This window comes from Triturus cristatus, chromosome 1_2 (assembly GCF_964204655.1).
Source record: "Triturus cristatus chromosome 1_2, aTriCri1.1, whole genome shotgun sequence".
Classification (NCBI taxonomy): domain Eukaryota; kingdom Metazoa; phylum Chordata; class Amphibia; order Caudata; family Salamandridae; genus Triturus; species Triturus cristatus.
In genome coordinates this window covers 323,647,687-323,719,775 of record NC_140580.1, presented here as the reverse complement: position 1 = coordinate 323,719,775, position 72,089 = coordinate 323,647,687, and positions in this window count along the sequence as shown.

Sequence of the window (72,089 nt, the reverse complement as noted above, 5' to 3'; positions counted from 1 at the left end):
CTTCATAGAGGCACACAATTTCCAGACGTAGACTCCTTCTTTGATAGTATGTATCCAACATATTTGTTTTGACAATATCAGTTTTTTCTGGCTCAGACTCTATTAAGTATTGGATATCTGGGAAAGACTTCAACACTCCATGTGCAGGCTAGGCCCCGGCTTACCCAAATGATTCCTCTTGACTTTGAGAACACACTGGCTGAGCTCAACCAATCCAAGCACTCATAGGGTTCTATTTCTCCATGGGAAAGCATCTTCAAGCTGTGTTAGATTCCCGAGTTGGGCCCATGTAGCAAAGCAGCTTATTTCTTGCATTGTCCTCACAATAACATTTCAGCCATAAACTTTTTCACATATTTGCGTGCACGACAATCTTGGATTAGTTTCCCTGAAACGAAATTTGTTTACACATCTAGCTTCGCACAACATTATCATAATGCCCTGAACATCATGTACAAGGTCTCTTTTCGCACTATGTACAAATGTCATCTCTATATTCATCCAAGGGGTGACAGGGCTATCTACATATCCATAACATCACTAATCTATACGCACATCGCAAGGCTGCTTTCTATTATAAAAGATTAGCATCCCAATAGAGTGGTAGAGGTCGCACTTCAGCTGACATCAAGGGTCCCTGCATGCTGAGACTTCACTACGCAGAGCTCTGACATATTGTGTGGGGTGTCGAGTTTGTGACCAAGACGGGAACCTTCATTCTCTCCCATCAGGTAATGGGGTTGAATTGTCCTTTGGGGGGATTCTTGGCTCTGCACCTACACCGACTCTAGGTACATTTAGAGTAAAGTTTGCATAGTAGGAGTACGCTTGATTACTGCCTTGTTTTATATGCTTGCATAAATACATTGTTTTAGCACCATGGTAAAACTATATCTACTATTCACGCTTTTGGTGCTTGTAATCACTTTTATTTGTTTCTGTCTATTAACCATTGCAGCACATGTACAAGAAAAATGCTAGTTCAATAAACTTATTGAAAACATCTCACTGTGTGTTCTCTGTATACTTCTCTGAGAATAAGTAAGCATAAGTGACTGAGCAAAAGACTCTGTACTGTTTCCACAATCCCTGAGGGGTCAGGGTTGTCATGTTCAGTGGTTGGCAGAAACCATTTGCTCCCTGATAAGGCTAGGAGGGGGCTTACAGTGGTACTGTGAGCAGCTAGGCTACAGGCCGACATATCCTGCGGTGGTGTCTGGAATCAGTCTGGATGCCAAGCCCCTAGTTTATGTTGTCCAACAAATGCCAAGTCCTATGGATTAGTAGGAACTACATGGTGCTGCCAACGTTGGTTGGGTTCTTATTTAACGGTCAAACTGAATAGTTTGGTCGTGCTTTCTCAGAGACCCCACATTTAAACCGGAGACATCTTTAGTGGGAAGGGAAATAAATCTGCCTCTACTGAGTAGGTATACCCTATGTATCGGCTGTAGGTTATTCAATCTTGGAGGATTAAGAGATTCCCGCATTTTGCTACCATATCTCAATAAATTTATTTAAAAACAAACACATTTTCTTTAACACTGACCGAACACGGTGAGGACATTGAAGAGTAGGTAGTATCTCTAAATATTACAGAAAAGTGCAGAGAGGCAGTTACTATGAAATGATTGCAACATGGTCTCCCGGGATCGGATGGAGACATTACCATTGTGTTTGAGGCACACGAAGCATACAAAATAGAGGTATTCTTCTCTTGGGTTAAATTCCCGCCTGCAGATAAATGCATATGGTTGTTTCACACTTACGTTGAAGATTAACAACCTGAAGAATATTTTCCATACGTGGACATAGAAGTCCTATTAATTTACCAAAAGCATTTTAATTTGTTAAATGGTACCCTACCCCATACCACAGAAAAGGTGAGACTCAGTCCGCTCAGTAAAGAAGGAGCGACCTGCCAGTCTTAGTTTCTCATACACCACATCCAGACATTGCTACTTTACTAGCCGCAGGAATGCGTACACTTTAACCCCTTCCATGCTCATGACGGAACGGTTCCGTCATGAGCCACGGTTGAGCTGTGCTCATGACGGAACCGTTCCGTCATGGCCCCGCCCGCGCTCGAACCCTTCAGCACCGCGGCGGAATTCGCCCAGCGCTGAAGGGGTTAAAGAGATTTAGTAAATATTTACAGAAACCTTGCACAATACATAATGAGAACATTGACAGTCCAACCTACTAGGACTGCCCAGGCTGCAAAATCTCATTTGGCTACTACAGGTATTAGCCTCCAAATGCAGAACGCCGTTATGGTGTGGAAATATGGATTTTTCTGATCAGTTATGTCCCCTATCTTGGACCCCAACGGTTTCATGTATGAATCACAAGTACATGTATGCTCCCTCCAGTTCCAGTTATGAAGACGCAAACCCATGTGCGTCCACCGTCAACATGTCCTCTTTCAGATCCGCCATGAATAGGCCGGATATTCCATTCCTAAGTATGAAAGGCCACCGGCTTTATATGGTTCACTTATGCCATTTTTCAGTCCAGGCAAGTAGGCCCGGATTCTGTCATCAAGCTTTTCTTGCTTTCTGCCTCTGAAGCTCCAGTCTGAGCCTGCATCTGTGACCATGAACTTTGTCTCATTCCCTGCGCGGCTCACGAAGCCTGACATCAGCCTGTTGCCTGCCAAGAAACTGTATTTTACCTTCGAAATTATCTGCTCCGTTCCCTGCCCGATGCATTCCTGTCTAGTAGTTTAAGTAAACATTCTTCCAGCTACCGAGCAAAGGCCCGGTTTCTCTGTCTTCATGCAAGTAATTCATAGCCCTGTTACTATGGAAGATTCCTGCCCTCGCATCTAGTGTAGACACTTAGACGCTTGTACACGCACTAACAGTCAGTATAGTCAGTATAGAATAAGATTCTACTCTAAGAGACCTCTCTTTTGGATAACATGGTTCTTTAAACATAGGATGTTAGATATGATTTGTGGATTAGGTTGACTTGACCCTCCAGACTTCTGTCGCCACATGTAGAGCTAAATGTCAAGTCCCCTTCACCCCCTAGTCGCACGTCAATCACACGTCATACTGCTGCGCGCGCATCTCTGCCAAGTATTTCTGCTGACATTGCGAAATTATTTCATAGGTCCACCCATATGTGACATCATAACCAATGACGTTTTCCTTGTTACACCCAATTACGCCTCCTTCAGCTACGCATGTGAAATGTTATCTTTGCTATCAATTGTTACGCCTCTTGCATTGGCCTCACTGTAATGCCTATTGTATAAAAGTGAATAATTATCAATAATGTATGTACTTCACTTCCTGAACCTTCGTGGTGATGGAACCTGGAGCAACCGATTATAATCGACCATTGGAATAAAGCCCATTCCGAACCTCTAATACCACGGATTCTGCCTCTTATTTACTGAGCTATTTTATTATGTTTCTGTATCAAATTAAGTCCCGGTAATTAAATTATTTACCACATGAATGGCGCCCGAATAGGGACTCTTTCTCATCTCACGCGCCGGTGGTGCGTTGCAGGCCCGGTCTCCTGCCACAGCTGGACGGACAACAACGCGTACCAGCAGGATTTCCTGTATCTCCCTCCGGTCAAGCGGGGGCGACTGAGGCTGCGATCAACACCCAGACGAGGCGGTGAGCAGTGCGAAGTATCCCGACCAGAGCCTAGCTGAGAGAGCAAGATCCGAGGTATACAGAGGCCCACCAGTTTCCGAAGTCCCGAGTCGAGTCCAGTTTCCGAAGTGTTCGAGTCCAGTCCAGTCCGGTTCAAGTTCAGTTCAGTTTCCGAGGCCTTCCGTTCCGAGCTACCCGGTGAGTACCATTACTGGGGAGGCGTTCTGGCGTGCACATAAGTTGTGCCGGTCCAGACGGGTTTGGGTACACAAATCCGGTCTGCACTGTTTCAGCAGTGTATCTGTACTGTTTAGCAGTATATCTAGTATATCAAGTATATAAATTCAGAATAATTCAGTTCAAGTCGAGTATTATGTTTAGTGATTAAGTTTTCCTTAGATCGTCATCATCATTGTTGCTCAGTTAAATGTTAAATGTTAAATGTTTTTAGTACGTTCTGCATATTGTGGTATGAATGACTGTTCATTATTGTGATTACTGTATTAAGTTTGTTCAAGATCAAGTATCAGATCAGTTCTCAATATGCCGCTCTTTTCGAAATTAAGACAGATCACAACTAGAAAAGGGGTACTCGAAGAAGCTGTTCCTATTCCTCCTAGGGACACTCCAGGGTACTTCATGTATCATAAACACGGCTTAGACGCTATATTATTTCTTGATTTATGAGTAGACTACACTAAGGAATTACCAGAAAGTCAGAGGTGGCCCGCGGCTGGGACCTGGGATGCAGAGTGCATCGTGAAAGTAGAGGAAGAATTATGGAAAAAGAAAGCTAGACAATCACAGAAAGACGCCATTGAATTATGGCGTAAAGAATCGTATAGACGTACAGAAAAAGCACGTAGACAGGAAGAGAAGAGTAAAGAGAATTCAAATGAAGTCCGAGAAAATCTATTAATTGAAGAAGGTGCACGAGTGAAATCAGAACAAGTAGACAGACAAAGACATGCCCTTATGAAGGGTATGTATCCCCTTCTGGCCGAAGGATTACCTAAGGCTACTCCGGGGATACCAAAAGACTTGCCACCCCCATTATTTCCAATAAAGATACATCCCAAGGGGCATCCTAGAACCGCAGAAGATGTTTTTCTTTCCTCATATTTAGATGACGCAGCTCCCGAGTATGCTAACCCCGCCCCACATAGACCGTTGGCCGGGGAGGTTCAACGCCAAGATCCTGTATCTGTATCTCTACAGCACCAAATCCTGACACAAGTTCCGGCAAGCACATCTGTTTCCACATCTGTTCCTACAGCTACTTCCATCGCTGTGTCCACACCTATAGTTGCTGTATCGCGTTCAACGAATCCTTTCACGCCCGATACCCCAGATGGGGCTACGGGAGGTGCTACCAACATTTTTTCTACGCCACCCAGAATAAATAAACTTACTTTTCAAGAATCTGCACATTCACGTACCCCCAAACTCATAAATGCCCGTACGCTTAAGGAACTTCTTATAGATTGTAGATATGACCCTGTGCCCGGAAAAGAGGACGAAATGACCCTGGCATCATTACGTATCAGACGAGCCGCGGTGTATTTAGGGAAGTTACCAGGAATGACTATGCATCTAGATAATATATACCATTTTGTCCAAACAGGGCGAGATTCTGAATGTATTAACAGAGCTATGGAATACCAGAAAGTGGAAATACAGGGGGAACTGTTACGTTTCCTCATAAATTGTGTGATCAGAAATCAAGACCGACCGGGGGTAGACCCGGAAGCAATGCAAATTCTTACCAGATGGAGCCAGAATATATCAGAAGGGAGACATGATAAGCAAAACTGTATAATAGCCATGTGCCGAAAGATCCGTAAAGAAATAGAACGCCTACACGAAGAAAGATTAGCGGTAGACCAGTTTGAACAAAATGAGGAGGAGGAAGGATCAGGACTGCCCACAGGACAGTCAGAAACTATAGCCTATGTAGGTAGAGGAAGATCTTGTAATAGTACTAGATGTCTTACTGACCCGATACGTCCGATATGTCTAGAAAATAACAGGAATTTTCAAACACCTATAATAAATATAAGGTCCCCCGAGCATTCGTTCCAAGCCGCTGACAAATTACTGCGAGAACGAAGGGGTTATCATTTTCTCGATTCTATGGATGAACAAGAATTAGCCAGGTCAGCCGTTCGTTGGGTTGACAGTCCCGGAAAGTATGATGATGATACAGTAGCACACACATTTTTGAATCTCACCCCAGATGAACAGCGTTTAGCTGGGATTTATATGATTCAACAACTTCTTATACTATATAAAAGCCAACATTCAGATCCTGGTCCCTTACCTGATATATTGACTGAATTACTCACGAATAGATGGAGAGGTTCAGGTACTAAGCTAATTAAAGAAATACTAGAATCAAGAAAGCAGTACATTCTTTTTATATGCCCAGAACATGTCTCACTGCCCATTAAGGAAAGAACCACGTATTACATGGACAGACAGAATCCCTTACGAGAAGTACACCCAATAAAAGGCGAGGACAATGAGTTTAAACGTGTATTTGTATATACGCCCATATCGAAAATAGAATTGTTAGAAATGAAGAAAGTGGTACCCAGTCATGACAAAGACCCAGCGGGTTTCCACCGAGAAATTAAAGACATGTTACTCATGGGAGAGTATACCTATCCCGACATTATGACCATATTAAAGGTATTGATGCCTGCTGGCATTTATGAAAAACTCAAGGAAAAAGAGTGGGAGGTGGGAGACCAAAAGATAGACTGGACAGCATTAGAAAATGAAGAAAAGGCCCGAGGTCCAGGTTCGGGGCTTGGGGACAAAACTAAAGCACTACCAGGTTTACTAGTACAGGTACTGCCACGTTTATTAACCACGAAAAAGGAAGACTGGGGTGCAATTTCAGCCTGTAAACAAAAGCAAGATGAAGACACTAGTGATTTCTATGCACGATTTGAAAAATGTTTTGGTATAAATAGTGGCATAAAAGCAAGTAGCGAATCATACCCACATCTGTTTGTGACAAAATTAGTTGAAAATTCCTTGCCCCAAGTGAAGAATAGAGTATTAAAATTCGAGAGTACCTGGCAAGGTAACACCCCATCACAAATGTTACAAATGTTACAGTATCATCACAATAGAATTAGAGAGGAACAAGATCATGAACAAAGACGCATGAAAGACACGAAAATGAAAATGCTAGTCTCCCAGACAGTTCCAGCTGAAGGACATAAAAAGGGTACGACACATTCCGGTGATTCAGCAGGACCTGTAAAAGGGACATGCAACTATTGTAAACAACCAGGTCATTATGTACACGATTGTCCAGTCCTGAAGCGTAATATCGCCACAGGTATTACAAAAGAAAGACCACGGCCACTTAGACAGGATCAGAATGAACAAGGAGCCTTGCAGCATGCACAGTCCATGCCAGCTCCACAACAGTCTATACAGTTTGTGCCAGCTGCACCTGCGCTGCCTGTTGCTGCCACGCAAACCACGACACGACAGCTGTACCAGACCGCACAGTATGACTATCCTGATTACCAACGATATGCATGAAACAGCCTAGAGAAGGAAGTTGACTTACCCCTTATCGAGGTCCCTGTAGACCAAGAAGGACCTTATGTACATAGTGAATTATTAGGTCAAGATAGAAAATTTTTACTTGATACAGGGGCAAGTCGAACAACCATAAAACGTAGTGAAGTTCCAGGGGCACCCCTCTCAGGCTCACAGAATATTTCCCTTGGTTTTTCAGGAAAACCTATTGTTAATGAAGTATCACAGCCTCTTCCACTTACGATAGGACCTTTGACCCGAACTACAGATTTATTGCTCACTAAATCCTGTCCAGAAAACTTGTTAGGTATAAAAACACTGAAAGCTCTAGGAGCTATAATATGTTGTTCTCCGGAAGGAGTAAGATTGTTTTTACGTGATTTCAAAGGTCACTATGTGTCTAGAGACATGGATCCCCGACTGCAGATTTTACCTACACATCTATGGGCACAAGGCCCTACTGATGTTGGTTGCATGAATATTACACCATATCGAGTTACACTAAAGGCAGGAGTGGTACTACCACGAATGCGACAATACAAGTTACCACCAGATGCTGTAGTGGCTTTACTACAAATCATTGACGAGCTCATTGCCCAAGGAGTGGTTGTAGAAACAGACTCCAATGTATGTAATTCACCGATAATTCCGATTCTTAAACGAACAGATCCGAAGGCCTCGCCAGTATATCGATTGGTTATTGATTTGCACGAATTGAACAAATGCATTGTGCCACAATTCCCTGTGGTCCCAGATATCCCGTCATTACTGACAGCTATTGATTCCGAAGCAACATTCTTTACTGTAATTGATCTCAAAAATGCCTTTTTCAGCGTCCCAATAGATCCGGAAAGCCAATATTTGTTCGGATTTAGTTTAAATGGACGTAGCTTCAAATTCTCACGCGCACCTCAAGGATTTACAGAAAGCCCCAGCATCTATAGCCAAGCACTGAAACGAGAACTCGACAGTATCCACATGCCAGTTAACACTGCCTTGCTTCAATATGTCGATGATCTGCTGATCACCGCTAGAAGCGAACCCGAATGTGAGAAAGCATCACTGACAGTTTTACGATTTCTAGCCGAAAAGGGGCACAAGGTGTCCCCTTCTAAGCTGCAATTCTGTGTCCAGCGAGTTGTTTATCTTGGACACTCGCTGTCCAAGGAGGGAAGGCAGCTTACACCCGACCGCATTCAGTTAATAGCTAACATGCCAATACCCAAGACACAAAAGGAGGTGCGGGCTTTTATAGGCCTCACTTCATATTGTAGGCAGTGGATCCCTCAGTATGCATTTCTAGCAAAACCACTCATTCAGTTGACAACACAGGAGGCAGCCACATCGACTGTTCTCCCTTGGACTCAGGAACATACACAAGCTTTTGAAAGCTTAAAGAAAGCTCTATGCCAAGCACCTGTTTTAGCAACACCATGTTACAGAAAACATTTTACACTCTTTGTTACAGAACGAGAAGGTACTGCTTTGTCAGTACTCACACAGGAACAAGCAGGATCACACAAACCGTGTGCTTATTTTTCTAGTACATTAGATCCCGTAGCTCAGGCTCTGCCTGCGTGCCTGAAATCAGTGGCAGCGACAGCTTTAGCAATCAGACAAAGCGATGCCATAGTGTTAGGACATCCATTGACAGTACAAGTACCACATGCAGTGGAGGTTCTTGTGAATCGAACGCAAACACAACATTTGACTATAGCAAGACTTACAGGGTACGAACTAACACTGTTTCAGCCACATATAGAAATCAGACGTTGTAACACATTGAATCCTGCCACACTTTTACCTGTAAATGGAACAGACCCACTAGCTCATGACTGTATTGATGTTATTACAATCACGACGAAACCCAGACAAGACTTGACAGATGTCCCATTGTCAGACCCAGACCTGACGTTGTATGTAGATGGTTCATGTATGAGAAAAGGTACAGGAGAACTAGTGGCCGCTTACGCAGTCACAACAGACACTGAAATCATTGAAACAAATTGCATAAATACCTTGTCCGCTCAAGCAGCAGAGCTCGTCGCTCTGACACAAGCCTGTATTCAAGCCACAAATAAAAAAGTCAACATATACACTGATTCACGTTATGCATTCGGAGTTGTACATGACTTCGGCGTGCTGTGGCGAGAGAGAGGTTATTTAACTTCTCACGGTGCCCACATTCAGCACGGACCCCTCATTCATGCTTTATTAGATGCAATACATCTACCCACTGCAATATCAATTATAAAATGTAAAGCTCATACGAAAGTTACTGATATCATTTCTCAAGGCAATGATTTAGCTGACAGAACAGCTAAACAGACTGCTCAAACTCAAACATCCGACATGACAAAGACAATAGTCCCGACGCCAACACATTGTATGACGGTTAAAGATCCTACTCTTGACGTAATTGATATACAGACACATGCTACACCAGAAGAAATAAAGAAATGGACTGAATTAGGAGGGATCCAAACGGATCAAGGATGGTTGATGAAGGAAAAGTCTGTGTGGTTCCTTCCTGATTCAATGGTCCAGGTTATAATTAACACTGTACATAGTCCAGCACATCTAGGAGAAAAAGCTATGCTAGACAGCATTCAACACATTTGGTTTAATAAACATTTACGAGCTGCAGCCAAACAAAAAGTTCGTACCTGTATGATCTGTTGTCAGTTCAACCCAGGAAAAAGCGTTCCCGTAGAACAGGGTGGATTTCAGCCTCCTGATCACCCTTTTGAAGTCCTCCAGATGGATTATATCCAGATGGAACGATGTCGAGGATTCAAATATGTTCTCGTAGTTGTTTGTGCTCTTTCCCGTTGGACGGAGGCATACCCGGTTTCAGATTACACGGCCCCGACTACTGCCAAACAGTTAGTTCGAGAATTCTTCCCACGATACGGTTTACCACGTGTTGTTCACTCAGATAACGGCCAGCCGTTCTCATCCGAATTAATGAAACACGTTTCACTTTTGTTAGGCTATCAGTGGAAATTCCACTGTGTCCGACACCCCGAAGCAGCAGGTCTCGTAGAAAGACATAATCAGACCCTGAAAATTAGATTGTCCAAAATATGCAGACAGAAAGGTGTCGACTGGGTAGTAGCGTTACCAGTTGCACTCTTTTACACAAGAATGGTAGCACACTCTCGAACAGGGCTATCCCCGTATGAAGTGATCTTCGGCAGACCACCAAATATGTGGGGGACACCTATACCACGCAAAATAACTGATATTGACTGTAATATGCTGACAGATTATTTGGCTTCCTTGATGTCTGCACTACAATCTTGTCGTTCACAGGTAGCTGCAGCTTTTCCTGACAACACTGAGGTGAAACCCCATGACGTAATTCCGGGGGATCTCGTTTTAGTGAGGAACTTTGATCGAAAGACTCAGCTGGATCCTAGGTGGAAGTCACCGAAATTGGTCTTGCTCACCACAAGGACAGCCGTGAAGATCGAGGGCAGAAAAGGCTGGATACATTCAAGTCATATCAAGAAATTTCATGGACTACCATCGGACGTAAACACCACACCTTGTGTGTCTTCACCCATTGACTCAAAACTTCCTTTTGTTGAAAAGAGAAATTCCGAACTTTATAAACTAAAACTCAGGTCCAATCAGTCAAGCAATTTGATTGTTTAAGTCCTCTCCGAGGTGAAGCGGTTGAATTGTCTCTGACATGTATCCCTTGGACCTGAATAGAGAATGCACCCGAAAAATGTTGAAACGACAGGCGTACTGTAAATCACTGCGTAGTCATTGTACAGTGACGTTATTAATTTTGTTTTCCTTAAGTCTTTTAATAATTACTGCAAGTATATTGTTGCATATATATTATCCTATTTTTAGACACGTTTATAATGTTACTGCTGAACATTCTTTTAGTGAATTACCTCCGCTTGAGTTGTCTTATAGATTTGCGCTGCGCAATAACACGTTTATTAATATGTTACATCATTCCCATCAGGTTAGCAATGCTACAAATTGTTGGATATGTGGCCGACTCCCTCCCTATCAGAATTATAAAGGAATTCTACCTCTCTTTCCATACCCGTTCACACACAACGGCTCCTGTGGAGCATGGTTTAGCTTAATCAATTCCCTAGATTCGAATTCTGCAGTTTATCAAGATAACTGGGTATGGGGAAATTTGAATTTAGTTTTACTTAAGGTCTGCTATCCTAACAAGGAGGGATTTCCCCAGAGAACAGGAACTGATCTCGAAAATGAAGTGTATGGATTAGGTAATTTTACGCTTAATCTTATGATCCTAAATGTCGAATCCGAAGCTACTCCAATTTTGCCCGCTATGTCAATATTTCCAGTAAAAGGTGAATTATGTGTAAGAAAGAATGGTTCCATACATATGGGCCATAGTAGATGCACCACTGTAGTAGAATTTAGTGATCAAGGCAAGTCTACATTTAGAGCTTCCCGCCATTCCTATTTCATATGTGGTCAGACGGCATATGTACGTTTGCCTCTAGATTGGGATGGTACCTGCTACATTGGATTTCTTTTGCCGCCTGTTTTTCTAGCTCCTCCTGATTATCACAGAAATACTCATTTAGTATATACTAGAGTAAGGAGAGATCTCCCGATAGTCGATTACACTGAAACAGCATGGGAAAAATACACAGATTTCAATAAAGGTCTCTTTCCCTATATAGGTACAGTTACTAATAGTAAGCTGATACGTAGATTAACCAGAACCCTTGAAGCAGTAGTGAACGAAACTATTTCCGCCTTAGGCAATTTAACAGAAGAGCAGTCTGCTATGCGGATTGTTGTGCTTCAAAATCGTCTTGTCCTTGACGTCATCCTGGCCGATAGGGGCGGAGCTTGTAGGGTCATCGGATCAAGTTGTTGCATTTTCATACCAGAAAATTCGCCATCTGTATATAAAGCCATAACTCGCCTTCATAAGATTGTAAGCCAGATACACCAGAATCCAGGCACCTGGACTTGGTCCGGTTGGTTTTGGAATGTATTATCTACCTTTGGATGGAAGGTCCTATCCTTCCTAGGTATTGGCTTTCTCATACTATTCAGTTGCTGTCTATGCCTACAATGTGGACCAGCGATTTGTGGTCTGTGTGCCACATCGTGTGTCCCATCACCAAGATTTCATTCGTCCCAGAAGAAAAAAGAAGAACAAATGATGCTATATGAACAGATCAATGGATTGATGAAGATTGATATCTCTTGACGGGCAAGTAGGGGACAAGGAGGGAATGTGGAAATATGGATTTTTCTGATCAGTTATGTCCCCTATCTTGGACCCCAACGGTTTCATGTATGAATCACAAGTACATGTATGCTCCCTCCAGTTCCAGTTATGAAGACGCAAACCCATGTGCGTCCACCGTCAACATGTCCTCTTTCAGATCCGCCATGAATAGGCCGGATATTCCATTCCTAAGTATGAAAGGCCACCGGCTTTATATGGTTCACTTATGCCATTTTTCAGTCCAGGCAAGTAGGCCCGGATTCTGTCATCAAGCTTTTCTTGCTTTCTGCCTCTGAAGCTCCAGTCTGAGCCTGCATCTGTGACCATGAACTTTGTCTCATTCCCTGCGCGGCTCACGAAGCCTGACATCAGCCTGTTGCCTGCCAAGAAACTGTATTTTACCTTCGAAATTATCTGCTCCGTTCCCTGCCCGATGCATTCCTGTCTAGTAGTTTAAGTAAACATTCTTCCAGCTACCGAGCAAAGGCCCGGTTTCTCTGTCTTCATGCAAGTAATTCATAGCCCTGTTACTATGGAAGATTCCTGCCCTCGCATCTAGTGTAGACACTTAGACGCTTGTACACGCACTAACAGTCAGTATAGTCAGTATAGAATAAGATTCTACTCTAAGAGACCTCTCTTTTGGATAACATGGTTCTTTAAACATAGGATGTTAGATATGATTTGTGGATTAGGTTGACTTGACCCTCCAGACTTCTGTCGCCACATGTAGAGCTAAATGTCAAGTCCCCTTCACCCCCTAGTCGCACGTCAATCACACGTCATACTGCTGCGCGCGCATCTCTGCCAAGTATTTCTGCTGACATTGCGAAATTATTTCATAGGTCCACCCATATGTGACATCATAACCAATGACGTTTTCCTTGTTACACCCAATTACGCCTCCTTCAGCTACGCATGTGAAATGTTATCTTTGCTATCAATTGTTACGCCTCTTGCATTGGCCTCACTGTAATGCCTATTGTATAAAAGTGAATAATTATCAATAATGTATGTACTTCACTTCCTGAACCTTCGTGGTGATGGAACCTGGAGCAACCGATTATAATCGACCATTGGAATAAAGCCCATTCCGAACCTCTAATACCACGGATTCTGCCTCTTATTTACTGAGCTATTTTATTATGTTTCTGTATCAAATTAAGTCCCGGTAATTAAATTATTTACCACAATGGGATAGATTCCCATCCAGCAGGGAGCAATTGTCTTTCGGAATAACGCTGAAAACAGCTCTGCTTGAAGCAGTTTTTCCCCATATGGGCCTGCAGGAAAAACACAGAATATTAACAATTTGCTTGCCAATGGGGTGGCTCCCCCGATAGAAGATTGTGTCACTTGGGGAACAATCTTCGCTGCGGTTTATACCAGAACTCATGGTACCCCTTCAATAGCAGTTATACAAATAGAGAATGAGTACGGGGCAGAACCTGCCCTGGACCTGGGGATGAAACTAATGGGCAATTTTGCCCAAGTATCTGCCATTATGTTAAAACATAAAAGGGGAAGCAGCAGTGGCTATACGCCAATGCCTGAGGGAATTCACTCCCACACAGCAGGAGTGAGAGTTACCTAAGATTATTGAAGAAACGTATGCTTCACTTGGTAATCTGTGAGCCAGACCTCGCAAACAAATAGTTAAGAGCAATGCTGACAAAGATAACTCTAAGCAAGCAACAGATTCTTCAAAGATATAATGCGACAAACAAAAAAATAAACAAAACAAAATACAGTCACAAAGTGGGTCTCCTCAACAGGAAGACACTGTGAGAAAATAAAATTTGAGAAACCGTGACAGTTTTAAGAAGCCTGACAGGTATCAGGATACTGATACACGTTCCTCTTGTTCCTTTTAGCAGTCATTGGAAAAGCATTCGGAGAGAGACGAACGGTCAGAGCACAGATCGGAAGAGAGAGTCAAGTCGAAAAGGGAGACACATCACACTTTTGACTACATTATTAAACAGGAGGACAAACAAAAGAGTCCTAAACCTCAATTGAAAAAGAAGAAGGTACCCGGGATTAAAATTAGAAAGGCCCAGTCTACTGAGGACTCTGAGTTCGTCGTGGAGCGCCCAATGGGGGAGGATGTAATTTTACCTGCTTTCTCCGACCTCACACCTGAATGTTAAAAATTCACACCCGTAAGAGTGGGCGTTAGCACTAGCTCCTGCACTTTACCACAATCATGTTGGGTGCAATGATGAGTCACCTCATCACAAAATCACATTAAAGTACCTTCCTCAACCTCAGAGACAATACCCAATATAATCTGCGGCAAAGAAATAAGTCAGGGAGAACCTAGATCAACTTGAGTACCAGGGTGTGATAGAGAATTCCACCTCATCCATGAATAATCCCTTATTTCCCATAATAAAACTCGATAATTCATATTGTCTAGCCTTAGATTACAGACATATAAATGCTTCTACACGTACATTTGCAGTACAAATTGCACATAGTGCCGCACTAATAAATAACATTGTGCAGAACAAATACAAAACAACACTATATATTGCAAATGGATTTTTCTGCAAAAATATGGCCCCTGGGAACAGATATTTGACAGCATTCTCAATGCTCTGTTCTCAGCGCCAATTTTGACGATTACCACAGGGGTATAAGAACAGATCTGGACTGTTTTCAGCCAAGGTAACAGAGTTACTTCAACATTTTGATGAGGAGGCATTGTATTATGTAGATGACATCTATCTGATGGACAAAGAATTCATGGAAAACTTGGCTGGAGTAAACCACATAATCCTCGGGTACGCTCACCTGGGTTACAAATTTAATTTCCTCAAAATATAAAACTGCCCACCTCAGTGTCCTATTTCTAGGATATGAGTTGTCAAGTGAAGGCAAAAGCCTGGCAACACATTCTTTAGAAAAATGTGCACTGCTCCAACCTCCGATGACTCTGAAAAGACTATAATCCATTTTAGGATTTTTTAATTTTGAAAGAACTTACATTTTGGATTGCGCAAAAAGGATAAAAGCTTTCTACGACTTAATTAGACCTGATTTTTTTCAGTATATCATTGAACACAGGAACATACAGATATCTTACGTTCCGTACAAGCTGACATGATAGCTTCTAAACATTTATACATGCTTGTTAACACAACCAACGTGAAGATCTGCGTAGTTGCTAGACCAACCGTGTACTCATACATCACTTTCAATAAAGGCAATACGGTACCTATTGAATATAAATTACATTTGTAAACAAATGCTGAAATGCGTTTTGCATTCACTGAGAAAATACTGAGAGCACTACAGACTATTGTAGTGAGAGAGAATGAGAGAGCACTAGCGCAGTGCAAACGCATAATTGTCGTGACCCAGGCTCCGACCTTAGAGGCCGTTACAACAGCAAGTCTTCCAAATGCTAAAGCTTTACATCCAAGATGGATTCAATGGGCTAACTCTCTCACTGCAACAGATGTAGATTACAGATTCGACTGCATTACAAACACAAGAATTCTTGCAGTACGAACAAGAATATCCTCTGTCGAATGAAATTACACCTCTAGATTGATATGAATGCATCATTTATACCAATGGTTCTGCCCAGCCTCCCGTAGGAATGAAGCAGCAATATTTTGCGGCATGTACAATTGTTAAAGGGTGCATGAATGATGGAAAGTTCCATTCTGGGAAAAGACACACTCAGTCCTTAGAGGACTGTACCACGCAGCTGCCGGAACTCAAAGCCCTTTTACTGGCGCTACAAGATATAAATCATGAATTCCCCATACTTATAGTGTGTGATTCATTTTATTGTGTGTAGTCCTATATTGAATATTTACACTATTGGTGGCAGAATGGATTTAGAAATGCTAAAGGGTGAACAGTAAACCACAAGATGCTTTGGGAACAGGTGGCAAATCTGAAAGAAGGCCTGCCATGGGCTTCATGTTATTCATACATTGAGTCACTAACATGTTGACGTTCATGTTCAAGGAAATTCGATGGCAGATGAAGCCACTGAGGCAAACGTTTGTACTGCTGCAGTTGCTGCAATAACTTGCTCAAGTACGAGGATAGACAGAAAAACTATGGTGGCAGTTAATGCCAGGCACAATGGATATGCCCTGCCAAAAGGCTTTCCACTCAAGTACTCCTACAATTTAGATGCACAAAACATTCCGTAAGCTCAGATTCCAGGAGTGGGGGATGTCCTTGACATTCACAGGGAATTTTACGCTGGTTGTCAATTACGGAACAGCAGAAATATGGTTCAACCTATATATCATGTTTTAAAATTATTTACAAAAATACCATACCATGGACATAGATTAACCCCTGCTAGGCAATATTTCCGTAAAGCGTATTTGGGACTCAGTACTTTGACAGTGAGATTATATCCTCTATCTTGGCCTTCTTCAGACTTAAAAACAGTTGGAGCCTCGTCAGGTCTGACCGATACCCGATGGAGCTACTTGATAGCTATAGGGGAGACGGGCTGTGGATTCCCTTCGCAGCCATCACCTACCCAGTCGGTCATTGGGCAGACTTCCCTTCGTCTCTCCTACTGTCTTTTACCTCTTACCTCACTTACCCCTTCCCCCTCTCAACTTTATTTGGGGCACCTTCCTTTCTCTTTAAATGTTTTGATTAAACTTGATGAAACGTGTAATTGTTATCATTCTTGTAACATTTTGTAACCTAATGTAAAGCTCTCTGATACCTATGGGTCTAGCCAGCGCTATATAAAACTAATTAAATAAATATAAAATTAATTAAGGTCCCCCAATTATGCATAATTCTTCAGACTATGTCTGATGGTGGTATATCACACTATGCACACTGTGATTCAAGGCAAATCACTTAATCTCCTCATCCCTACAGACATGAATGTTAACTTGTGTAATGCAAATGGTGCTCATGTAAAACACTTCAATACCTTCGTGTAAAGTTTGCACTATATAAACCTGCAAAAAAATAAAAAAATAAAGCCATCGAGCTATCTTTACATTAGAAATGGGCTGATTATAATATTGGTAGAAAAAACAGTCTGCACCTCTATGATTTACTTTATCTCAATTTACTGCATATGCCTAGGCCACCAAATAATTCTAGTGAATAAGACTCCTGTCAACAGCATATATGCATTTTGATGGGAGCTCTCGTGAAAATCCTCATATTGTAATCTAATATGGTTTGGATTATAAAATCCCTGAATGGACTTTGGAAGAGCACATGTAGACTAAACTGTGCAATAACTTGTAGCAAAAGAAATATACTGCAGTGTGTGGCATTCAAAGCTTAATATCATGGATGAGATGAAAGATTTAGGGCCAAATCAAGCAAACAGTGCAATTACTGGCAGAGGTAAACACAACAAAAGGAAAAAAATCCTTTTTAGGGGACGATTACTAGTTGGACCCAGTGGTAAAATACTACTTTCTTCAACCACCACTGGAAAGGTGTACCAGCACCCAGATTTCTTGGGTGCTGGAAGACTGACCAGACGTTACTCGTCTGAAAATTCAGCATATAAAATCGTTTGAGGATAGGGCTGCAATAGTAGCCCGGCTTTTGTCCCAAGCCACTCTCATCCCTCTTCTAAGGCACTGTGAAGCATGAAATTCTCTTCCTTACCAGGTTACTTCCACCCCTTCAGTTCACCACCCAACCTAACCTGCTCACCCTAACCCCCCCCCCCCCCAGTTACCAGGTAAACATTATATCTGGACATACAGTATCACCACAGGTAAAACCATATAACTTGTAATCGAGGTCTTAACCTGATTCACCTTTTTCTAACTGACCAAACCTAAATTAATTAACCTGTTTTCAACAACTGAAAAAAAGTAATTCAGCACTGTGTATTTCAACGTGCCTGTGACCAACATTATTGAGGAAAACATGAGACAATATTCATTGCTTGTCACACCTCTCTACCAAGCCACATGAAAGGCACCTCTCTCTCTCTCTCTCTCTGTATCTACATTTGATAGGAGTACCTCAGAATGACATCAGTTGTCAATCTCAGTCCAAACTTTGTGGCATGTGTATGGTTGAGGGTGCTTAGAGTTTGAGCATGTACAGGGAGAACCTACGTCTCATAGTTTGGTAGGTAGTACATCAACCAAATGCAGTGTTCTGTGAAAGGCTACACATGTATAGGGCTGTTGTTATGTCACTAGGCAATTTCAAGTTTTTCTCCATTCATCTTATATCCTAAAGGTACTCCAATTTGTTCTGGCTAAAAATACTTATAGCACTTTTACAGGGCTGTCTCCTATCTGCCATATATGTTTAAATAATGCGGTTTCTTATTGAGAGATATTGGTGCAATCTGTCCTGTTGTTCTGTGCTTGCAAATGGCTCCAAATATACAGAAAATAATGTGTCTGAGCGGGCATCCCAATTAAGACTCCCACTGAATTAGTAGGAAAATACAGAAAGTTTGATTTACTTGAACCCGGGCTTTAGGTGGAACATGTTATGTTAAAACTATGCCAGCTATCAAGTGCTTTCTCAGCTTGTGCATAAAAAATTATGTCAATATATATTGCAAGGTCTAACATGGAGAGTATGTTGCCTTATACGATATTTTGGAGCAGAAGCTGTGCCATAAAATGGTGGGGCTCCTGCTTCACTAAACTCATGGTTCCCATGGTCCATTTAGAAGTGGGGAATCGTCAGGTTTCTGATGACAAAAATTAAATGGGCATCATACCAAATATTGATCACAGATTAGGACTGATCCTAACTGCACATGAGGGCCTAGGTTCCACTCATGCAGGGATTACTGCTACGGTTTCTTTACTGAAGGATCGCTATTTGTGGCCAGGTCTATCAGAACAGACCAAGGACTTTATCTTCAAATGGGAGATCTATATCTTTAAAAGCGAGATCCGCCAGCAGATTAAAGGCTCCACCGTGGCACGTACAGCACAGACACCTCATTTGATTTCAGACAAGCCCTTGGGTTGTGTGTATTTGAATCACTGCAGTCCTTTACAATCAGATGAGGCTTACAAGTACATCTTGTTGGCAGTAGATTCATGCTCAGATTCCTGTGGGTTTGGCCACAACGTTCGGCTAATGCTGTTACAGTTATAAAGGATTTGCAAGTCTTCATCGGGCATGCGCAATTGGTGCACTACATTCCGACCAGGGTCTGGCATTTATCTTTCAGGCTTATAGTGAAGCCATGGAAAGTTTGGGTGTGGCCTTGTGGTACTCCTCCCCCTACCACCCGGAGGGAAATTTGGTGGTTAAGAGGAAAAACTGTGACTAAAAGCAGTCCTTAACAGCTAGGGTATTAGGCTTGATGGAAGTTGGGTCAATCACCTATATGGGGTCCAGAGGCCACTTGACAACATGCCAAGAAAATCCCTAGGGGGTCAAAGTCCTTATGAATTCCTGTTTGGGGAGAGAATGTTGTTACCAGCCCTTGACAGTGTCAGCTCAGTGATGGCTGAAACATCATTTGACATCAATGAACGTTTGGCTGTTTTCACAGGAACTCAATGATTTCTGGTTTTACAAAGCAACGTCCAAGTAAAACGCACCACCACTGGGGAAGTGAAGATTGTACCAGCGAGACCTGCCTGGGTCCCAAAGATTGAGGACCTGGTCACAGAAAAAATAGTGGACAAGAAAGAATTCGGGCCATCATACAGAGTTCCTGTACCTGTCCTGGCTGTTGAAGGTACAAGAACCATACTTCCTTTGCCCCTTGCTGGAGAGGTTTGTGTCTATTGATCTGAGCAAACCACACTATGTGGCCGATTCTCAACAGTAGGCCATGTAGGCTCCTGAGCAGCTGCTGTACTCCTCTCGCTACAGTACAGGAAGTTGAGATGGAAACTTTAATAACAACGGAAGATTCCACTCTCCAAAGAGAAGCTGTAAACAACATGGACATTATACTTCTCCCTGTTGAAACAACTACAACTGTACAATCAACAAGTACTGAAATCTCAATTCGAAAAATTGACGACATCTATGTGAACATTCACAGATCGAGTCATCTTCCAGTCTATAAAGCATGCTGAGCTGCTCAGAATAGACCGGATGGTGTCTGGCTACTTTGTGCATTGTGACGACTTCTCATCAGATTCGAGTGAAACTGAACTGCCAACACCAGCTCTCCCTTTCAAGCTACGAGCACATTCACTCTATCTTTGGCTGAAAAGACATAATTTGTTGTTCCTTGGATACATCTCTGGATTACAATTGGATTACTTTTCCTGGTTCTCTGGATTGGTTTGGTAACTGTTTTTTTCCTACTTACGAATGGACATTATCTGCCAGAACGCTCCGCAGTACATCTTGTGAACTTGGTTCTTAAACCACATGCATCATCACACCATGAACTGAGGCACATGTACCTGGTGAACATTACAGCAGTTCCAGTTCCTGAAGGAATTGTGTGGGACAGGGTATTGTATGATGTGTATGGTCCTACTGAACTTTTGCAAATACCTTATTTGTAAATAAATTCCTTAAATGATATCATCAACTCTAGCACTTTCTCTGATGATTGGGACTTTGAAACTGCACATATTTTGCTTGCAGAGCTAGAGCAATCAGCTGCATTTTGGAATGATGAATTGTATGATGGTACATCTAATTTTGGTGACATGATTTGTCCTCACATTATTGTCACCATTTGTTTTACATAGCTAGCATCCCATGTGCTGTTTACAATTACACTCAATGGGAACATTGCCGAACACCCCCAAAAGGTAGTTCAAAATAATTTTGCTTATTTTTCTGGTTTTGACCCATCAGACCAAGGCTCTTATTATTATAGGCTTGTACAGACACCAGCAAGGAAAAATATGCTAAAAAACCCCAAGTTGATATAGTATGCTTCCTTTACTTCCCACCTGTCTGTACAGGGTTTTCGACTTTTGGAGAGACACAATAGACACACAATCTGTCTGGGGGACAAAAGATTGGCAGGTTCAGGGAACTGGAGCCTTATTTAGAGCATGCCTCATACCACATCAAATAATTTTTCTGAATAAAATAGTGCAACAGACTTCCTGTCTTGGAATAGCCAAGATGAAGGATTTGAAGACGCCTTGTATTCCTGCGTTCTAATGCTTTGAGAACTGGCAGCATCTAACATACTTTAGTGAGGATACCCTAGATACCATGATACGGAACGGTTATTTTAATTTCAATTGGAAGGCGTGGTTTGTTTGGCCTGTGGACATGAACGGGTATCGATCTAGATTCCTGGGTAACACTAAAGGGTTTTCGAATAAATAGGACTGATCAGCGATATGTACAAACAGAACACTATGGGGTGGTAACATCATATAGTATTGGGAGGTTGTGCCTTGATTGGCTAAACACCTCAACACTCAGGTGAAGCAACACTTGTCCCTTCTTTCTTATGACATGGATCTCAGAGATTTTCCATTAGGTTCCCAGAACCCATGTCAAAAGCGCTTCTTGTATGACATATACAATGAGCTGTGGAAGATTTTTCAGCAGGAAGCTGCTGAGAGAGTGTGAAAGATGGATAGGGTTCGTTTAGAAAAGGCTTTGGCTGTGGTTGACTACAATATGACCACATTATCATCCAAAAGTATTCACTTGGCAACATAGTGTCTTCCGCAATTAGACATATCTGTTTTACAACATGGACATTCACAATTATGGTCAATTGTAATACTGAGCTGGATGTTACAAACATTACGTTCTGGCTATGTGCCATGGCGTTGCATCAACAGTAAAAGTCTGTTTTCGGCATACGATCTAACGAAAAGACAGATAGTAATAGCATGCAGGGATGCAAAATATACCATGTAGCATATTGAAAAATTAGCCCAATTACCTTTCACCGTGACTGAGACACTAACCACAGACTGGATAATCCATGGTTACAACACTCTACCAGTCACGACCTTCCAATTCCAACATTGTCTTCAATACCAGCAGGTAGGCAGATACGAAGTGCTAGGGGAGGTTAGGTGCATGAGCACTGGGAGTTACCATTCAGGTTTAGATGCAGGAATGGGAACACAGAAGTCATCCTTAGTGGTTCCGACTGTGAGGATGCTTTAAGTGGGTCCCTAGTTTGCAAGGACATTTCTCTTAATGGGGCATGCAATGCTTCAGTTGTAAACTTGTCCTGTTATCTGAAGGGTTCCCCAGCGGCTGTGATTAATACGGTTTTCAAGTTACTCTCGAAAGGGAGCTAATTGATGCTGAATGATCAAGGTTGCTTTGGGATGAAACCGGTCATCGCTTATCTGGTGACGGTTAATTCCATAGTCACTTGTTGCATGCATATATTGTTTCCACCTGCCTGCACTGTTAGGGAGGTAATCCTTTGGCATTCGATAAATGTTTCCAACATACGATTTGATTCTCTGAGCAAACTAAAAGCCATTCTTTTAAAAAAAGATATGGCCTTAACTTCAGGCAGAGAGAAGTTTGATCTCAAGGGTGCAAGGTCCTCGTCTGAAATACAGACAGTACTCCAGACTATCTTCCCACTGCATTTTGGGGAGCTGGTCCATCGTATCTTAAATATGTCTGATACAAAGAGAATGTATTGGCTCTGGACTGGTTACCACCTTTCAGACGATTTTTGAAGTTAAACCATTTTTCATACACTCTGTGTTGGGAAGCGTTTTTGGAGGTCTCCCGCTTGTCCTGCTTTCTTTCTGCTCCTCAATGGACATCCCAGTTCAACCCGGAATGGAGTCAGCACTACTTGTGCTGTGGTGCCGTGAATGCATGGTACTCTGCTTCGGCACACCTTGGCTTCAAGAACTAAATGAGCATTGGTTCTTATCCTTCAGGACTGTCTGGCTTGACTGCATACAACCTGTCTTCCGCTGTCTGCTTTGCAGCCACAAATGCGTCCTGGTTATATGTCTTGGATCAAAATTGGTTCCACTACAGGACTTTGAAGTACTGATATACCCTTAAAGGCCCATTTGTATTGTTATCCCCAGCGTATTCCATTGATGATTAATGCATTCTTAGAGGCACCTTGGGATGCTTCAGCTCCTAGTGATGTGAACAGGAGCTCTGCAGAAAACATATGAGCTACAATGCTGTGGGAATTGGATGAAATCACCTTTGCTTTGTGGAAATATGGATTTTTATGATCAGTTATGTCCCCTATCTTGGACCCCAACGGTTTCATGTATAAATCACAAGTACATGTATGTTTCCTCCAGTTCCAGTTATGAAGACGCAAACACATGTGCGTCCACCGCCAACATGTCCTCTTTCAGATCCGCCATGAATGGGTCGGATATTCTATTCCTAAGTATGAAAGGCCACCGGCTTTATATGGTTCATTTATCCCATTTTTCAGTCCAGGCGAGTAGGCCCTGATTCTGCCATTAAGCCTTTTCTTGCCTTCTGCCTCTGAAAGCTCCAGTCTGAGCTCGCATCTGTATCCATGAACTTTGTCCTACTCCCTGCGCGGCTAACGGTGCCTGACTCGGCCTGTCGGCCTATCTGCATGCCAAAAACTGTATTTCACCTTCAAGATTATCTGCTCTGCTCCGCTCCTCATCCAATGCATTCCTGTCTAGTAGTTTAAGTAAACATTCTTTCAGCTACCGAGCAAAAGGCCCGGCTTCTCTGTCTTTATGCAAGTAATTCATAGCCCTGTTACTATGGAAGATTTCTGCCCTCGCATCTAGTGTAGACACTTAGACGCTTGTACACGCACTAACAGTCAGTATAGTCAGTATAGAATAAGATTCTATCCTAAGAGACCTCTCTTTTTGGATAACACAGTTCTTTAAACATAAGATATTAGATATGATTTGGGATTAGGTTGACATAACCCCAGACTTCTGTCTCCACATGTAGAGCTAAATGTCAAGTCCTCTTCACCCCCTAGTTGCACGTCAATCACACGTCATGCTGCTGCGCGCGCATCTCTGCCAAGTATTTCTGCTGACATTGCGAAATTCTTTCATGGAACCACCCTATTGTGACATCATACCTGATGACGTTCTTTAAGTTACGCCCAGTTACACCCATTTTTAGTTACGCATGTATGTTTTTATCTTTGTTATCAACTGTTACGCCTCCTGCATCTGTTTCACTGTAATGCCTATTGTATAAAAATGATTACTTGTCAATAAAGTTGGTTCTTCACTTCCTGAACCTTCGTGGTGATGGAATATGGAGTCCATCAATTCGAATTGATTTTGGAATAAAGCCCGTTCCGAACCTCTAATACCACGGATTCTGCCTCTTATTTCACTGAGCTATTATTATAGATTTTCCGCATCAAATTAAGTTCCCGTAATTAAATTATTTACCACATATATGGCGCCCGAACAGGGACACTTTCTCATCTCACGCGCCGGAGGTGCGTTGCAGGCCCGGTCTCCTGCCATAGCTGGACGGACAACAACGCGTACCTGCAGGATTTCCTGTATCTCCCTCCTGCCGAACGGGGGCGACTGAGGCTGCGATCAACACCCAGACGAGGCGGTGAGAAGTGCGAAGTATCCCGACCAGAGCCTAGCTGAGAGAGCAAGATCCGAGGTATACAGAGGCCCACCAGTTCCGAAGTTCCGAAGTTTCGAGTCGAGTCCAGTCCGGTCCGAGTCCAGTTCAGTTCAGTTCCGAGGCTTTCCGTTCCGAGCTACCCGGTGAGTACCATTGCCGGGGAGGCGTTCTGACGTGCACATAGGTTGTGCCGGTCAAGACGGGTTTGGGTACACAAATCCGGTCTGCACTGTTTCAGCAGTGTATCTGTACTGTTTAGCAGTATATCAAGTATGTCTAGTATATAATCCAGAATTACCTAGTTAGTGCCGAGTATTATGCTTAGTGACTAGTTCCCTAAATGGCCATCATTGTTGTTCATTAAATGTTAAATGTTAAAATGTTTTAAATACGTTCTGCATATTGTGGTGTGAATGACTGTTCATTATTGTGTCTCGTTGTATTAAAGGTGTTCAAAATTAGGTATCAGATCAGATCAGTTCTCAATATGCCGCTCTTTTCGAAATTAAGACAGATCAAAACTAGAAAAGGGGTACTCGAAGAAGCTGTTCCCATTCCTCCTAGGGACACTCCAGGGTACTTCATGTATCATAAACATGGCCTAGACGCCATATTATTTCTTGATTTATGGGTAGACTACACCAAGGAATTACCAGAAAGTCAGAGGTGGCCCGCAGCTGGGACCTGGGATGCAGATTGCATCGTGAAAGTAGAGGAAGAATTATGGAAAAAGAAAGCTAGACAATCACAGAAAGATGCCATTGAATTATGGCGTAAAGAATCGTATAGACGTACAGAAAAAGCACGTAGACAGGAAGAGAAGAGTAAGGAGAATTCAAATAAAGTTCGAGAAAATCTATTAATTGAAGAAGGTACTCGAGTAAAATCAGAACAAGTAGACAGACAACGAAATGCCCTTATGAATGGTATGTATCCTCTTCTGGCCGAAGGGTTACCTAAGGCTACTCCGGAGATACCAAAAGACTTGCCACCCCCATTGTTCCCGATAAAAGTACATCCCAAAGGGCATCCCAGAACCGCAGAAGATGTTTTTCTTTCCTCTTATTTAGACGACGCAGCTCCCGAGTATGCTAATGCTGCGCCACATAGACCGCCTGCCGAGGGGGTTCAACGCCAAGACCCTCCTCCGTCTGTACCGCCGCAACAACAAACTCCGACACAAGTTCCGGCAAGCACATCTGTTTCTACAGCTGTACCCACACCTATGGTTGCTATATCACGTTCAACGAATCCTTTCACATCCAGCACCCCAGGTGGTGCTACAGGAGGTGCATCAAACATTTTTTCCACGCCACCCAGAGTAAATAAACTTTCCTTTCAAGAATTAGCACACCAACGTACGCCCAAACTAGTAACTCCCGACACGCTTAAGGAACTTCTAATAGATTGTAGATATGACCCTGTGCCCGGAAAAGGGGACGAAATGCTGCTGGCATCATTACGTATCCGACGAGCTGCAATATATTTAGGGAGGCTACCAGGAATGACTACACATTTAGAAAATATATATCACTTTGTCCAGTCAGGACGAGATTCTGAAAGTATTAATAGAGCCTTGGAGTACCAGAAAGTGGAGATACAGGGGGAATTGTTACGTTTCCTCATAAATTGTGTGATCAGAAATCAAGACCGACCAGGGGTAAATCCGGAAGAAATGCAAATTCTTACCACATGGAGTCGGAATATATCAGAGGGGAGACATGATAAACGATCATGTATAGTAGCTATGTGCCGCAAGATCCGCAAAGAAGTAGAACGAATACACGAAGAAAGATTAGCAGTAGACGAGCCTGAACAAACCGAGGAGGAGGAAGAATTAGAACTGCCCACAGGACAGTTAGAAACAATGGCCTATGTAGGTAGAGGAAGATCTTGTAATAATACTAGAGGCTTTACTGATCCGATACGTCCGATACGTCCAGATAATAACAGAAATTTCCAAACCCCTATAATAAATATAAGGTCCCCCGAGCATTCGTTCCAAGCTGCTGACAAATTACTCCGAGAACGAAGGGGTTATCATATACTCGATTCTATGGACGAACAAGAATTAGCCAGGTCAGCCGTTCACTGGGTTGACAGTCCCGGAAAATATAGTGATGATACATTAGCGCACACGTTTTTGAACCTCACCCCAGATGAACAGCGTTTAGCTGGTATCTATATGATTCAACAACTCCTTATATTATATAAAAGCCAACACTCCGATCCTGGTCCCTTACCTAATATCTTGACTGAACTACTCACGAATAAATGGAGAGGTTCAGGTACTGAGCTAATTAGAGAAATACTAGAATCCAGAAAGCAGTACATTCTTTTTGTATGTCCCGAACATGTCTCACTGCCCATAAAAGAAAGAACGACGTATTATATGGATAGACAGAACCCCTTACGCGAAGTACACCCGATAAAAGGTGATGACAATCAGTTTAAACGTGTGTTTGTATACACACCCATATCTAAAATAGAACTATTAGAAATGAAGAAAGTGGTACCCAGTCATGACAAAGACCCAGCGGGTTTCCACCGTGAAATTAAAGACATGTTGCTCATGGGAGAATATACCTATCCCGACATTATGACAATATTGAAGGTATTAATGCCTGCGGGCATTTACGAAAAACTCAAGGAAAAGGATTGGGAGGTGGGAGACCAAAAGATAGATTGGACAGCATTAGAAAACGAAGAAAAAGCTCGAGGTCCAGGTTCAGGGCTTGGGGACAAGACCAAAACACTACCAGGTTTACTAGTACAGGTACTACCACGTTTATTAACTACGAAAAAGGAAGACTGGGGTGCAATCTCAGCCTGTAAACAAAAGCAAGATGAAGACACTAGTGATTTCTATGCCCGATTCGAAAAATGTTTTGGTATAAATAGTGGAATAAAAGCAAGTAGCGAATCGTATCCACATCTGTTTGTGACAAAATTAGTTGAAAATTCCTTGCCCCAAGTTAAGAATAGAGTATTGAAATTCGAGAGTACCTGGCAAGGTAACTCTCCGTCACAAATGTTACAAATGCTACAGTACCATCACAATAGAATTAGAGAGGAACAAGAACATGAACAAAGACGCATGAAAGACACGAAAATGAAAATGCTAGTTTCTCAGACAGTTCCAGCTGACGGTCATAAAAAGGGTATGACACAGTCCAGTGTTTCAGCAGGTCCTGTAAAAGGGACATGCAACTATTGTAAACAGCCAGGTCATTATGTACACGATTGTCCAGTTTTAAAACATAATATCGCCATAGGTAATACAAAAGAAAGACCACGGCCACTTAGACAGGATCAGAACCAACAAGGAGCCCCGCAGCATGCACAGGCCATGCCAGCTCCGCAGCAGTCTATGCCAGCTCCACCACCGCAGCCTATTGCTGCCACACAGACAACGACACGACAGATGTACCAGACCGCACAGTATGACTATCCTGATTATCAACGATACTCATGAAACAGCCTAGAGAGGGAAGTTGGCTTACCCCTTATTGAGGTCCCTGTAGATCAAGAAGGACCTTATGTACACAGTGAATTATTAGGCCAAGACAGAAAATTTTTACTTGATACAGGGGCAAGCCGAACAACCATAAAACGTAGTGAAGTTCCAGGGGCACCCCTCTCAGGCTCACAGAATATTTCCCTTGGCTTTTCAGGAAAACCTATCATTAACGAAGTATCACAGCCTCTTCCCCTTACGATTGGTCCTTTGACACGAACTACAGATTTATTGCTTACTAAATCATGTCCAGAAAACCTGTTAGGTATAAAAACATTGAAAGTTCTAGGAGCTATAATATGTTGTTCTCCGGAAGGAGTAAGATTGTTTTTACGTGATTTCAAAGGGCACTACGTGTCCCGAGACATGGATCACCGACTGCAGACTTTACCCGCACATTTATGGGCGCAAGGCCCTACAGATGTTGGTTGCATGAACATTACACCATATCGAGTCACACTAAAGACAGGAGTGGTACTACCACGAATGCGACAATACAAGTTACCCACAGATGCTGTATCGGCTTTGCTGCAAATCATTGACGAGCTTATTACCCAAGGAGTGGTTGTGGAAACCGACTCCAATTTATGTAATTCCCCGATAATTCCGATTCTTAAACGAACTGATCCGAAAGCCCCGCCAGTATATCGATTGGTTATTGATCTGCGCGAATTAAATAAATGTATTGTACCACAATACCCCGTAGTTCCAGACATTTCTTCATTACTGACAGCCATTGATTCCGAAGCAACATTCTTTACTGTAATTGATCTCAAGAATGCCTTTTTCAGCGTCCCAATAGATCCGGAAAGCCAATACTTGTTCGGATTTAGTTTAAATGGACGAAGCTTTAAATTCACACGCGCACCTCAAGGATTCACAGAAAGCCCCAGCATCTATAGCCAAGCACTGAAACGAGAACTTGACAGTATACACATGCCAGTCAACACTGCCCTGCTTCAATATGTCGATGATCTGCTGATCACCGCTAGAAGCGAACCTGAATGTGAAAAAGCCTCACTGACGGTTTTACAATTTTTGGCCGAAAAGGGGCACAAGGTGTCCCCTTCTAAGCTGCAATTCTGTGTCCAGCGAGTTGTTTACCTTGGTCACTCGCTGTCCAAGGAGGGAAGGCAGCTTACACCCGATCGCATCCAGTTAATTGTTAACATGCCAATACCCAAGACACAAAAGGAGGTGCGGGCTTTTATAGGCCTCACTTCATATTGTAGGCAGTGGATCCCTCAGTATGCATTTCTAGCAAAACCACTCATTCAGTTGACAACACAGGAGGCAGCCACATCGACTGTCCTCCCTTGGACTCAGGAACATACACAAGCTTTTGAAAGCCTAAAGAAAGCTTTATGTCAAGCACCTGTCTTAGCAACACCATGTTACAATAAACGTTTTACACTCTTTGTTACAGAACGCGAAGGTACTGCCTTGTCAGTACTCACACAGGAACAAGCAGGATCACACAAGCCATGTGCTTATTTTTCTAGTACATTAGATCCCGTAGCTCAGGCTCTGCCTGCGTGTCTGAAATCAGTGGCAGCGACAGCTTTAGCAATCAGACAAAGCGATGCCATAGTGTTAGGACATCAATTGACAGTACAAGTACCACACGCAGTAGAGGTTCTCTTGAACCGCACACAAACACAACACTTGACTATAGCGAGACTCACCGGTTACGAATTGACATTGTTTCAGCCACACATAGAAATCAGACGTTGTAGTACATTGAATCCTGCCACACTGTTACCAGTAAACGGAACAGACCCACTAGCACATGATTGTATTGAAGTTATTACTATCACGACGAAACCTAGACAAGACTTGACAGACGTCCCATTGACAGATCCAGACCTGACGTTGTATGTAGATGGTTCATGTATGAGAACAAGTACAGGAGAGCTAGTGGCCGCGTATGCAGTCACAACAGACACTGAAGTCATTGAAACAAATCGTATTAATACCTTGTCAGCTCAAGCAGCAGAGCTTATCGCTCTGACACAAGCCTGTATTCAAGCCACAAATAAGAAAGTCAACATATACACTGATTCACGTTATGCATTCGGAGTTGTACATGACTTCGGCGTGCTGTGGCGAGAGAGAGGTTATTTAACTTCTCACGGTGCCCACATTCAGCACGGACCCCTCATTCATGCCTTATTAGATGCAATACATCTACCCGCTGCAATATCAATTATGAAATGTAAAGCTCATACGAAAGTTACTGATATCATTTCCCAAGGCAATGATCTAGCTGACAAAACAGCTAAACAGACTGCTCAAACTCACACATCTGACATGACAAAGACAATAGTTCTGACACCGACACATTGCATGACGGTTAAGGATCCCGCTCTTGACGTAATTGACATACAGACACATGCTACACCAGACGAAATAAAGAAATGGACTGAATTAGGAGGGATCCAAACGGATCAAGGATGGATGACGAAGGAAAAATCTGTATGGTTTCTTCCCGACTCAATGGTCCAAGTTATCATTAATACAATACATAGTCCAGCGCACCTAGGAGAAAAGGCTATGCTAGACAGCATTCAACACATTTGGTTCAACAAACATTTACGAGCAGCAGCTAAACAAAAAGTCCGTACCTGTATGATCTGCTGTCAGTTTAACCCAGGTAAAAGCATTCCCGTAGAACAGGGTGGATTTCAGCCTCCTGAGCACCCTTTTGAAGTCCTCCAGATGGATTATATCCAGATGGAACGATGTCGAGGATTCAAATATGTTCTTGTAGTTGTCTGTGCTCTTTCCCGTTGGACAGAGGCATACCCGGTTTCAGATTACACTGCCCCGACTACTGCCAAACAGTTAGTTCGAGAATTCTTCCCACGGTACGGTTTACCACGTGCTGTCTACTCAGATAACGGCCAGCCGTTCTCATCCGAACTAATGAAACACGTTTCACTTTTGTTAGGCTATCAATGGAGATTTCATTGTGTCCGACACCCCGAGGCAGCAGGTCTCGTGGAACGACATAATCAAACTCTGAAAATTAGATTGTCCAAAATATGTAGAGAGAAAGGTGTCGACTGGGTAGTAGCCTTACCAGTTGCACTCTTTTACATGAGAATGGTAGCGCACTCTCGAACAGGGCTATCCCCGTATGAGGTGATCTTCGGTAGACCACCAAATATGTGGGGGACGCCTATACCACGCAAAATAACTGATGTAGACTGTAATATGCTGACAGATTACCTGGCTTCCTTGATGTCTGCACTACAATCTTGTCGTTCACAGGTAGCTGCAGCCTTTCCCGACAACACCGAGGTGAAACCCCATGACGTAGCTCCCGGGGACCTGGTGTTAGTGAGGAACTTTGACCGGAAGTCTCAGCTGGATCCTAGGTGGAAATCGCCTCAACTCGTACTGTTAACCACGAGGACAGCCGTGAAGATCGAAGGTCGAAAAGGCTGGATACATTCAAGTCATATCAAGAAATTTCATGGACTACCATCCGATATAGAGACTAAACCCTGTATTTCCTCAAAGACAGACTCAAAGCTTCCTTTGGTTGAACAAACGAACTCAGAACTATATAGACTAAAATTGAGGTCCAATAAGTCAGACAATTTGATTGTTTAAGTCCTCTTCAAGGTGAATCGGTTGAATTTGTCTCTGACATGTATCCTCTGGACCGGAATAGAGAAAGAAATAATCAAATCCAGTTGAAAAAACATGCGTACTGTAAATCACTGCGTAGTCATTGCACAGTGACGTTATTAATTCTGTTTTTCTTATGTCTTTTAATAATCGCTGCAAGTATATTAATGCACATATATTATCCTATTTCTAAACATGTTTATAATGTTACTGCTGAACATTCTTTTAGTGAATTTCCCCCGCATGAGTTGTCATATAGATTTGCGCTGCGCAATAACACTTTTATTAGTATGTTACATCATTCCCATCAGGCTAGCAATGCTACAAATTGTTGGATATGTGGCCGACTCCCTCCCTATCAGAACTATAAGGGAATTCTGCCTCTCTTTCCATATCCGTTCACACACAATGGCTCCTGTGGAGCATGGTTTAGTTTAATCAATTCCCTAGATTCGAATTCCGCAGTTTATCAAGACAACTGGGTTTGGGGAAACCTGAACTTAGTCTTGCTTAAAGTCTGTTACCCTAACAAGGAGGGACTTCCCAAAAGAACAGGAACTGATCTAGAAAATGAAGTATATGGATTAGGTAATTTCACGCTTAATCTCATGATCCTGAATGTCGAATCCGAAGCTGCACCAATTTTGCCCGCTATGTCAGTATTTCCAGTTAAAGGTGAATTGTGTATAAGAAAGAATGGCTCCATACACATGGGCCATAGTAAATGCATCACTGTAATAGAATTCAGTGATCAAGGCAAATCTACATTTAGAGCTTCTCGCCATTCCTACTTCGTATGTGGTCAGACTGCATATACACGTTTACCTCTAGATTGGGATGGTACCTGCTACATCGGATTCCTTTTGCCACCTGTTTTCCTAGCTCCTCCTGATTATCATAGAAATACTCATTTAGTACACAATAGAGAACGGAGAGATCTCCCAATAGTCGACTACACTGAAACAGCATGGGAAAAATACACAGATTTCAATAAGGGTTTCTTTCCTTATATAGGTACAGTCACTAATAGTAAGCTGATACGTAGATTAACCAGAACCCTTGAAGCAGTAGTAAACGAAACTATTTCCGCCTTAGGCAATTTAACAGAAGAGCAGTCTGCTATGCGGATTGTTGTGCTTCAAAATCGTCTTGTCCTTGACGTCATTCTGGCCGATAGGGGCGGAGCTTGTAGGGTCATCGGATCAAGTTGTTGCATTTTCATACCAGAAAATTCGCCATCTGTATATAAAGCCATAACTCGCCTTCATAAGATTGTAAGCCAGATACACCAGAATCCAGGCACCTGGACTTGGTCCGGTTGGTTTTGGAGTGTATTATCTACCTTTGGATGGAGGGTCCTATCCTTCCTAGGTATTGGCTTTCTCATACTATTCAGTTGCTGCTTATGCCTACAATGTGGACCAGCGATTTGTGGTCTGTGTGCCACATCGTGTATTCCACCACCAAGATTTCATTCATCCCGGAAGAAGAAAGAAGAACAAATGATGCTATATGAACAGATCAATGGATTGATGAAGATTGATATTTCTTAAGGGCAAGTAGGGGACAAGGAGGGAATGTGGAAATATGGATTTTTATGATCAGTTATGTCCCCTATCTTGGACCCCAACGGTTTCATGTATAAATCACAAGTACATGTATGTTTCCTCCAGTTCCAGTTATGAAGACGCAAACACATGTGCGTCCACCGCCAACATGTCCTCTTTCAGATCCGCCATGAATGGGTCGGATATTCTATTCCTAAGTATGAAAGGCCACCGGCTTTATATGGTTCATTTATCCCATTTTTCAGTCCAGGCGAGTAGGCCCTGATTCTGCCATTAAGCCTTTTCTTGCCTTCTGCCTCTGAAAGCTCCAGTCTGAGCTCGCATCTGTATCCATGAACTTTGTCCTACTCCCTGCGCGGCTAACGGTGCCTGACTCGGCCTGTCGGCCTATCTGCATGCCAAAAACTGTATTTCACCTTCAAGATTATCTGCTCTGCTCCGCTCCTCATCCAATGCATTCCTGTCTAGTAGTTTAAGTAAACATTCTTTCAGCTACCGAGCAAAAGGCCCGGCTTCTCTGTCTTTATGCAAGTAATTCATAGCCCTGTTACTATGGAAGATTTCTGCCCTCGCATCTAGTGTAGACACTTAGACGCTTGTACACGCACTAACAGTCAGTATAGTCAGTATAGAATAAGATTCTATCCTAAGAGACCTCTCTTTTTGGATAACACAGTTCTTTAAACATAAGATATTAGATATGATTTGGGATTAGGTTGACATAACCCCAGACTTCTGTCTCCACATGTAGAGCTAAATGTCAAGTCCTCTTCACCCCCTAGTTGCACGTCAATCACACGTCATGCTGCTGCGCGCGCATCTCTGCCAAGTATTTCTGCTGACATTGCGAAATTCTTTCATGGAACCACCCTATTGTGACATCATACCTGATGACGTTCTTTAAGTTACGCCCAGTTACACCCATTTTTAGTTACGCATGTATGTTTTTATCTTTGTTATCAACTGTTACGCCTCCTGCATCTGTTTCACTGTAATGCCTATTGTATAAAAATGATTACTTGTCAATAAAGTTGGTTCTTCACTTCCTGAACCTTCGTGGTGATGGAATATGGAGTCCATCAATTCGAATTGATTTTGGAATAAAGCCCGTTCCGAACCTCTAATACCACGGATTCTGCCTCTTATTTTACTGAGCTATTATTATAGATTTTCCGCATCAAATTAAGTTCCGGTAATTAAATTATTTACCACAGCTTCATAAACCTGCTTTGAGGTGTGCCTCTGGGAACGTCGTCTGCGGTTGTGGGCAACAGTTATGTTGCGTCTACCACCCAAACACATAAACAATTGCCTTTTTCTGTATGGGAACAATTTGACCTATTTCTTGAACAAAATTAAACAAAACAGCTTTTTGCTTTCTTTTTCAAAACACCATTGCTTTCGGAGTGCTTGAGATCTCAAATCATATAATGACTTAAAAGCTTTTAAATTAATATTTTAAATGGAGGCCCTCTTTCAGATAATTTTAAGAGTAGTTTTTAATGTTGTTAAAATGGCCTGCTGGCTTTTTTAGATTGCTTTTAGATATCGACCCTTAGTGTGAGGAGTGGGTGTTCTATTCCTGAGTTAGGCAAAAGTAGCAAAGCAGCTTATTTTTTACATTGTCCTCACAATAACATTTCAGCCGTGAACTTGTGCAGATATTTGTGTGCACGAAAAAGTTGGATTAGTTTTTCTGATACTAAAATTGTTTACACATCTAGGTTCGCCCAACATTCTCACAATGCCCAGAACGTCATGTACAAGGTCTCTTTTCATACTATGTACAAATGTCATCTCTATCTTCACCCACGTGGCGACAGGTCTATCTACATATCCATAACATCACTAATCTATACGCACATCACAAGGTTGCTTTCTATTATGAAGATGAGCATCCTGATAGATTGGTAGAGGAGGAACTTCAGCTGACACCGACGATCCCTGCATGCCGAGCCTTCTCCACTCAGTAGTCTGACATCTAGGGAGTGGTGTCCAGTTCATGACCAAGATGGGGTGCTTGCAATGTTCAACACTCCGTCCATCATTTCCTTTGGCTTTTGCTTTGTTCGCCATAGTTGGCAGGGTATGCTCAGACGTGAATCCCTTGCTCACTTTGCCACTGAATTCAAGCAAGCCTGGCTGAAGACGGCTGAAATGCCAGAAACCGGTCCTAGGAAGCTTGTTTCCGGTCCAGGGAAGACATGGCTTGGCAGTTCGGGCTGGACTGTTCCCATGAGGCACAGGGTCAGACTGATTTGCATATGGCCATGTCTGAACTGGGGTGGCAGAGTGGGCTAAAGAACGGTGATGGATTAAACCCAGATCAGTTGACTGGGGGTGAGTGCTTGCAATGTTCAACACTCCGTCCATCATTTCCTTTGGTTTTTTCTTTGTTCGCCATAAGTTGGCAGGGTATGCTCAGACGTGAGTCCCTTGCTCACTTTGCCACTGGATTCAAGCAAGCCTGGCTGAAGACGGCTGAAATGCCAGAAACCGGTCCTAGGAAGCTTGTTTCCGGTCCAGGGAAGACATGGCTTGGCAGTTCGGGCTGGACTGTTCCCATGAGGCACAGGGTCAGACTGATTTGCATATGGCCATGTCTGAACTGGGGTGCCAGAGTGGGCTAAAGAACGGTGATGGATTAAACCCAGATCAGTTGACTGGGGGCGAGTGCTTGCAATGTTCAACACTCCGTCCATCATTTCCTTTGGTTTTTGCGTCCTTCATTCTCTCCAATCAGGTAATGGGGTTGGATCCTCCCTTGTGGGGATTCTTGCCTCTACACCTACACACATTCTAGGTACACTTAGAGATGGGGTTCGCATAGTAGAAGTATGTTTGATTACTACCTTATTTTAAATGCTTGCATAAACACAATGTTTTAGCACCATAGTAGAACTATATCTACTATTCACGCTTTTGGTGCCTGTAATCACTTTTATTTGTTTCTGTCTATTAATCATTGCAGCACATGTATTTTATATTTATTGAAAGTGTCCCACAGTGTATTCTCTGTATACTTCTCAGAGAATAATGAAGCACAAGTGACTGAGTGAAAGGTTCTATACTGTTTCCACGATCCCTGAGGAGGGGGTTTACGTTGGCACTGTCAGCTAGCTGGTCTATAGGCCGACATATCCTGCGGGGTGTCCAGATCATTCTGGGCTCCAAGCCCCTAGTTTATGTTGTGCAACAAACGCACAGATCCTATGGATTAGTGGGAACTATACGACAGCTGAAGCGGTACAATTTCTTGCTGAAACTCTCTCATCTCTGATTTTGTAATATATGATGTGACGTAACAAGCAACAGCAATTGAGTTGTCTGCAATGAACTGTATATCCATGTTCGTATTCCACATTTTCAGAATGACTGGATTATATTCATTAATTTTCGTCGGCGCTTCTTGTTTTCTGAGGTTGTATGTGTTTTTTGGTGATTTCCGAGTTAGTGTATATCTTACTGCTGAAAAACAAAAAGCTGTTTACTCTTCCTGGTGAAATGGCAGGTCATGGGAATCCATAATGACATCTTGTATAGAATTTACCTTTGCATCTGTATTTTAGACTGCAGTATTTTCCACATCTATGACTTTGAGAACTTAAAACAAGTTGTTTCAAGGTGTTTCTACCACCATCTTTTGGGATGGCACATCTGACATACTGTTCGATTAAAGACATGACAGCCTCATCACTATCTGTCCCAACCTTTGGTGCATCCTTTATCCATAAAAGCATATGTATAGGAGGAGCCCCTCTTGCTCGGTACTCTTTTCGCCAAAAGAAATCAGGCACTTCTCCAAGAGGAGGATTTCTTTTGTTGCAGATGAAAGATGTCATAGTTTCAAACCTGTGGTTCAAATATCTGCAAACATTGCTGGGATCCAAGGAACAAAGTTCGCCAGCTGTCATTAGTTCGATAATCTTTATATTTGAATTTGCTTCTCGCAAGAACTCAATCAGGTCATCCCATGCATACACAGCACACCTGAGTGATAGAAACCAAATAGGTGCCCCTAGGTTTTTTAACATGCATTTGAGTTCACCATGACAACAACACCAATACTCATTGGTGCCACGTTGGCATGCCATCAAATTGATTAAGCTATATTCCAAGTTTTCATCTCTTTCATGAACTTTGTCAATGAAGTCTCTTGAAGAGAGATTTTGCAGATGAAGTTAACACCATATGGAAGTCCAGACACGTTGCTCTCAAACAGAAGATGAAATATGTAGGGGATACACTCCTGAAGTTTTTAATCTTCTGAGTATATTCTTGTTGGCTGATATTCAGATGCCGGTATCTGTATGGGGTAATCATCAAAGCTTCCCTCTTCTCCAGTGGGAAACTTTTGTGGAAGACAGCGAGCTTCTAAACTTATCTTCCATGCACTCATGAGAGCGCCTTTTGCTTGCTTCATTTGAAATAGTTAGATTGCATCACCGATCACATCTTTGGAATACAGAGGATGGATGCTGTAGTGCTCATAAATCTCTTCTGATATAGATCGATCCACTTTTTCAATTTTCCCACTAGACGTTAATGTTTCATCCTGTTCATATGTTGCATCTTCAACAACATCAACATTCTTATAATACACATTATTTCGTGCCAGGTATAATGTTGCATTTTTAACTTTACTAGTATCTACTAACTCTTGCAAGATTGTTTTACTCTTCGTAGGCACACCATTTTCTAGAATAACAAGTGGTTGTTGATCATCGCTGTCTAAACCAACAGTTTTAATATTCTGTTTAAAATCTAAAGGTAAGTACACACCTCTTTCTTTAAGGCCGTCAGTAGGTGGCAACTTCCCTTTCTTAGGCTCCATGTGAACTATGGTCTGGAATGGATGTACAGATTGTATTAGAATAGACTCAAACATTTACATCTGCTAGTTCTTGAGGGATAGATAGCAACTCTAAGTTATTATGCACTGCTCTAGCTTGCATTTTGTTTTCTTCTAAATTGTTGTAACAGTACTTACATGTAACTTGAAAAGTGGACAAGTCAAATCACTACTCTACATATAAATAAACTGCAAATTGTTGCCACTTATCATTGTTCTGTTTTTCACTTTTTAAATAAAAATAAAAATTCTGAGTTTGTTTTTTGAGGTGAGTGCATTGACAACAAATACAAACAGTTTGGTTTTTCAGAGGAAGCTGTGTTAAACTTTCTAATCTATTTAACAAAATTATCAATACTAATCCCTGTGTCCTGTTCTAGTACACCTGCAGATGGCAAGTCCTCACTTTCCATACACTCGTCTTCAGGACCAAAGAAAGGAAACTGAACATCATCACAAACTTTTTGTACCTCTGCTATTATTCCATGCAAAAGAGCTCTATTCATTTCTCCTAAACATAGTGCCGGAGTTTTAACATAGTAAAGTCTCCTAACTAACTTCCGCATTTCAAAGTGATGAACAGCTAACATTCGGAAATCATGAAAGATTCTTCGCAAACTGTCTTTGATAGACACGCTAGAGTCTCCCTGCAAATTACTATACTTTCTCACTTTGCTTGGATCTATGCCTTGCAAAATGGTAAATTTCTGTTACAAACTTCTGCACGAAAACACGCGTAGATAATGTCTAATTATATCAATAGATTCTTGCCGAAAACTACAAGGGCCTGTCTACGTCTTCCTTGTACCTTTTTCAGCTATCACTTCCTCAAAATCCCTAGGTACTACTAGTTCCTCTTTTGCAACAGTAATACCACGTTTTACCTCATAACATCGACCACTTGTTTCAACTACATGCACTAAAGTGTTCTCTTGGAAGTAGCTTTCTCTGTTAAAGAAAGGCCCAGTGCTATATGTATGCTTCCATTCACCTCTAACTACTTTACAAAAGTTAGTTTTATTTAAAAGTATTTTTGACTGCTTGCTTTCCTTCATACTCAACACAGTTTTATCCAGTATTTTCATTCTGTTTAATATTAATTTAAACAGTTTCCACTTCAAGGCAAAGGATTTATCTACTACAGTTCCTAGGTGTTGTTTTTGCTTATAAGCTGCTGATCTTCCCTTATACTGTTTTATATTACTTAACAATTTTTTTTTTACCCTACGTCTAAACAATCTTCTTATCTCCTTGTGCTTTTTCTGCCTTCCTGTTAGATGACTTGTTTTTTTTGGAATGGTTACCACTTTGAACATGAATTACTGCTTTTCATCTCTGAGTTGATGTAAACTTTTCTTTTTGTTAACATCAATTTCCATATTTTGGATTTTTCTAACTATTGTTCTAAGAAATTGCTTAGTTCTCCTACCAGCAAATATTTAATGAGGAGTTCATTCTGTCCACCATGTCCTTTTTGATTTGAGTCTTTTCCAAGTAGTACTTTTTTTATTGTGCTTTTCTCCTCTGTTCCTTTTTTCTCATCTTAAATCTTCTCTTTGATCCCAAGTAGACATTTGATAACAAAATAGAGCATACATTTTAGGTTCCAAAATTTAAAAATCTAAATGTATACATAAATGATTATATTAGTATATTGTGCCATTCTAGGATAAGAAACTTAGCAGATATACTCATTATAAAAGTATATGTATTACTTCTAAGTGCACACTACCCTTTCCTATAGCTTAGCTAGAGTGTACAGATTGTCTCCTGGACCTGTTAGTTAGTATTGAGTTTTTTCAAGTGAGTGTGCAACTATCTCCATAACTATTAAATACATAGGAGTTGGGTCTGTGGGTGTGAGTGAATGTTAAGATGCTTCTGACACTGTCTCAGGGGGTGTATGAGTGGCTCTGTTCTTTTGCATGTGCTTAGATAAGACGCAAATCAGAGTGGGAGAGTGGATGTATAAATAAGTGTGCCTGTAGCTCAGTGAAGCTTCAAACTACATGTGTTAGCTTTTATGAATGTAGGACTGTACTTTATGGCCCAGCTACTGTCTACCCTATGGATGACTTATATGTGGAAGAAGATAAGATAGACACTTGTAAAGGGCTTTTAAATACCAAGCTGCCCTTTCAGTAGAACTACATACATAAGCTGAAATGTACCAGGTTTGCAAAATGTTTAAAGGGCACACCTCGGTAAAGCTGAGTTGGTAATGTCAGTTCATTAGTGGATATATGAATGAATATCTCAGTCACTGTGTGGGGGGGTGTTTTCATGTTTAACTAACTTTATTGGTACATCACTGGCTCTTTTTCTCAATGCAAGGATCTGTAAATGTATATGTAAGGTGCGGCATGGATTGCCTTCTGGGTCTGTTAGTTAATATTGGGTTATTTAAGGTGAGTGTGCAACTGCCTCCATTACAGCTAAATACATAGGAGTTGGGTCTGTGGATTTCATTGAATGTTTAGATGTTTCTGATACTGTCTCAGGGGTTGTAATATTGAACACTGCTTTTGCACGCACTTACATAAGATACAAATCAGGGTGGGAGAGTGGATGTATAACTCAGCATATAGGCTTGTAAGTGTGCATATAGCTCACTGAAACTTCTAACTACGTCTTACCTTTTACGCACATAGCCCCATGCATATAGCCTACGTACTTCCTTCCTTATGAGTGTGTTACATGTGGTAGATCAGCAGGTTAAGCTTGGTAAGTGATTTTAAATGGCAAGTCGGCTTAGCAGTAAAACTGCATACACACATTCTAATGTACAGACCTGCAACATGTTTAAAGGGCTACTTTTCTGGATGGATGACTTGGTAGTGTCACTTCTTTAATAGAAATTGGTGTCTTTATTCCTATGTGGGAGTGTGTTTCTATATGTAACTACATTGCTGTGTTTGATCTGTAAATGTATATGTAAGGGGTTGACATGGATTGCCTCTTTCGACTGTTAGTAAAGTTTGGGATTATTTACGTTAGTGTGCGACTGCCTCTTTTAGTGCTAGATAAATAGGGGCTGGGTCTGTGCATATGAGTGAATGTTTAGATGCTTCTAAAATTGCCTTGGGGTGTATTACTGGCTCCCTGATATTTTACTTGCTTATATAAGATGCAAATCAGGGTGGGAGAGTGGATGTATAACTGAGCATATAGTCCAGTAACTGTGCATATAGCTCACTGAAACCTCTAATTACAAGCACACCACTAAAATATAGTCTTACAAAGTAATTAAATATATCATTTGCAGATAAGGAACCAAAGTATATCTAGGACATAAGATGGTTGACTAGTGGAAAATATAAACATATCCACAATAACGTAACTTGTGTGCAATTTATCCACTGCCAATTAGAGATGAACTTACTCTAGTAATGAAATCACAACCCTTTTTTAGTTATCACATTATTTATACCAACCAATCAAATAGGTCCTTCTGTTAAAGCAGCTCCACTCCTCCATTTTAACTGTGTTTCATTCCAGCAACTGTCAAATACAGCTGCAGCCTTCTCCTGTGTGCTATTGCTCCTTCCTTCAAAATGATTAGAGTGTGGATTGTGGGTCACAGCTATTTCTATTGGGCGAGAGAGTGTGCTAGAAAGAGTGGTAATGGCAAAGACGTGGATAGTAACTGGATAGGCCAGAAGCTGATAAAGTGGCAGCAATTGCTACCTTTTGTTGAGAGTATTGCAGATTCCCAATATCCTGACCTTTTAATTGTGCACTGTGGTGGCAATGACCTTGGCACTCTTACTGGGGTTGTTTTGGAAATCACAATTCATAGCACTTTTCCCTCACACGGTCTTGGTATCCTCCAAGATATGCCAAAGCCAGAAATGGAAGTGATCAAATCAGTTCTGTCCATAGATTGACAAAGCCAGGAAACATGTTAGTAAAGCTATTTTTGCATTCCTCAGAGATGATAAAATGGACTCTATCTATAACAACAATCTACTTTCGACATGCATAGAATTTACAGATGTGATGGAGCTCACTTAACAGATGAAAGTAATAGGGTATTTCTCAGCAACCTGAAACTCTGCATCCAGTCTTATCTGTAGCTGTCACATACTCACAATAAACAAAAAGGATATCCTCAGATACATCCTATAGCCCAACACTAAATGACATTCATTGTAAATCCCCTTTAAAAAGAAAATATTTTTTGGAGTCGCGAATCCACAAACCAAAAGCACAAATTCAACGCACAACAACACATTTCGCATTTATAACTATTATTTTCATTCTATACGTGTTACAATGACTTTGTGAGTAGCTTTTTTTGTGTGTGTCTAAGTGGGACAATACGTCTGAGTGGGTTTGTGACTACATATATCAGTTCCTGAGTGAATGTGTGAGAGGGCACATTTGTCTAAGTGGATCTGACAGTGGTTGAATTAGTGCACAATTGGGTCTCTCAGAGTGTGCGTAAGTGTCTGAATGGGTCTCTCAGTGCATATATGTGTCTCTAGTGGGTCTGTGAGTTGATGTGTAAGTCTCTGAGTGGGTCTGTGAGGGGGTGCATGAGTCTCTGAGTGGGTGCATGAGTGTCTGAGTGTGTCTGTGAGTAGGTGCTTGAGTCTGTGAATGGGTATATGTTTCACTGAGTAGGTGCATGAGTCTCTGAGTGGGTCTCTAAGTGGGTGTGTGAGCGTCTGAGTAGATCTGTGAATGGGTGCATACATGTCTCAATGGGTCTGTGAGAGGGTGCATGAGTCGCTGAGTGGGTCTTTGAGTGTCTGTGCAACTCTGAGTGCATGCATTAGTGTATAAGTGAATGTAATAATGTATTTTTTATTTATTTCAGCGAGGTTCATGATCCCATTGTAACCTTACACAGGGGGCTGCGCTGAGTGCAGCGATGGGGTCGCAACTCCTCATGCATAGGGGAAAAATAGTTTACTGAATTTTCTAACTCATAATGGGTGCTCCACAAACCCATACAATACAGCCATTAGGTCAGGGTACTGCTACCCTGACCTCTTCTATGCGTTTAAATCTTCATTTTTATTCCCTGGGGCAGGCTTCTGCGTAACAAAATGGCCAGCGCAACTTGGTAGATAGGTGTCAGTCAGCCAATTTCAGTACATCTCGTGGTGCGTGGGTGCGGGAACCTCCATGTGAGCGTCACTGCTCCTCCACATCCCTAAATATACAAATTGTTTTTCCTCTGAATATCTAAAAAAATACTGAATGGATATATGCTAATGTACAAAAAGGTTGCTTTCTTGACCAACAGCTACCCTTCTGCCAAGTTTTGGTGTAATTCCTTTTCAACAGTTAGGGCTGTAGTTGTGTCTAAAATCTCTATGTAAATTAACATAGAGAAGATGCATTTTGGGACTCCCTCTTTTTCTTGGCCACTGCTTGACAGATCACCATGAATCTTTCAACTGCAACCCAACTTCCTACTTTTTTGAAGACATCTAAACTCCCAAAGAGAACAAGATACAAAACGTTAATAGATTTCTCAAATAGACTTGATATTATCTTTAAACAAAAAAAAAATTCAGGCTTTTTTTCACTAAAGTTAACTGAATGTCGAGAGCTAGGTTTATATATTCATTCTACTAAATTGAAAAAATGGAATGATGCTGGCTTGGGATTGTGAATCAATTGGGTATTCAGGGTAGGTTGATTTCTTGGGAGGAAATACAGGTTAGAACTTTGGGTTCCAATAAACCTTCCTTTTTTGAATTTATTCAAGTTAGTAATTTTTTGAAAAAATACAATTTTATATTTAACATCCCCCCACGTAGAATTGCTTCTGCATTATATGTTTTGAGATTATCTGGAGTGGGCAATTGGTATCGTTTATTGAACTCTCAAGATGAATCCCCTTTGGTGTTAAAGATGCTGGAGAAAGTTGAAGCTCATACACAATGTGTTTTTTCTTATCAAGAATGGCAAAAGATTTCAACTTTAGGTAATAAGGCTTTGAGAGCTGCTAACTATAAAAGAATGACTTTCCTTGCCTAATGGCTGGCATACTATACTCCAGAAGCATTAAATAAAATATATCCAGAAGTGGTATATAGTTGCTTTCGTTGTGGTACCTTAGCAGAAGGGGGATGGCGACATATTTTTTTTTCTTGCCCCAAGTTAAAAAAGTTTTGGGAAGATATTTTTGCTTATTTTAGTAGGGCAATTAAGAAAGTGTATGAACCCTCAGCAGAAGCTGCTTTGTTTGGGCTAGGTATTAGGGAGGCTGTACTTTCAAAAGATGAAGGATGTTTTCTTGCAATTGCCATGTCGGTTGCCCGTTCTTTGATTTTACAAAATTGGAGATCATTGGAAATACCTCTTTTTGAGAAATGGTTGATTAAGATGAAAAGGACAATGTCTTTTGAAGAAGCTTATGTCAAACGGGTGGGGGCAACTAAGACATTTTCGAGGGTTTGGGATTTAATTTTTTTTTTTTTGTTAATTTGATGACGGTATTTTCTTTTTTGGTTGTTATGTGTAATCACTAATGAGTGAACATGGAATTGTGATGTTTTCAGTTCAAGTTTTTTTTTTTCTTTTCTCTCTTTTTTTTATGTGTAAATAATGTGCTTCTTGATGGCTCTGCTCAATAGAAAAAGTAAAAAATAAAAAAAAAGAATCTTTCAACTGCAAGTGAAAAAAATGCTCTTTCTATGGAAACTAGGTCGCCAGTAGGAAAGTTATAGTTGGGACCTGGTTTCCATAAGAAGAGGTCATTTTCAGGTGGTGCCTAAAAGTTTGGTGCCACTTGATGAATCTCCATGAAACTTTCCTCAAAATGTTGTCTGGTACATCGGATGGAGCCTGGAAAATGTTGCGGTGTTCCGTGTAGAGGGGGCGAGATAAAAGGGGGGTCCCAAAACGCGTTTTCCCCCATGTTAATTTCCATAGCACCTTTGAACAAGCCTCCAGAGCAAACAGCTGGATGGAATTACACAACATTTGGCTAGATCGTGGTATACAGATTGCGCTTTTTGTGATTTGGTATAAATCTGTTCAGTAGTTTGGGAGATATTGACTGAAAAACAAATTTGTCTATCTGGGGATGCAGATTATCTGTGAATCTTACTGTCCCCCTGCTGCTATCTGATTGGCTGCCAATACTTCAACCAGGAAGTGTTGGCACCCATCTTGGGACTCAGCTTGAGCCGAGTCCCAGAAAAAACAAGAAAAAGGGCTAGGGTAGAAATACCCGGACCCCCTATGCCTCTGGGTGGGTTGCAGGGGGACCCCGCAGGGCCCAAAAAGCATTTTCTTTTTTAGATTTTGGTGTGATCCACAGATCCTGCAGAATCTATTTTTTTTTTAAATGAAGCACGGGCTCCAGTGCTTGATTTATAATTGACCCCCGGGTGAGCCATGTCCCAGGAGCATTATAATAAAGGATGGGGAGCTCATGGCCCCTCCTCCTGAGGCTCATTGATGCCCCAGGGACCATCACCTCCCCAGGCTTATTTTGTTATGATTGGGGGCCTCTTGGACCCCCCAGCCCTGGGGACTGCCACCTCCCTGGGGCTTTACCTATAAATAAAGTGGGGGCTGCATGGACCCTACCGCAGCCCCAGGGACCGCCACCTCCTCGGGGGCATAAGTTCAATTGAATGCAGGGGAGCCATGCGGACCCTCTGCAGCCCCAGGTACCACCACTTCCCCAGGAAAATTGTAAAAAAGGAGGGGGCCATGCGGCCCCCCTCGTGGAGCCAATAATGGCCCTGGGACTGCCACCCCCCCCCCCCCCCCCAGGCTAGCTCCTGCTATGTCCCAGGGTGCCCTCATCGTTGTCTATCGACAACGATAAGGGAAAATGTATTATTTATTTAATTTTCCCTGATGGTTGTCTGTCAAATCCCCCCCAACTCAGCCCCACCACCCCACCGCTCTTACCTGCACGGGCAGCTCCTGCAAGCAACAGCAGAAAAATTGATTTTGCTTCCTAGAAGCTGAGCACTATTGCTTTGACAGAGAGGGAGCTGCATGTTCAGCAGCTCTCTCTCTGTCAAAGCAGTTCCGGCTGCCACAGGAGGTGGGGATCTGGCAGGGACTGCAGTCCCCAACATTTCTAAGGGATGGGGTCCCCGGTGCCAAAATCAGCCAGGGAATAGGGCTACACATGCCCCCTCCATGTAATTTCTTTTCAAAAAGAAAGAAAAAAAGGCTAGTTCCCAGGGAATGGGGTTTCTGGGGCTGCAATTGGCCTGGGGAAAGGGGGCCACGTGGCCTCTCTCCCCGGAAAAATGTAAATTAAAAAACAAAGACCAGCAGTCACCAGAGGTTCTATCCCCTTTTTTCACCACTCTGCAAATACGCCTCCTGGTGCACTGCTGGTTGGGGCATGAAGTCCCCTTGGATTGTGAGATTCCTTTGGGGCTAACAAGCCCTCTTGTTACCTCCAGTATGTCCCACAGAGCACGATTGAGAGGTCTTTGGAGTCCATGCCCTCTTTCTCCACCACTCTGCAAAGGTTCCTCCTGGCACACTGCTGGTTGGGGGATGAAGTCCCCTTGACTCTAGATTGTTCATGGGTGCCAACAAGCCCTCCTGTTACCTCCAGTAAGTCCACACAGCAGAATTGCTGAGAGGTGTTGGGCGGCCACGTCCCCTTTCACCACCACTCTGCAAATGTGCTTCTGGCGCACTGCTGGTTTGGGGATGAAGTCCTCTTGGATGTTGAGGGATCTTGGGAGCCCAGAAGCCCTCCTGTTACCTCCAGTAAGTCTAACACAGCAGGATTTATGAGAGCTGCTCGGAAGCCCCGCCTCTTTTCTCCACTACTCTGCAAATGCAACTACTAGTTAAAAAACCATAGAAATTCACTTAAAAAAACAAAGGTTGCTGGGTGATTGTAGTTAGGAAATATAATTTTAAAAACCTTTGAAATTCACTAGGTTCAGATTTCAGTCATACAAAACCATAGAAATTCAGCTGTTATAGTTACCTGAGCTAACTATAACATATGTTCCTGCAATGCACTGCTTATGACCTCACATATTACATCACTCATGATATGGTAAGTGACATCACTGATGGTATCTCAAATGATATCACTGATGACATCACTGATAATCTCATCCACAGAACCACTCACAAACACACTCACACTGCATACAACCTCTCCTATGCCCACTCACACACCCTCACAACCACTCACATATCCATTCACAGACCGATACCAGTACTTACACACCCACTCACTCCTCCATTGAGCCACTTACTCACTCCTACAGCCACTCACACAGCCATTCACTCAACTATACACCCTCTCATACAACCAGTCACTCACCCGTACAGCCAGACACATAGCCACACACTCACCTGTACATCTACTCACACATCCACTTACTTACCTACACAGTCACTCACACAGCCACTCACTCACCCATACAGCCTCTCAACACAACCACTCACTCACACACTAACTCACATACCCACACAACCACATGCCCATTCCCACATCCATACAAGCACTCACACATCCGCTCACTCACCCATACAGCCATTCACATGGACACTCACTCTCCAATACAGACACTCATACACCAACTCACTTAACCAACCACCCACTCAAACAGCCACTCACTCACCTATACAGCCACTTACACACCCAGACACTTTCTCATACAGCCATTCAGACACCCACTCACCCATACAGTCACTACACACCCACTCACTCACCTATATAGCCACTCACATAGCAACTCACTCACACACCCAGCTACTCACACACCCATAAACACAAGAACACATACAGTTACACAGCCACTCACATAATATATGTTAGAAGTAGCATCACTCACTAGTAGTGCACCTAGTATACTAATATAAGTTTTGTAGTAGGTTAGTATGTATGTTTAACACTCATAAACTCTTTAAAACACGCTCACTTGATGATGTCATCTGTGATGTCATCAGAGATGTCATTTGAGATTTCATTGGTGATGTCACTAACCATGTCATAAGTGATGTTATATGTGAGGCCATAAGCAATGCACTGCGGGGCGTACCATTGTGCATTCTGGTTCATCTGCGCTTGCCAATAAAAAAGTATTTTTTGGATTTGCCTATAACGTTTGACCCATGGTCAGATTTGCATAAAACTTGGCAATCTACTAATTCATGCAAAACCAGAAAACCAGAGAGGTCTACAAGTCAGTTTGCCTGACCACAGTAACAAGTCTATAAAGTATGTCACCGAGTGCATTAGTCACTGATAACTATAAAAAGGAAAAAGAAAACGCGTGTATGCAAGAAAGTAGAAGTAATTGCTGGTTCAAAAGAACAACTGGTCAACATGATCCAAGTTATAGGATAACCATCAAACCGAGCAAGTGATCAATCCTATCATGTGGTCGTCCAGACTGCACGTAGGCAGGCCCTTTCTTGCATACACGCGTTTTCTTTTTCCTTTTTATAGTTATCAGTGACTAATGCACTCGGTGACATACTTTATAGACTTGTTACTGTGGTCAGGCAAACTGACTTGTAGACCTCTCTGGTTTTCTGGTTTTGCATATAGTTGTGTCTGGGGAAGTAAACCATGAGGAGGTCTTTAAACATATGTTCCCTCTGACCCTCCATTCTTTGTTGTGTTATGTATAATCTACTAATTCAGTCAGATACGTTTTGGAATGCCAAGTTTCATGGAGATCCGTCCACAGGAAGAGAAGTCAAAGGGGGGTGAAAAAGTATAATTTTTCATTTTAGCTCCCGTGATAATTTTTTAAAAAAAGATATAGCAAAAACAGCTGAAAGATTTCCACCAAACTTGACATGAAAGTTGAACTTTACTCACAAAACATGCTTTTTTTGATTTGATGTAAATCTGTTCAGTAGTTTTTGAGATGTTTACATTTAAAAAAAGGTGCCAGGTGGGTTTTTAAAAGGATTGCGAGCTCACTAGTGGTAATTTTAAGTGCTATATTTGATCACCATTTTATCCCAGACTCTCGAGTCAATGGGTAAAAAAGCACAAGCACAGCCTAACACCAAAAGGAGTGTCAGGCTTTGCTTGGAATGCAGGAAGTGAGAGGGGGTCCTCAGACCTGCAATGGGTCAAACCTCCACTTCACAGAGTCCACTGCATGTTAGGTGCAGGGTCAGGCCGCAGGCTGTGCGCAGCAGGTGATGGGCAGCCAATGTGGGGGGTTGGGCACAGGTTATCACACAACCCCCACTGCTCACAGCCAAACCCATGCACAGCAGGGAATGGGCAGCCACGGTGGGTTTGACGCAGATGAAGTACATCATAACAAAACCTATGAAATGCACTGAAACAAACTAGGTGACTAGTGTAGCTCAAACTCATTAAACCACTGAAATTTACAAGTTATGTTTATGAACTCTCACAACATATGACGCCATGCACACAATACCTATTTACCAATGGTACATTCGCACAACAAAGGTAACAGGATACATTATGGCGGATGCCGTCCGTTATATCATGTTATGTGCTTTCATAACCATAAATGGCGAATTTCAGTGGTTTTACGCATTTGATTCGGAACCACAGCTTAGATTTTAAAAGAGAGTGTGTGTGTGTGTGTGTGTGTGTGTGTGTATATAGATATATTTATGAATGAAAAAACGCCACTGCCAGTGCTTCGCTCGAACACAGAGACGAGAAGCGGACCCAAACGATTAGTGCCAATCAAAAGTGCTTTATTGGTTGCCCAGCCTGTCCGCCATAACGCGTTTCGACCCCCACTCGGGTCTATATTTATATCTACAAGTTTTCACTTTTCCGTATCTACAGTTTACATGCGAATAGTATGTGCTTTTCAGTCCTATGGCCTCAGAACAGAGAGGCAAAGCATCTTTAAAATGAAAATCTTTACAGGCTAATTTCCCTGCCGGTCTGCCACTTCATGGAAATAACAAGTCCTTTATTACTTCCTCCAGCAGGTGTACAATGGGTTTATACATGCTGTTAATTGTGGGCCATTTTGAATTCTATTTCCTTTTATAAGAACTAAGGGCCCTCTATATGTGAAATGAAGTGTTGCCAGACTCTTCCTGTGAGAATCAGTGTACCCTTTAAGGGCTGGATGGGAGAGACTTCATGTTTATACTTCAGTAGTCTTCAGTTGAAGCCGTAAATTGGAAAAAGCAGCGGTTCCCCAGCCAGAGAACAATGTGTCTTTCTTAATTCTAAAATGGTTATAATTCTGGCTGGCCAGTCCCACACTGTCTGACCCATGTCCCACACTTCTAGGACGCTCAAACTGTACAAAAATTCAACAAATGACTGTGCAGCACAGGTGGTTATTCATGTTTATTTTTAATGCTCGGAAAAGACCAGCAGGGGCTTTCTTTGCAGCTTATCGCTTCCGTTTTGATCACTCACCTAGATTGTTCCTGCTTCTAAAAAGATCAAAGGTGGGAGCATGACCTCCACACCTGAGGCACAGCATCTGATAGAGGAAGTTAAAGTCCGGCGCGAGGGAGAGCCTCGGGGCGCCTCTGGCAAGCAGTAGGGGTTGTTAAATCAATGGCCAAACACAAAGCGCCTTTGACTTGCCTCCTTCTGTAGGACTCAATGTTCATTGTGTTGCCAGACTCGAACACACCAACCCTTATATGTGCCTTTTAAGTTGTATCGTATCCGTGGAAACAGGGCTACCTAAAGGAAATATTGGGCTACAATACAAAAGTTCTACTTTAACACCAGAAATGATAACAAGGTCTACGTTATTTTGTCAATGGAAAAACGTGTGACAGTGGCTTACCCGCCAACTTACCACTAGCAGACCTTGACATACTGCTCTTTTGTGCAAGAGTTTCAGACTGCACCACCCCTATTACCCATGTGCAGATGATATAATACATAGTATGGGAACTGCACAAAAATTGATAGATTTTCATGCAAAGTCAAATCTGTGAAATACTTCGATCTGGCTATGCATGAACCACTAGCACCAAATAAAACCAGGCGCAAATAAGGCGCAAGAAGATTATTGCCACCCCCCTTGTGTGTATTGTGCATTGCCTGAAAATTAGAATTTTTCATGTAGTTAGCCTTGAACGTTCACCCTCCCAGTATAATGTTTACGGGCGAGTGTACTGTAAGTACAAATCTCACACATGGAATGTCAAGGTGAGCTGATGTTAATTTAAGAGAGCAAGTTGATATATATGGTGAAATTGCCCTGATCAGGAAGTTGGGAGCAGGTGTGTGGTTTCTTTAACATAGTATGCTCCACCGGTTGGAGCAAATGTAACTCAGGTGGCGCTGGTATAGCCTGATCTCGCTGGATGTTTAGGGTTACTGCTCTTGCTGCTGCATTTTTTACACATTTAAAGCTTCTGATGAGCTATTGTCACCTGTCACTGCGAAGACATGAAGACTGCAGATTTTAAGTAAGAATCTAGGATTTTTTGCGCTGTACCGATCAGGAATTAAGGTCCCAAGGAACAGAGTCAGATATGTTTGAAATTAAAGCTTTATTACCATCTATCAAGATCTCTGTCTTTGATGACTTAATCGTTATGGACATTCAGTCACCAACCGTGGGCAGTAGCCGAAGATCTGACCAGATAGACAACTTGTCAAATATTTCAGCCGGAGAATATTCTTAGGGGTATATAAATAGTAAAACAAGAACCTCAAAGGTCTAAGTAAGACAGACAAGGTCATAAATGTAAGAAAGATAACCATAGTCAACCTTGAGGAGAATGCAATTTAGAGAGGCCGCAGATTGAGACAAAATCAGAATTTATTAATCCTGGCAGAGTGTGTTCAGGCAGTACCTACGTCTTAAAACCAGGTTGAGAAAATGCCAATCTACGAAACCCCATGGATAAATCCAAGAGAACACAATAGGCCAACACAATCTCAAACTGCTATCACAAGAAGGGTATTAAGAATGATCAGAATAGATTCTGCTCTTCTACTAATATTTAAAAAATAAACAAATGGTCAAGCAAGAATTGTTTTTTGGGTTGATCCTACATTTGTTAGAATGCTGTTCTTTTCAAGAAATTGGCAAGCAAACCGACTGCAATATCATTTCTCCAGGCCTTCCTTTTCACTGTGTCTTCTTAATTAGAATTCCAGTACTCAGATCACCACTATACCCTTTGGCTGGTAAAAATTATACACAAATATTAATTTTTTTATTCATTTTTTTCGTTCACTCATTACTAGGGTTACGCTGTGGATTTGTAGAGCTTTAATTCACTAGTAGCCTTCTGGTGCTAAAACTAACACTAAGTCATTGATGACATCACTAGGGTATAGAGGAAAGCAATCAAGGTTTTCAATTGCATGTGGGTCAGAAGGAAACTCTTAGTGGGGTGCACGAGAAGGCAGGCCAGCTCGTGCACTTCACAGTTCAGACTAGAGGTTCACCTAGTATAACTTCGATGCTAGACGACGCAATTTTAATTTTAGCAATTTTTTTCAGTTTTAACTATGTTTTACAATGTATTATACTATGTACATGCTTCTCTCTTGTTTGCCATGGATTTAAGGAGTGTATAATGTATGTGTTCTTCTTTTCTTTCTTACTTTAGTTCTTGTTTTTATCTAATTCCACGTGCTGCTTCAGAGCACTGCCTTTTATGTGACTGAGTGCCACATTCTTAAGATTCAACTTACAAATGTACAAGAGTAACACACAAGCATGCAAGTATCTCTGAAGCCGAATAATCCAGCAGGATAGTGGGGGTTTCTGACAAACGCTCGTAGCTAAATGACAGTCTTTAGTAGCTTTTAGGTTTTTGCACCGCATCACTTTATCAAAACTAGTGCAAAACTATTGCAAAGTTATCTTACAAGAACTGAACCAGAGAAAGTAGTTGGATGCGACACAGATCTTTGATTTGCGAACTAAGTGAATTGTTGCTGGGCATAGATGCCCATATGTCAATTTAGTGTAATGGTGCGTTGATCCTCTTATTGCAAATGCAGTTTCTCCATCTTGGAAAAGGCAGGTGTCCATCCCTGAACAGAATAGTTAAAGCAGTTGTTTTTAACATAATCCTTTTCTTTCCAGGAGTGTGAGTTATGTGGATGGAATTGGTGCTCTAATCTGCACATTGGAGAGATGAATGTGGAGCTAAGACAGCGAACGTTATTGATTATTTACCGTCCCCTCTTACTAATGCAAAAAGAACAATTGATGGACAGAATGCAGAACAATGTTATACATTTACCCCAGTACAGAGATCTGAGCCTAAATCCATATATTTGTTGCTCACAATGCCACCCCAGTTTGGACCTAGCCATATGCACATCAGTCTTGACCCTGTTCCCCATGGGAACAGTCAAGCCTGAACTGCCAGGCCAGGTACTCCCTGGAATGGAAACAAGCATCCTAGGATTCATCCTGCAAGTGTGGAGGCTTTGAGCATCAAACCTAGTTTGGTCTTAGGGTCGGCACTGCAGCTCGAGCGAAGAAATTCTGTCTGAATTTTGTTTGCCTAAGATCTGCAGTGCAGCAGCTTGTATATCTGGAACCGGGTGACCTGCAGCTTCAAGATACACTTGCAGCTTTCCCTGGCTAAAGCTCTTCAGCTACATTCATGTCCAGCTCTCATACCTCCTAAATACTCAAGTTGCTGAAATGGGAGGAGCCAACAGATCAGCGTGGTCAGCTTCTGGAGCCCTGTGACCATCCACCCTTTGCGTCACTCAGAATGGTTCTTCGAGATGTGCAGCCAGTGCTGGTAACTGGACATAAGCTAAGAGGAGCAGGTTTCAGGAGCCAAGAAGGGTTGACAGATTTGAATTTCCTTAAGGTAAGCAAATTCCACCACTGCACAAGGAGTTCCTCTTTGTGGCCTGTGGCGACTACATGAGAAGGCAGCCCAGCAGAAAGAGCATGAAGACGGATGGGATGAGGTGATTTGGTAGGAGGGAAGGCACTAGAGAAGAGATCTCCCTGCTTCAGCAAATCAATTCCCTTATAAGGATATGAGGGTTCTTTCAATGTCGAGTGGGGTGAATCTGATACGAGGAGGACAGCACTAGGATACAAGTGACCTTTGGTCGGCAAATGAAACCCAGAGTTCTATAAAACTGGGATTGTAGTGTTTTGGGATGAAGAATCAGAATTTTAACATTAGGATGAGGATTCCCGTTTCTGAGGCTCCATTAAAGTTGAAGGTGTCTGAAACTGTTCCAAGAGTAAGACTGCTCCAAGATGTGAGGGTCACACTCGAACAGTGAGATATCAGGTTGCTGGAAACCAGATCAATTACTTCAATCGTAGAATTCCAATAAAAGAACAAACACACATTATAGAATACTCCTCTTTTCAGCCTGTTTCCCAAAAAAGATTCTGTTGAACATCACAGTTACACAATCATGGCCACATGTCATACAGCCCATGCAGACAAGATGCTTTTTCGGAGCAAATCGATCGATTTACAACACAAGGTGAGGGAGGCAACATATGAAAAACTATGGGCCATATTTATGACCTGGTTTGGGTCGCTCTTTCACCACGCATTGTGGAGCAAGAGCAAAGCAAACCATAAGTCGTATTTTTTAGTGTTTAATTTGAGCTGGTGGTTTCCGGCGCTCAGCATTGGCACTCAATTGCCAGAAGCTGCACTTATGACAGCTGCCACATGATGGCACTGTTTTTCAATTTAAAGATGATCCGAAAAACAGATGCTCATTAATTCAATATACATTAAAGCCATCTAATACCTGCCACCAAAGCCATTCTTAAAGCTTTGGCGGCCTTGAACAGTCTAAATTGTCACACTTGTGACAGTGTGATGTGTCATAGTTGTGTAAGTACAGTGGCAATGTGTGGTGCAAACTGTGCTGGCCTCCTGACTTTTACAAATTAAGCACTGATATTTTTAAAGCTAAGCAAAGCCACTTTGCGTGGCTTTCAGTGGTTCAAAAAATGAGAAGTAATGAAACACAGCACAAATTGCTGCGTTGCGCTACTCTGCCCCAGGTGATGCGTAACGAGAAGAAATATCTTTATTTATCCTCATTTTTTCCTCTTTCTATATGTGCTGCACACATTGAATGACGAAAGAGCCTCTCTGGATTGTTTTTGTTTAGGATGGTGCCCCTTCTTTCACAAAAACAATCCTATCTACAACACAGGCACCCTTTGGTGCAAGGGTGCCTGCGTTGGTGCTAGGCTGCCGAAAAAGCACCAGCGCAAGGGAAAATGACAGGAATGCGACCTATTGGATAAATAGGGCTCATTCTTGCCCTTTCCCTGTGATGCAGGGTAGCACAGCATGGTTAATTGCTGTGTTGCCCTGCGCCACAAAGGTCAAGAATATATCCCTAAGTCTATAGGCCCATAAAATAGGAAACCTTGAAAAACTTAGCATTGTGCCACTGGCCATGTGGCTATGCACGCGCAAGGACAAGCACTGAAAGTGGAAAGTTCCAAATACCACTCCGGGCCGATCTGGGAATCATGCCCATCATGCTCTTTTTTTTAATATATATTTCGTCTGTCTTCGGATGACTTTTGTTGCGCTCTGAAGAACTCCCTCTGTCTAGATTCCAGGCTTGTTATTCATGAGAAGGGCACTGCGAATGCAAGGGCGGCAGGGCACACGCTGTCGCCAGTCTGGGGTTGTTTTTAAGTGACTCACTTGAGGAAAGGGGCTTTCTGTTTTTTTAATCTAATTTAATGAAACATTTTAAGAGGGGGAGGAGATGCTCTAATGCTCCTATTTTTGAATCCTTCAGATAAGGATGGTCCAAACCTGCTTCCATCGAGCAGCCTGAGAGAAGTGGAAGAAGTAGAGAGAAGTGAATACTGTGGCAACGCCGTTTAACGATGTAAAGTAACACAAAACACAACTCACAACTTTTTATTGGATGATCGCATATTCAGCATGATACCTCCCATCAATCCAGGCATGGGAATACCTCGCGTTTTCTTGTAGGTGGCGGGGGGGGGGGGGGGGGCATTACAAATCTTCCGGTAGGCTTGTACGAAATTGCCTACTTTGCACTTTATTAAGAAATCTGACAACTGTTTCTGCGGGCGAAAAAACAATCTGCCAAAAGGCTAAACCTATGTTTTTGCTGGATTCTCCACTCAGAATACAGTTTTCGACCACTCCGCTAAAGCAAAATTCACACAGAACTTGCAGAAGTGAAGTCCCACTTTTTCTCACATTTCCCGACAGGCCACTCACGGGCTTTAAGCAGGGACATTCTCTGCCCAAACCCATCGTTATTTGGCCCAGAGTCAGCCTTCCAAAAGCCTATTCGTCTCTTTTAGTTGGTGTACAGTCAAATGTGGCTATTATGACCCTTGGTCCCTACTCGTAGAGTTCTGTCACATGCCGACGTGCGTTTATTTATTAACACCTCCAATTTAAGGACATGGGACCTTTTTAGTGCCACGAAGCCCTTATGAGCACTGTTACCATTAACTCACTTAAGGACTCATCTATATTACCTGCAAATGGCTTTGTATAACTGTGAAAGACAATACAGTTCATTATATGCTTCATTGTAAAAGAAGCAGAGTTTACGTATAACTATAAAAGATCATCTTGAGAATTACAACTATGTGCAGTTAGCATTTGAAGATAAACTGCGCATGTGCAGACTTCACACTCCACATTGTAACGCCAGCTAGAGGCAAACACGCCTAAATCACTGCCTGCACGCCAAAGGGCTAAAAACATCAAAATCCTAATTGGCAACCACATATGCTCAATCTACAGTATAACTTCATGCCCACCCAGTTTCGAGCCCTAGCACCCCATAAAGGCAGGTTCAGTATGAACAATAACCTTTTCTAAAACTCCCGGATCCCACTGCTCCAGTTACATTGAATAGGAACTTACACTTTACAGATCAGCTGCAGGACCTGTCTCACAGGTTAATAGCTCAAACAACACACTTACACCCTCACACAGGTCTAACAATCTGCAACAGGTTAAATTCCTTGACTTCAATCAAAGGCAACATTGAGAGTTGTAAGAAGCATTGGAAGGATGTGAGATTCCTGGACTGGGCGTGTGTACTGCTTGTACCCCTCAGTTGGGACCAAGTTTGGAGGCTTGCTATATGTCCTGCAAAACACTCCACATAAGGTGCCAGCAGACTACTTTCAAAAGGTCGACCCTGAGATACGGCTGTTGCTGTGGCATGGAGGTAGTCCCCGGACAGCGCTAAACAAGTTACAGAGAGGGCCATACGATGGTGGACTGGCGGTCCCAGATATTCGTAAATACTTAAACTGGGCTGCACAGCTAGTGACTCTCAATGACTGGGTATTTGCAGGGAGAGATGAACCGGCCTACGGGTAGGCCACTGGGCGATGGGCAGAGGGGGTGTACCTGAAAGCCCTATATAACAAAAAGTGACTAACGGGCTCCCAATCCATACACAAACAATGGTAAAACTATGGAGAGAAGCAAACACATTTCTAGGCTGGGAAGGAAAAATGACGGAATGCACACCCCTGTGGGAGAGCGACCTTTTGACAGAAGTGCAGGATCTACAGGGGTTTTGCGTGTGGGCCCTATTAGGCATTGACTATTTGGGCGACATTTGGAAAAGTGATAGACTTTGTAGAATTAAAAGCGGAGTACCAGATGTCAAACTCGGAACAATTTAGAAATATTCAGCTAACACATGCCCTAAGAGCGAACGTACACATGGGAGACCAAATACCAGAGATAGCCCCGATAGAGGACAGAATATTAGCAGATCCAAAACGGGATAAGGCAACTTCACTCATTTATAATAAAATAATGAACAATGCCCCAGACCCATTATTGGCTCTTAGGGAAAGATGGGAATCTGACGTAGGGATTCTTGAGGAGGAAGACTGGTTGGAAGTCACACAGAGCCCTAGAGAAGTTGCTATAAGGACATGGTTCAGATTGGTTCAAATCAGAATCATACACAGATCTTACACAACCAGATCAGCACTTTATACAATGGGCAAATGCGACTACAGTGTATGTGTGAGAGGCTTTGGGGAAGTGGTTACATTCTTTCACACAATATGGGACTGCCCTGAGTTGCATCACTACTGGAACACCAAAGTAGCAATAATTTCCAAGATTATAGGACAAGCTGTTCCAATGGAAGCCCGTTGGCACATACTATGCGTCACTGGAGAAGACAACTGGCCAAAATATTAAAATATGGCTAATGCTAGCGGATATGGTTGTGAAACGGAATATAGCCAGAGCAAGGGGAAGGCCGCAGCCACCACCAGTGAGAGAATGGAAACAAGACCTCGATTGGTGCTGCTTGGCAGAGAAGGCAATCTACCAAAGCAGAGGCTGCCTCCGAAAGTGGGATAAAGTGTGGGGATTGTGGGTTAAATATAGAGGACTGTAACTGAGGGAAATATGCTCAACTGCAAAATCAAGAAGAGGCTGTTGCCTGAGAGATGCGTAACTGAATGACGAACTTTCAAATAATCTGGAACCGTGATAAGTGGGGATAAGTATAATGATAACCTACGAGTTTAAATCCTGTGAATGATAAAATTGATCAGTGGTTGTGATAATGTAATATGCATAAATGTATTGAATACAATAAAAAGAATATAAAAAAAGTTTGAAGGCTTGCTCAGGAAGTGGTTTTTAAGAAGATAACCCTGGTAAGCCCACATAGATAAGATTAGCAGCCAGGGCCAGTCAGGCCTTTTATTCCACCAGGCATTTTCCTGGAGGACTGAAGGTCCTGAAGGACGGGATTTATGGCAGGGGACCACTCTTGGTGCCTTTGTCACTTTTCCTAGCTCACAGAGGTTAATTACAGCAGCCACTGGGAGGCTTGAAAAGACGAAGAAGATCAGAGAGGGAGAAAAGAGAGAGAAAGGATGGATGGAAAAAGAGAGAGTGTGCAATGAGACAAAGGGAGTGGAAATGGTTTGAGCATTTTTGCTAGGGCTTCTTTTGGATTCTAAGTTCAGCCCGGGTACCAGCATAGGTTGCCTTAATGTCTCTCAGAGTCTCCTCACAAGAGACGACTGACTACTACAGAAACAGTGGCAAAGTGCCTGTTGGACCTGACCCTTTTGCGGGGTTATCCCCAAACTGTTTGCCTTTGTCCTTATATTTTTTCTGACCTGTTTTTGTTGGCTTTAAGACTCTGGGCACTTTACCTCTGCTAACCAGTACTAACCTCCATATCCTTTCTGTCTAAATTGTATTGGTGATTGGTTTATCCATGATTAGCATATTTGATTTACTAGTAAGTCTCTAGTAAAGTGCACCAGGTGTGCCCAGGGCCAGTAAATCAAACACTACTAGTGGGCCTGCAGCACTGATTGCGCCACCCACATAAGAAGCCCTGCAACCATGTCTGAGACCTGACACTGCAGTATCTGTGAGTGCAGTTTTAAACAGCCACGTCGACTTGGCAAGTGCACCCACTTGCCAGGCCCAAACCTTCCCTTTTATTACATGTAAGGCACCCCTAAGGTAGGCCTGAGGTAGTTCTTTGGGCAGGGTGCAATGTATGTGAAAGATAGGTCATTTACTGGTGCAGGTTACATGTCCTGATAGTGTAATACTGCCAATTTTCATTTTTCACTAGTGGAATGACTATATCTCCCATAGGCTATCATTGGAACTGCCTGGTAACCTCCTACCAGTGTAACTTTCAATTGGGAAGAAATGGAGATTTGGAGTTTGGGGTCCCTCAACTCACAATTTAAAAACATATATTTTAATGAAGTTGGTTTTTAAATTGTGTGTTTGAAAATGCCACTTTTAGTAAGTGGACATTTTCTTGCTTACCATTCTGTGCCTATGCCTACCTGTGGATTCCATGTCTGAGGGAGGGTAACAGTTGGGCTGTTTGTGTATTCACTCAAAGGGAGCTGAGGTGAGCTCTGTGATATCCTGATGGCCCATCGCCAGGCTGATGGGTCTTCCTGAGCTAGAGTGGTGGGGAGAGTTGTCACAGACACTTGAATTGGGCTGTGCCTGTCCTCACACAACCCTGTCTCCACCCCGCTGCAGTGTGTATGGAGCCAGATCAGGGAAAAGCAGGGTGCTATGCACTACAAAGTCTTTCCTTTGAACTTTGCCTACTTCAAAGGCAGAAACTGGTATAAGTATTGGAGCTGTGCCACCATAACTTGAGAACACTTCAGGACTAAGAGGAGATTCTGGCAAGAAGAATAGCTGGAGAAGCTGTAGGAGGTGACCTGCCATTCTGCTGGATGCTGTGTTGTGCTAGCCTTTTGCTTGCTGCTTCTGTTTTGGGCAGTGAAAGGACTGGACTTTTGCTTTTTGTATCCTGCTTGCCAAGGTTCTCCAAGGGCTTGTGTGAGCTTGCCTCCTCTTAAGAAGGCTCAGGGCAATCACACACTTCACCTGCAGCTCCTGAACTCCTCTGCTAGGAGTTCTGACCTGCCAAGTGGTGCTAATTCCAGTTCTGGGCACGTGGGGGTGGTTTTGTTGCACAGAAGCATGAAAAGCCGTACATCAACCTTCAGTGCCTGTTGTTCCTGCCGCAGTCTTGCAGAGCCGTTGAAAAACCCATGCATCGCCTCGGTGTTGCTGAAGAATCGACGCACCGCCTGCATGCGGCTCAAAAGATCACTGCAGCCTGAGTCCTGTGCACCATGTCTCTGATGTCCAAGGCACATTGACGTAGCCCAGCAGTAAGGAAGTGAGGCGGCGGGTCTGGAAACCGATGCATCACCTCCTCTCGCAGTAAGGAATCAATGCATCACCTCCCCTGGCAGTAAGGAATCCACGCATCACCTCCCCTACGAGTAAGGAATCAACACATTTCCCTGTTTACCGGTGCTTAATCTCCCCTGCGTCTGTTTTCGTCTTTGATTTTGATGCATTCCCATGTACTTTGTCATAAAAGAGACGCATCTATAGTTTCCTATGGACTGAACTTTTTAGACCTATTAAAATTTACATCTTTGCTTGTATATGTTAGATTTTTCTCGTTTTGGTCTTGTTTTATTCAGATAAATATTGGTTATCTTTCTAAGCTGGTGCGGTGTAATTGTGTAGTGTTTTCATTGTGTTACAGTGTGTGTATGTACATATGCTTTACACATTGCATCTGAGATACGCCTGACTGCTTGTGCCAAGCTACCAAAGGGGTGAGTAGGGGTTATTTTAGCTGTGTAATCCCCTCACCCTGACTAGAATAAGGATCCCTACTTGAACAGGGTGCAAGACACTGCCAACTAGAGACCACCATTTCTAAGAGTCAGATAACTAGATTCCCATAAGCAGATTTTCTGCCTGGTAAGCTCCCTTCCCTGCACCACTGAGCTCACACCATTTCCAAGGTAGGAAGAGCACTGACCATATCAGCCTCGGGCATAGAAACCAAAGCACCTTTACAACACCGGGTTCCCTTTTGACACTCCTGGGATGTTATAAGGTTCAGTCCAATGCTGATCCCTGCATACCTAGCTGCAAGGCCCATGGATGTTTACCATAGTCTGCATCTGGTGGAATTGGCTGACTGAATTTGGAACCAGACTAAACACCCCAAAAATCCACAGAGTCTCCATGAGCTAAGAATAATCGACCCCATGAGGCTAGCCCTTAGGCAGCATATCTACATGTTCCTAAAGTCTTGACAATAACTAACCCTAAAATGGCGATAGCCACGGTATCCATGAGTGCAGTACTGTAGCACCATACCCAAACTGGTCCACGAGCCTCTGAACATATTTTTTGAGAAAAATGTGCCAGATCTCTTGAACAGCTTGGCTTGAAGATTTAAGGCCACCGCCATTCTTCTCAATTTGTACTGCACCATCACTTTAAGGTGCTTCATAAAGATTATATATGTATATTCTTTATTAAGCACCTTAAAGTATATATATATATATATATACATATTCACTGAAAAAACCATAGGTTTCACACACGTTATAGTTACGAATTAGCATTTAAAAAACCTTGCAAATTCACTTAAAAAACTATAGGTTTTACACATGTTATAGTAAGCTGGACATTTCACTCGTAAAAAAACAATGAAATTCCCCCGTTATAGTTAGTGCAGGCAACTATAACTCACGCGACCGCAATCCTCTGCTGATGACGTCAGATATTACATCACTGTATTTAGACACTTATTTACCCATGTCTTCTTCCATTAATCTTTAGCTATACATATATTACAAATATTTATTTTTCATAAAGACACATATGTCATCAGTGATGTAATATCTGACGTCATCAGCAGAGGATTGCGGTCGCGTGAATTATAGTTGCCTGCACTAACTATAACGGGGGAATTTCATTGGTTTTTTACGAGTGAAATGTCCAGCTAACTATAACATGTGTGAAACCTATGGTTTTTTAAGTGAATTTGCAAGGTTTTTTAAATGCTAATTCGTAACTATAACGTGTGTGAAACCTATGGTTTTTTCAGTGAATTTGTACGGTTTTTTAAATGCTAAGTTGTGTATTTATAAAACCGACGACCCACGGTTCGCACTGCGTGCCGTGCGCGCGCGGTGCGCGCATTTCGCGATTTTAAAAAAAAAAAAACATTGTTTTTTTCTCCCTTGGGGTCCTTCTGTGACCCCCTGACCAAGGCTAGGGGGTCAGGAACTGTCCACTCTGCCCCCTTTTCACGTTCTCCACCTTTTTTTTTCACCCCCTCAGACTGCGAGAGACAAAATGACGGCCGACACTTCCTGGTTTCGACCGATGCGAATGTTTACGGACATCTAACAACCAATCAGAATTGCGCTCGCGCACGGCAGGGTGTGCGCACAGTGCGCGCACGGTGCGCGCGTATAGATATTGATATGCTTTTAAATGCTATTTTCTCAGGAAATACTGAACAGATTTACACCAGCCCTGCAAAAGGCACTTCCTTGACCTTATGGCTACCTCTCTGCCAAATTTCACGTAATTCTGTTCAGCCGTTCGGGCTGTAGCTGCGACTAAAGGTCCTATGGAAAAATGCATGGGGAAAACGCGTTTTGGGACCCCCCCTTTTTCTTGGCCCCCGCTTGACGAATCACCCCGAGACTTCCAGGGTAGGAGCTGAGCGGAGCGCCCCATTAGTTTTGAAAATTTCGTGAGGATTCGTCAACCGGCGCCAAAGTTATTCAAAATAGAATTTTGAGATTTCCTATGGAAACTAGGTTGTAACTATAACTATCTACTGGCGACCGCCAGTAGATAATATATATATATATATATCTGTATTTCTTCTGAAGAATAACCACTGCTTGGCAGTCTTATTTATTGTGTGTGTTAAATTGTCTGCCGTCTCATTCATCAGAACACCCTCTATGAAAATTTCAGAGTATTCTAGTCAAGACAGGCCTCCCAATAACCTTCTCTTGAATCACCCCTTGATGCGAGAACAAGGCATTATTTGATGAACTTGAGATGAAAAGTGAAATGGGAGAAAACAAATGGTGACATTTTTGTGATTCGACCTCATCTGCTGCAGACGTTCCTGCATCTTCCTAGCATGCAATGTTTCTATTCCTGCACACCATATTATTACCTGTGTGTAAAGCGTATATATTTGTTCTACATGTTAGGATTGTACATCTGCCCGGACAGATTTTCAGCAGTGACTTGTTTCTGCCCACGGTCCTGATTGTGTGATGTAGTGCTTTTGACATAATACATTGAGTTCATTTGTTTACTCTGGTTTAGTTTTTGGTTGGCATTGTTAACGCCAAGAAATGAAACTTTTTTCCTGCAGCAAGTAATGTCCTATAATGCCATAGACGTAATTTCCTGCAAGCTTGTGTCCTTACTGAGGAGCAGTACAACTAACCTTGCCTTTTTCAGTCACCTGATTGCAAAAGGAGGCTCAGGAAAAGGGTAAAGGCACAAGAAGGAACATTGTGGAAGTTGGCCAAGCAGATGAAAAAATCTCTTGATACCCTGTTTTACTGATATCACTGAGCAAGCTAAATTGGGGTCGTCAGTGAAGTTTATAAGTACTTTTCCATAATGCCAATCCTTGCAGATGACTGCTCTGTATGCTTACGATCAGCTAGAAGAGAGGGCAGATCTGACTTCTCTGGTTTGATGGAATGTAAACCTAGATATTGAGGGGCAGATTATCAAAATATTTGACGCAACTCACACAGCAAGACAATTTGCTGCAATGGATCAAATGGAGATGGTAGGAATGTGCCATATGTGCTAAGTTATGGCGCATTCTTGCTCTCCCTCTGTGCTGATGCAGAGTGTAGTCTAGCGGCAACACAGGCACCCTTGTGCCATTGTAGAAAGGTGCCTCCTTTACAGTCAGGATTGTTTTTGTGCAGGAAGGAGCACCTTCCTATACAAAACAATCCTCTGAGGTATTTCTTCTTTCTATGTGTGCTGTAGAATGCAGCACATGTACAAAGAGGAAATAACACTGAGAAATAAAGATATTTCTCCTTTTTGCACTTTACTTGGGAAGGTGTAGCATTTTGACAGATTCCCAGGTTTGCTAGTGTAAGTAAATCTGTGAATGAGCCAAAAACCGTGAGTGGATGCATGGGAACATCCACAACTTGCGCTGCCTTGAGCTAGATTTACTATGCCACGCAGAGCCACCACGCAAGGTGGATTTGTGTGGCATAGTAAATCTGATTTACGGGCTTGCATTGCCTGATGCAAGGGTAACTCAAACCCTTCATTAATCTGGCCCTGAGTAGTACCATGGCCACATACTGATGGTTGATATGTTCATGGGCTAGGTTACCTAAATGATGGTTTGTAGTTTCTTAAGTATAATAGCCCACTTGTTCATGACAGAATCAGTCCTTCGCAGCTTGACCAAGGTACCAAGCAAAGTCAAAGAGATTTAGGAGGTTCAGCATTCCCTTTCAGATTGTTCCATCCTAGAATCCTGATCAATGGGGACACATGCAGTTTTATCATTGCACTGATAGGTGACCTCCAGAGCTTCAAGGCTTACGGAAAAAGGTCGAACAGAAGTCCAGTAGAAGTCATGTTGAGACCATAGGTGGACAAGTATGTGAGTCATGTCAACAGTCATAGGATTACACATAACCAATACGATAGAGGAAAAAAAAATGTTTTATTGCTAAACTGCTACAAGGTGATGCATGTAAAAGGGCACATTCATGGTCCATTCATGTTGTACTAATTACTATTCAACATGAAGCTTGTAAGGAGAGAGATGACCACAGAAGGATTGCTGATAAGGGACCATCACATATATGCTTTTGAATTTCATTGCAAAATGGAGACTGTGATTATTACAGGGAAGTATGGTAGCAAAACGAAATGTGTTAAAAAGAGGAGATGTATCAGCAAACTACAAATACATAGTTACTACAAATAGCAATGCTACCTCAGCTTGGAAAGCTGTTGACAATATCTCATCAGATGGGGGAGAAGAGTTGGCCTTGAATCTGGGGAACCGGGTTTGAGTCTCTGCAATGAGCTGAACATCCTGCAAGGGAGAGTAAGTGATTCTGGGCAAATCACGTAATCTCCCCGTGCCTAACAAAAACAAGCATTGGCATAGCCAATAGGTCTCGCTTTTGGGACCTTATAAGTATATTTACTTTTGCTAAAAAACATCTATTTCTTTAGTTTTGCTATAATTGCGGCACCCGCGCTTTACGTGCCACGATTATAGCAAAAGTAAACATACTTATAAGGTCCCAAAAGCGAGACCTATTGGCTATGCCAATGCTTGTTTACTTTTGCAATCGCGCAGGGGAGGGGGCCTGCGAGATTCCCTTGCGGGAGCGTGCGACCAAATGACGCCACCATATGGCGCCACGCGCTCCCTCAAGGAAATCGCCAGACGTGCACGCGTTGCCATTGCAAGCAATGCAACGCGTGCATGTTTTTGTCCCCAATGCTGTGCCGATGGCATTAGGTCTCTCTCCTAAGCAGCGCATGCGCTGCGTAGGCGAGACCTAATGAATGCATCCTCATGTAACGCAATTGGTGCTATGTAAAAGCGCTCTGATACCCGATACCTTTGGGTCAAGTTCGCGCTATATAAAACTCTGTTAAAAAAATAAATCAGATAACCTAAGATAGAGCACCAAGACAAGATCGGATATCGTGTTATCCTCAAATTCATATGAGGCAATATGTCCCAACACAACGGTTCTGACAGTAAATATATCTTATTTCAGAATTATCTCCTATTGCCACCATCCTAAGACTATTCCTTGATTATTATTGTGCCCTATTCTAACCTAATGTCATTGGATGTGGCATTACAAATCTAGTTACAAAAACAATAGAAGTCACTTAAATAAACGGATTCAGTGTTGCTGTCAGGAAAAGTCTTGAGTGTTGTGAAAGACTTGCTCCATAGTCTTTTGAAAACAGCATGTCAACACAGAACATTTTACTGATGCACATTTTGTTATATGCGATAAGAGAAGTGTAAACACCCATCATGGCTGCACTAGGAAACAAGATCGTGTTGAGGCATACTTCGGACCTAGTTATCAAACACATGGAAATACAGCATTTCAAATGTGCAGTGCTTTCATTTTAGCACAGAAATGTTCATAATATTAAGCACATATTTATTAAATCAAAATAAACTTTTGCACTGTCAAACAAACTAAAGGATCTAATATCAAATTCAACCTCATATGTGAAGAATTTCTGGGGGAATATAGCTTGCAAAATCTATAGATAGAAATGCTCTGAATTCATCCCCACATAATGTTTTAACATCATGAACTGCATGCCACAGATCCTCTTGGAAGAAAAATAAATATACTGCATTTATAGATTCATTTTATGTGATTTAATAAATACAGTCCCGGTGAGGACTCAAGGCTTGAGCTATAGCTAATCAAATCAAGGAGTAAGTTGCCCACAACATGATCATTTTTTTGCCATACTGAACGTACTGATATATATAATGATGGTTATAATACTAAGGTAATACGTTTTACCAACGTCTTAGTGGCTTGTCTAACTTACTCCTACTTACTCTAATGTAGTGAATTAATTTGAAAATGAAAAATTTTATTGCAATATTCATATCCCTGTTTTTGTACTATTTCACATGCCGTATTTCCATCAATTACATTTTAATTAAAAAGAAGATCATAGAATATAGTCCATTAGCAAATGCCATGGTATGTTGGTGGGACATTGTGGCACAGATAAGCAGAATTGCACTCGGTTCAGAAGTGGTTCTATTGCTATTCCTATATTCATATTCAATTGCATCCTCTAGATTGTCCAGGTAGAATATATGACTTGCATGTCCAGCAGATATCTGACCAGTTCTTGAAAGATTAGAGTGTTGTATAGGTTTCGTCTAGTGCTTAACTCATCCTTTTCTCTTGCTCCCTCTGTATGCTATGCAATGTCTCTGTTGCTTTCCGTCTTGATAGCTGGCATGGAGCAGCATGAAGGATATTTCACTGTGATGTGGAAAACACATTGGCACTATGTTAATTGGATTCTGTTTGACATACGATTTTCCCTTTCCCTTCGGCATGCTGGCCATCTTTTTATCACCTGTATTTAGGTGGCGGTCATTGTTGCTATTACTCCATGCTACTTTCAATTAATAATTTGACATAATTTCCTATATATTTACTACATGTGACATACCTCTTGGGGTATAACTTCATCAGGTAGTACGGAACATCTTCTAGTAAACAGATTCTGTTATTTTATCAGATAATTTCAGTCCACCATACTCAATAGAAACAGTGTCCTTTAATTGTGCTTTCTTGAAATGTGGCCATAAAATCAAAATCAGTGATATCAATCAATCAAGGATTTATAAAGCGCTGCAAGTCACCCATGAGGGTTTCAAGGCACTAGACTTGCTAACTGCTTCATGGTGATCTGTTCAATTGAACAGCCAGGTCTTCAGTTTTTTCCAAAAATAGCCGAAGCGATGAGGCGGTCCTGAGGTGCAGTGGAAGGTCGTTTCAAGTTTTGGTCATCAGGTGTGAGAAGGAGCGTCCTCCTCTGTCACTTCGGCGGATCCGGGGGGGGGGGGGTGTTGCGAGGAAGAGGGATGTGAATCGTTGGTGTCTGGTAGGTTGGTGGAAGGTCATATATTTTTTGATGTATGCTGGTCCTTTGTTGTGCAGGGCTTTGTATGTGTGGGTCAACATCTTGTACTGGCATGTCTTCTGGATCTGGAGGCAGTGTAGCTTCATTAGGTAGGGTGTGATGTGGGTCCATCTGGAAAGGTCTTGGATGAGTATGGGGCTCAACTTTCTAGAAAATTATTCAAACACTGAACATGTCATATGTGCTTGGAGGTGATAGATTTAAAGGAGTCCAAAAAGAAGCCATGCCATGTTGTGGAGCTCCCCTTGTATCAATCTTGAAACTCCTTTCATTTGCCAATGCATTAAAAACTATGCCCTATGCCAGCTTCTGAATTGTTACCTGACAAGTGGGGTGCAACCCAGGCAGAGAAGTACATGTTGAGGAATTTGTAAGGGAGGTGTAAATGAGAAGGGCAGGTGGGCTCTGACTGCTCTTCTATTGCTGTTATTTTAGCCTTGAAATCAATTTTCATTTATATTCCAGCAAAATGTTATTCCAATCAGGCTGCTGTAATAAACCTGGTGAAACTTTCTTACTCCATATGATCTCTTCTAAAGTGGGTTTAGTGGTGTCCTGGTCTAGAAAGGAATGGAGTAGATGGGTGTTTTCTGAGCTGCTTTTTGGCCATGCTGACACATGCATCTGCAACTCATCTGCCATTGACTTGGTGCAAGTGAAGGCCCAGAACTTTCAGAGGCGATCCTGTGCACTGAATCAGTGGTTTTGCCTGTGCTTTCTCTGAAGCTGGGATCAGAAGCGGTTGTGTTTGGCAGCTGAAAGTTTGAAGCAACCTGAGAGAAAATGAGCCCTGGGGGCTCTGTGACTCTTAGACCGTCAGTGGCAGAACAAAGTCAACAAGTGACTAAACACGAGCAAGGAATGCTCCTGAATTGTAATTGCTCTGAAGGGTTTGACCAGGTGAGCATCACGTCCAAGGTGTCCAGTGTGTGTACCTGTGGATTGTTTGACATTACTGCCCTCGGGCAAAGAAGAAAAGAGTCAGGGAAAGAGGTGGTATGGGAGACTATTGGAGGTCATATACTGTACACAAGAAGTTCTCATATCATTAAGGGTGCACACACATCCCAACAAAGGCAGTACTAAGGCCCACCACAGGACCAGCCACCATTTTGAGGCCCACAACGCATGATGAACTTAGCGGTGCTGAGGAGCCCAAGTGTGTTGCAAGATTGTAGATGAATTAGATATCACTGGTCCCTCGCAGCAGTGCCTCAGGGGCAGACAGGACAGAACAAAGGGAGTCATGAAGGGGCCTACACTCATAACCTCCAAATGGGACAGACACGAGTATCCAGGTGAGCAGCAGAGGACAACAATGTGATGAGTGTCCAGGGGACCCTCTGAAGATAGAGTCTTTCTCCATGGTATCCTTTCAGGGGCACCATAATCTGAAGCTCGGACTGGACTGGACTGGTTGATACCTTTGCCATAGCTCTCATTGTCCCACCGGGAGGATATTTGTGCCAGGCACAATTAACTTATGCCCCTTGGGGGGCCAATTCCCTCAGGAGAACAGTTAACATCTGTCAAAGAGCAGGGTCAAGACTGATTTGCATATGGCTGGGTCTAAATTGGAATGGCGTGGCGTGCACAAATAAACATGGATTTAACCCAGATCTGAGACTGGGGTTGAATGTTTGATTGGTTCAGCATTCGGTTCATCATCTGTTATTTTTGCATTTGTCGCCCTAAGTGTGTCCCTTGCTTGCGCCGCCACCAGATTCAAGCTAGCCTGGCTGATGAGAAGTGAAACCCCGAATCCGGTCCCAGGATGCTTGTTTCTGGTCCAGGGAGGACCTGGCCTGGCAGTTCTGGCTGATCTGTTCCCAGGGGGAGCAGGGTCAAGAATGATTTGTATATGGCTGGGTCTAAACAGGAATGGCGTGGTGTGCAAAAAATCAATGGATTTAAGCCAGAACTGTGACTGGGGGTGAATACTTGATTTGTCCAGCATTCCGTCCATCATCTGTTCTTTTTGCAGATATATAGAAGCCATCGTGTGAGGAGTAGAGCATGAGTTTCAGGAGCATAATTCCAGTGTCAACTGTAGAGTGAGGTTACACACTGCCATTTGGGCATATCGGAGAAAATACAGTGTGGTAGCTCAGTAGATTGCACCTAATGTCTGTTATCTTCCTTTGCACTTAAGAGCATTGGTCAAGTGGCAAAGCAAACTAGGTCCACCCTCGAAAGAGCTCCTGATAGACAATCCAGGAAACTTGAAGCTTACTTACCCTTGTACTTAACAAAGAAAACAACTGAGAAATCTACTGAATCACTTGTGGCCTCTGCCATAACACAGGATAATCCAGGATATCTGGGTGGTTCTTGGCAGAGATTAAGAAAGAGTTGAGAGAGAGCAATATGAATAGACCTAAAATCATGCCTCCCTGAACTGAACGGTGTGATCACAGAATTGTGGAGTTGAGTTAATAAACAGAAGTGAACAATGGCCTGAGATCTGAAAAACAATGTCAAATTTTAAGGAAGTTTCAAACCATGAAGGAGCAGAGGGCAGAAATTCTTTCAATCCTAGAAGATCTAGAAAATATATACTGATGCAATAACACATGCTTTAGAGGTCTCGAGCATGAAGCTGTGGGACACTACATTTAGGCTTCTGATTGGGAGCTCTTGTACTCAAAAAGGAACTGCCCTAAAGAATCTTCCATCAGGCTAGATTGTGCATAGCATTGCCTCGGAGGAACAGCCTACCAGACACACTTGTCTGTGTAAGGTTTATGGGGAAAAAATCATGGCCTTAATTCACACTAGTGACATCATCTTTCAAGGACACATGATCCAACAATTTCATGATATCTCTGCTGAAAATCTGTGGAGATGGAGTGAATTAAGACCAGTCACAGAATTTGCAAGACAACAAGAAATTACCTTTTGAAGGGGTCCTGCAATCCACTTGATATTTGTCTTGAATGAAAAGGAAGTCATGGTTGAAACCTTTTGTGAGGTCAAAGACATTTTGGGCCTTAAATGTCTCATGGGCGGCTCAGATATCGCAGAATTTCAGGAGGAGAGGTGAGAATTTCACCCAACTTGGCTGACACTCATGCAACAGTCATAGGAAGGAGTAAGCTTCCACTGCTGACATACATCACAGCAGCTAAAGCCAGCACACTACATCATCTGAAGATCAGTAAAGCACAAGGTGTCCCACCAGTGACAAATGACGAGCGCAGAGGCCGGCACACTTGATCTACTTTAAGACCTGGATTTTAGCATGAGGTCCATCTCCAGAACTAATACCTATCATTGAGTCAGGTGGAAAGCAAGCTGGCATAGGTCAGAGCACAGATGACTGCAAAGACTCTCAAGCAATGCTGGGTAATGTGGTTCGGAAGAGCGCGTTAGAGTCTTTACTTCCTATCAGGGAAGTTGATATTTTCTAAGTTGCCCCTTGTCCAGGACGAAAGCAAACTTTAACAGACATGAGTGGAGTGGCAGTCATCTCATTTTAGAGAACAGTGCCTCCAAACACTCCTTCGATGTACCACGCGTGTAGACAAGTGATCACAAGGCTTTCCTTTCTTTTGCAGACAAGTCGGCACTTTTTGACATTCCATTCACTGACATCTCTACTAACTGTGTATCCAGTTGTTTGGATCAAATGTATTGCGTGTGTCTT